The sequence below is a fragment of the Triticum aestivum genome, chromosome 1A, assembly GCF_018294505.1.
Source record: "Triticum aestivum cultivar Chinese Spring chromosome 1A, IWGSC CS RefSeq v2.1, whole genome shotgun sequence".
Classification (NCBI taxonomy): Eukaryota; Viridiplantae; Streptophyta; class Magnoliopsida; order Poales; family Poaceae; genus Triticum; species Triticum aestivum.
The window spans coordinates 38,872,626-38,944,714 of NC_057794.1; the positions used below are offsets into that span (position 1 = coordinate 38,872,626).

At 44.5% G+C, this 72,089-nt stretch overlaps 1 protein-coding gene, 1 long non-coding RNA gene and 3 pseudogenes across 11 annotated transcripts; 4 read left to right on the plus strand and 1 right to left on the minus strand.

Annotated features, from left to right (window-relative positions):
• The first annotated feature begins 8,475 nt into the window (after nt 1-8,475).
• On the plus strand, nt 8,476-11,134 carry LOC123188442 (uncharacterized). Its single transcript, XR_006494637.1, has 2 exons — nt 8,476-8,948; nt 9,041-11,134. It is a non-coding gene; the product is annotated as an uncharacterized lncRNA (long non-coding RNA).
• Nucleotides 11,135-12,406: 1,272 nt separating this feature from the next.
• Nucleotides 12,407-17,849, plus strand: LOC123188445 (protein Rf1, mitochondrial). Of its 10 annotated transcripts, none has more exons than XM_044600610.1 (5): nt 12,413-15,022; nt 15,147-15,245; nt 15,632-15,714; nt 17,130-17,269; nt 17,395-17,849. In XM_044600610.1, the coding sequence occupies exon 1, from the start codon at nt 13,780-13,782 to the stop codon at nt 14,755-14,757; it is 978 nt and encodes a 325-aa protein (XP_044456545.1). In that variant the 5' UTR covers nt 12,413-13,779; the 3' UTR covers nt 14,758-15,022; nt 15,147-15,245; nt 15,632-15,714; nt 17,130-17,269; nt 17,395-17,849. The 10 variants fall into 10 exon arrangements, with proteins under 10 accessions (XP_044456559.1, XP_044456545.1, XP_044456552.1 ...); XM_044600617.1 differs by having other exon boundaries at nt 15,147-15,198; XM_044600582.1 differs by having other exon boundaries at nt 15,147-15,714; nt 17,395-17,848.
• A 2,752-nt stretch (nt 17,850-20,601) lies between these two features.
• Nucleotides 20,602-23,245, plus strand: LOC123188485 (protein Rf1, mitochondrial-like; annotated as a pseudogene).
• A 3,540-nt stretch (nt 23,246-26,785) lies between these two features.
• On the minus strand, nt 26,786-28,848 carry LOC123188490 (glucan endo-1,3-beta-glucosidase 11-like; annotated as a pseudogene).
• A 13,689-nt stretch (nt 28,849-42,537) lies between these two features.
• LOC123188496 (protein Rf1, mitochondrial-like) lies at nt 42,538-46,237 on the plus strand (annotated as a pseudogene).
• Nucleotides 46,238-72,089: the final 25,852 nt, after the last annotated feature.

A 72,089-nucleotide genomic window follows, 5' to 3' on the forward strand; every position in this document is an offset into this window, starting at 1 on the left:
CAGATCTATTGTATACCCTACACTGATGTTGGCAAGGGAGTACAATAGTGATCTAGGAGTAGATCACTGGACAGCGGTCAAAATTATCCTTACTGGAATAAGGATATGTTTCTCGATTATGGAGGTGACAAAAGGTTCGTCGTAAAGGGTTACGTCGATACAAACTTTGACACTAATCCAGATGATTCTAAGTCTCAATCTGGATGCATATTGAAAGTGGGAGCAATTAGCTAGAGTAGCTCCGTGCAGAGCATTGTTGACATAGAAATTTGCAAAATACATACGGATCTGAATATGGTAGACCCGTTGACTAAACTTCTCTCATAGGCAAAACATGATCACACCTTAGTACTCTTTGGGTGTTAATCACATAGCAATGTGAACTAGATTATTGACTCTAGTAACCCTTTGGGTGTTGGTCACATGACGATGTGAACTATGGGTGTTAATCACATGGTGATGTGAATTATTGATGTTAAATCACATGTCGATGTGAACTAGATTATTGACTCTAGTGCAAGTGGGAGACTGAAGGAAATATGCCCTAGAGGCAATAATAAAGTTATTATTTATTTCCTTATTTCATGATAAATGTTTATTATTCATGCTAAAATTGTATTAACCGGAAACATAATACATGTGTGAATACATAGACAAACAAAGTGTCACTAGTATGCCTCTACTTGACTAGCTCGTTAATCAAAGATGGTTATGTTTCCTAACCATAGACATGTGTTGTCATTTGATTAACGGGATCACATCATTAGGAGAATGATGTGATTGACATGACCCATTCCATTAGCTTAGCACCCGATCGTTTAGTATGTTGCTATTGCTTTCTTCATGACTTATACATGTTCCTATGACTATGAGATTATGCAACTCCCGTTTGCCGGAGGAACACTTTGTGTGCTACCAAACGTCACAACGTAACTGGGTGATTATAAAGGAGCTCTACAGGTGTCTCCAAAGGTAAATGTTGGGTTGGCGTATTTCGAGATTAGGATTTGTCACTCCGATTGTCGGAGAGGTATCTCTGGGCCCTCTCGGTAATGCACATCACATAAGCCTTGCAAGCATTGCAACTAATGAGTTAGTTGCGAGATGATGTATTACGGAACGAGTAAAGAGACTTGCCGGTAACGAGATTGAACTAGGTATTGAGATACCGACGATCGAATCTCGGGCAAGTAACATACCGATGACAAAGGGAACAATGTATGTTGTTATGCGGTCTGACCGATAAAGATCTTCGTAGAATATGTAGGAACCAATATGAGCATCCAGGTTCCGCTATTGGTTATTGACCGGAGACGTGTCTCGGTCATGTCTACATTGTTCTCGAACCCGTAGGGTCCGCACGCTTAAGGTTTCGATGATAGTTATATTATGAGTTTATGAGTTTTGATGCACCAAAGTTAGTTCGGAGTCCCGGATGTGATCACGGATATGACGAGGAGTCTCGAAATGGTCGAGACATAAAGATTGATATATTGGACGGCTATATTCGGACACCGAAAGTGTTCCGGGTGATTTCGGAGAAAACCAGAGAGCCGGAGGGTTACCGGAACCCCCCCGGGAGAAGTAATGGGCCATATGGGCCTTAGTGGAGAGAGAGAGGGGCAGCCAAAGGTGGGCCGCGCGCCTCCTCCCCCTGGTCCGAATTGGACTAGGAGAGGGGGGGCGGCGTCCCCCTTTCCTTCTCCCTCCCCACTTCTTTCCCCCTCCTAGTAGGAGTCCTATTCCTACTAGGAGGACTCCTCCTTGGCGCGCCATAGGGGCCGGCCGGCCTCCTCCCCTTGATCCTTTATATACGGGGGCAGGGAGCACCCCTAGACACACAAGTTGATCCATGTGATCATATTCTTAGCCGTGTGCGGTGCCCCCTTCCACCATAATCCTCGATAATATTGTAGCGGTGTTTAGGCGAAGCCCTGCGATGGTAGTACATCAAGATCGTCACCATGCCGTCGTGCTGAGGGAACTCTTCCCCGACACTTTGCTGGATCGGAGTCCGGGGATCGTCATCGAGCTGAACGTGTGCTAAAACTCGGAGGTGTCGTAGTTTCGGTGCTTGATCGGTCAGGCCGTGAAGACGTACGACTACATCAACCGCGTTGTGATAACGCTTCCGCTGTCGGTCTACAAGGGTACGTAGATCACACTCTCCCCTCTCGTTGCTATGCATCACCATGATCTTGCGTGTGCGTGAGAATTTTTTTGAAATTACTACGTTCCCCAACAATAAGTATGTATCCCCAACCCCTCAGGTTGGCATGGCATTGTGTGAGAAATAAACCAACGAAAATTGTCCCTACTCTCCTAGTGTCATCCACAACTATCAGTGCTCAGTTTCAAAGGTCTAACATTGAGAAGGCATTACCGAAGGTTAACTTGAGATTATGGAATCGCAGAGGACTGGTTGTGCCTGTACAAACATTATGAAGATGGAATTTCTGTTTTCGCACAAAATTTTAGTTCTGTTCTGGATATGCCATAAAAGGATTATTTGCCCTGGGATTTATCTACAACTCTCGTCTTTGTATTGTGTCGGCTAGATCTGCCAAAGTCTCATCTTGCTTACACACTGACCAAAATTGAGACTGTTGAAGTTGGTGAGCTACGTCCAGGGTTCAAAATTTCAATGAAATTTCTGAAATTTCACATATTTCGGTGGGGTCTGAAATGCTTGTAACCCTGAAATTTTGAGCCCGATTCGATCCAAAATTATTGGATTTTATGGTGACAGTTCTACGGGTTAAGGTGCAGAATTTAATCTTTCTTCTCGGTGTGTGTATTGACTTTGAGCTTCAAATCGCATGACATGGTACACAACACCATCTTAATGGTGTCTTAATTATCTGTGCATAGAGCCCACCCAGCTGGAAACGACCACAGTGGAGATAACGTTTTAGAGCAAGTACAATAGAGCCTAGTCAGCCTGCTGCAAGCCACTCCACGTCAGAAAAATCGTACCTGGAGGGAAGAGAAGGGAAGAAAGAGAAGGGAGCGGGCGCTCCGGGCGCTCCGTCAGTCGCCCGGCTACAACGCCAAAACCAAAGAACAGCCGCCCGCTTGCAGCCTGAGGCGGGCGCCAGAGCTGGCGATTCCGATCCGGTGCGCCTCCCGCGCTTCTTCCTCTCCCTGCGCGCCAATTCTTCCCATGCCTAGCCCCAAATCGCTTCCTGCACGCCACAAATCGAAGCCTCAAAGCCTCCAAATCACCCATAAATCAGTCCATCCCCAACCCTAGAACTACCGGCGGCGTCAAATCAAGCAAGCAGGTGGGCGTCGACGCCACATCTTGTCCAGCCGGCGCCTCAACCCGTCTCACCGGCGACGCCTCGTCTCATCCCGCCGGCGCCGCATCCCGTCCTGCGACGGCCTCATCCCGCTGGCGGCCTCCTCTGCACCGGACATGTTTGCTCACGAGGCTGCAGCAACGAGTGTAGCAGGTACTTCGGGTCAAGGCCGTTGCTGGGCGCCGCCTGCTACATCTGCTTGGCTACACGACTGAGAATATTGACGACTCCGATCCGCAAGCATGGTATGCATCTAGGTTAACATAGTTAATCAGAATCTGATGCTTGTAGCTACACTCGTGTCCCTACTTATCTCAACTCTGAAAAATCAGATGCTTTTGAGGCGTCTTTTCTCTGTACGGTGTGGAGCTGCTGTGCTTTGTATCATATATGCTCCATATATGACATTTTTTTAACCCTGAATTTGTATCATATATGGCTCCATATGTGACATGCTCTGTAATCTGTATGATGTGAAGTTGCTGTGCTTTGTTTCATATATGGCTCCATATATGCCATGCTTTTTTAGGCTGAATTTCTATCATATATGGCTCCATATATGCCATGCTCTTTTAGGCTGAATCTGTATCATATATGGCTCCATATATGACATGCTCTATATATCTGATGCTTGTAGCTACACTAGTGCCCCTACTTATCTCAACTCTGCTCTTTTAGGCTGCATTGTCCTTTCCTCTGTCATGGCTGCATGTTCATCTGATACTTCTAATTTAGATGTGGTATGAGTTGATCATCTAGTATACTCCTACTTGACACTAGGAGGCTGATTGAAATGGCCACAAAGTTGTTGTTTATATTGGATCACAACAGGTGATATACACATGCAGTATTAAATGTCTAAGTAATTATTAGGGCCAGTCTTACAGCCAGCCTAAAAGCCTGTCTATTGTGCGTGAAGGCTTTATAGGTGACGTGGAGATGGTTTAAAGCCAGCAGCCGGCTGAGCTATTAACCATGCTCTTATGGTGAAAGTTCTTCAGTCGCTTTAGATTTGGCTTACAATTGGCACAAAAGACGGGATGCAATCATCTAATTATCAATTCTGATAATATGAAGGTCATTGACACAATGAACAACGGAGGACGGTCTGCGGGGGCGGCTGCTGCAATTTTTGAGGATTGTTTTTCTATGGCCTGTGATTTTTCTCAAACCAATTTTGAACATTGTAATAGGGAAGCGAATAAAGTAGCTCATGAGCTTGCTAGATTAGCAAAATGTTTCATGACTAGCGATTGGATAGAGGAGCCCATGAAAAATCTTGTAACTTTCTTATAGACGATGTAACCATTATTGCTAATTAATAAAGTTCAAGTTGTTTTTCAAAAAAAAAAAAACAATGGCCTAGCTAAATCAGCATATCGTCAACTGGTCTCGGGGACTCAGAGTTTAGCTGCTGTTTAGAGAGTTTGTTCCCACAAAACTAGCTCGTCAATAGGGGGAAAGTGCATGGATGAACCCCGGTATATATGAACCCACTTTGAAAAACACATTTTTAAATGTTAATTTTTTTTAAAAAAAACATTGCACAGATATGTATCCATGTTCTATGTGCGTGCATAAAGTTCCAAGGAAAACATTTTTTTGTGGACTGTGCAAAAAAGACAAAAATTACGTCGTTAAACGCTATTTAGAAGCACTGAAATTTGACTTTTTTGCGGAGGCAAACCAAAAAGACATTTTTTCACAAAACTTTGTGCTGCACACACACATTTGCAAACATGTATGCATGGAATTTTCTTTTATATTTTTTGACATTTTAAAACATGCTTAAAATGCATTTTTCCAAAACTGGGTGCAGATGCCCCTACGTTCAGGACGTGCCCACTCGTCAATAGGGTTGCTCGTGCCTCACAAATGTTGGACACGCGCGTGCCTCTCGTGTCTCGCGTGTCTCACATCTTCTTTTGGACACACCAACAATGTCCTGGTGTACTATTCTAGGCCATGCAGGAAGGCCCTCCTTGATTAAGTTTCTCTTTTTTTTTTCAAGAAAACTTCCTATCCATTCATCAATTGTCAAGGTAGTACAAAAAGCACTAGAAGTAAAAATTACATCCAAATCCGTAGACCATCTAATTACGACTACAAGCACTGGAGCAAGCCGAAGGCGCGCCGCTGTCATCGCCCCTCCCTTGACGGAGGTGTGCAAACATTGTCGTAGTAGATAATCGGGAAATCGTCGTGCTAAGGTCCCATAGAACCAACGCACCAAAACAACAACCGTCATCGATAAAGAGAAGCATAGATTGGAATGATCCAATCTGCAGACACACAGATGTAGATGAACCTGATCCAGTCGGATCCACCAAAGACAAACGCCGATCGGATTCCACGAGATCTGTCCGAGACAAACCTCCACATGCCTTCTAATGACGCTTGAAACATCACCGGGATGGGGCCTAGGCGGGGAGGACCTTATACCGTCTTCAATAAGCCACTGCCGCCTCGTCTTCTTAAGCATGGCACAAACCCTAACAAAACTCAGAAAACCACTTCGTCATGGCCTCCATGGGCGTCGGCAGCTTCGTGGTTTCTATGCAGCAATTCGCCTCCACAGGTTGCTCCGTTGACATCCTGTCGATACCGGACGTCATGATGACCCCCCCCCTGCGTGTTCACCATGGTGCCTTCTCCTGTCGCTTTCGTTGATGGCACGCCGCTGACGGTCATGGGAAATAAGAGTTGCATTGTGCGTGACATGCCAGCGTTTCTAGCGGCCGCCACGCGCCGTGCGACTCTACGAGTCATGGGCCCTCCCAGCGGCCCTAAGCATCGGACCGCCGGTGGTGCCCGTGACGTGTGTCAATGGCGTGGGCGTGCCGACCACGGAGAAGCTGATCTACCCTGGCGGCGGCCTCGACGTGGCCCTGAGCATTGGACCACCGGTGGTGCCCGTGACGTGTGTCAATGGTGTGGGTGTGCCGACCACGGAGAAGCTCATATACCCTGGCGGCGGCCTCGACGCGGCCCTGAGCATCGGACCACCGGTGGTGCCCGTGACGGCCTCAGAGGTAGTTTATGGTGACGGCGACGGGGTCGTGAACTTGGCGAGCAAACTTGCGCTTGACACAGTGATTGGTGGAGACCCGTGACTGGAGTACTATGATTCCGTCAAGATTGCCAATACATCTCCACTGTGGTCCATGTAGTAAAATTTTGACATGATACCAAAAAATAAGTTGTCTGTGGTCCATGTAGTAAAATTTTGACATGATACAAAAATGAAAATTGCCATGGTTCATGAAGTAAATTGGCCATGGTCCAAAAAATAAATTGCCATGTCCCATGAGTAAACTTGTCATGTTCAATAAATTAAATTTTCAAATACACCTTGAAACATTTTTTTGAATGATGTGATACATTTTTACATTGTATAAACATTTTTTTTAAATTGTCACAAATGATCCTCTATTCCTAAATTGGTACAACCCACTACCCAAGGATCTTTCTAGTGCTACACGATGTGCATGTGCTAAGCATTCCACATAAACGGAAAAATGACATGGCAAAGCAATTAAGGAGGAGAGAAAGCACTTCGGTGACACAGGAAGAAACAGTGCCAAGAACATGAAGCTAGGCTAAACATTTAAATGAAGGAATCTCGTCGATTCACGGAAGGGTTCAGTTGCTAAATAATTAAACGAAGAAGCTTAGCTACAAAAACTTAAGCACTTATGCCTTAAGAATTTTAGTTGCTGAACTTTTTAACGTGCGTAGCACCTCATCTATGCACATGCACATTAGGAGAGGCCTAAGTTTTCTAAACATGCAACCATGCCACACCAATACCTATGCATGTCAATCATAAATCACAAGTTATTTTTTTTCATGCTGCCCACTATCTAACTTCTCTAAGTGTGCAACCATGACACATCGACACCTATGCTTATCAATCATAAGTTGTGCTTTTTATGCATTAATTTAGCCATGCAGACATACTACATTAGCAAGCCATGCATGCCACTCATAAGTTATATTGTTTGAATAAATTTTTGTACTTCTATATATGGTATATGTATCAGATACTTAGAGCACTCGTTCATAGGGAGTATGTTTTCTAAGCATGCAACCTTGCCACATCAGCGCATTTGCATGTCAATCAAAAACCACAAGTTACATTTTTTTCCGCAACCACTATCTAACTTTTCTAAGCATGCAACCATGACACATAAACACTTATGCATGTCAATCATAGGTTGTCATTTTTTTGCATTAATATTAATATAATTATTTTAATAGGATTCTCGCAGCAAAGCGTGTGCATCATCTAGTTTTTACATGTGACCATTTGTCTAATGTAACATACATCTTATTAATGGTGTGAACTTTTTTAATTACATGAACATTTTTCTACAATGTATATTTTTTTCAAAAACGTGTCACACATTTATTGAAACATGTGAACATTTTTTAAATGTTACATACATTTTTTGAATGATACAAACATTTTATAAAATTCGACGAATATCTTTTTACGCTGCATGAACAGTTTAACAAAATTGTTCTTTCATAATATATTTATTTAGTATTCTCTAAAACATAAACAATGGAAGTCTCAAGAAGCCACCACATCAACCTTATACGTGGCCAGGGGAGCAACAAAGAAGGCATCGAAGAAATTAGAATCGGCTGATGCTATTCCCCCTCCATGTTTCTCTCTGCTCCCAATCTCCTCGTGTTCTTCTCCTCTAGCTCATATCTCTTTCTGAAACCTTACATCTTGTATCAAGTAGCTATCAATCTATGATATATTTATCCTGGGTCATTACACTGCCTGGTATAAAGCGAGACATATCCGCTCCCTAATGGTCATGTGGTTTGTACGAATTCATCATCCGACATGATACCACATATGCTTGAACCTACTGAAATATTAGGATTATTAAAAAAAAAGCTTCGAACAAGGTACTATAAATGAGGTTCTTATTAAGCAATTGCAAAGCCCAACCTACTGTGGTAAAGACTATTCCCTAAAAAAATGTAAAGACTAAAAAACCTAAACGTGCTTCTTTGGAAAAAGAATAGAGATATCTTTCCCTCTTTCCCTATCTCTCCCTAATAATAAAGCACGGATTGGGTCTCCGGGTTCACCGTCGCGGCGTTTTTACACAAAGGTCCCCGTGCTTTATAGAAATTAACACGCAGTCCTATTAATCTGCTACGCTAAGAAAAAAGCCCGTACGCATCTGCCTCCTCTCCTCAACCCGCTCGCCGCCGCCACACCTCAACCCGCTCGCCGCCGCGGCTGCACCTCAGCTCGCTCGTCACCCAAGCCGCCGCGGCCGCACCTTCCCCAGCCCGCTAGCCGCCCACATCGGCGCGGCCGCTCGCCGCCCCGGCCGCAACCCAACCACCTCCGGCTCCCATCGACGCCTGGATCGACATCTCCTCCAATGGATGCCGCCCCAACCACCTCAGCCAACAAGACGCCGGCCCAACCAACCTCAACAAGCCGTTTCTTGCCCCCGCCCGCCTCTACCTCCTCGACGCAGGACGACTCTGACCGCATCTGCCTCCCGTTCGAGGACGGCGTTGGAGGACAGCGTTTCCATAGCTCGAGCGCGGCATGGAGCAGCTGCCTCCTCTCCCGTGACGAGAAAGCCCATAGCCCCCTCAATTAGCATGGTATAATCTCTTCTTATTATTCACCCTGAATCTGTCGTACACATACAGTACATGCTTATGTATTGTCTTAATGATTATCTTATTTTTTTTAGGATTGAACTTGCGTTTTGTGCAATGTCAGCAGTTCATGAGGTACAATACAATATGAGTATATTTTGGAATTGATTTAGAGGCATGTTAATTTCGGAGTAGAGTATATCTTGGAATTGATTCAGAGGCATGTTAATTTTGGAGTAGCTTGCATTTTATTCCACAGGGATAAAATTGATATACTCAATTAACAAATTCTTTTTTGATATGTTTGTAATTAGTCAATCATTTAGATAGAATGAGTCTGGACCTCGTGGAGAAAAAAGAATCGCCAGTGACCTTGAAAGTTTATGTTCGAGGAAGAGGTTGGTTAATTTCTTTGAGATGGAGTGGTACAAATGGTTCTACCTTTTTTTTTTTTTGCATACTGGATTTGTTCCCCTATGGCTGGCCGCATCATCCTTTCATCCGTGCATGTGCCTGGAGGAGATCCAGGAATGTCTGGCATGAGAAAGTTCAAAGCCGAGTCCTCCATCCAGGCCCTCCTTTGCAAGGCCGGCGGGGACACTGCTCCATATATGTGCTCCTCTCCCACCCCTCCACTGATTTAATGTGAAATCTAATTGGGAGGTATTGATAAGCACCAATGTATCCTTGGTTTAATTAGTAACCATGTCTTGAGTTACTTTGATCTTCTTGGTAAGATCAAACCGATGAATACCTTTCAGGTCTATCTAATACGAAGTAAGCGATACAAATGCAAGGATTGCACATAAGTAATTGGATTTGACCCCAGTTAATTTATTGCCTGTTTAACAACGCAGAAAGAAGAGTTGCTACACCGGAACCTAGGCCATGCAGTGATTCATATTTTGGTTGCGCGGCTGTTTCTATGTTGTTCATATGAGGTAAATTTTAAAACGATGCATTGCTTCACCCTGCTATATCCCGATGCTCTCATAGTTTAATCTATCCGGCGTATACACATCTTTCTTGGTGATTGTATTTTTCATGTTGTCTGTCGATGCATATCGCAACCTAACACACAGAACTAGAAAAATTGTAGTTATTGTTGTATAACGTTGGTTTTGGTAAAAGTTCATGCGTTATATGTTTATGTGGGTTTTGATAAAATCACTTCTGATCTTCAGAGATATATGTTTGGTACTTGCTCTACACATATATGCCTGGCGCTCCAGCTCATGCATTCGTTCGATCTGACATTGGAGGTGGTACTAATTTCAAACCCCTGTTAGTACAGTTTGTGCCTCGCTAGGGCCTTTCCCATGCTTGCTGGGCCTTTATGCTCAGTGGGCTTCCATGATCCGCTTAATAAAAATATAAAAAGGTGAAAAGAAGGTGCTCAGTGGGCTTCCATGGTCCTTAACTCATGTAGGATTCGAAGACAGGACCTCCTGTTCCATCAAGAAGAACGCAACCAACTGAACTCCATTACGCTTGTGTTGAAAACCAATGTTCCTTCTCAAATAATTAGTCCCACCTCACTTCTTTGCACTAATTCTCACCAATTTAAATACGTGGGAGTTAAACAAGTCAACAAGCAGCCTGACTTGATACAGAAAGATAACGTGAGAAGAGAACTTGGAAGGGCCCTGTGGAGGGAGAGAGAAGAAAAAGCATGTATCAGACCTGGACAAGGAGGGCTGGGTGGAAACACGAGGGAACAAGGACACGGCTGGTAACCATATCACCCTGCTAGCAGCAGCAGACGGCGATGAGGACGCAAGGACATGGCCGGAGGCCATGTCAGGGAGATGCCGATGAGGACGCAAGGACATGGCTGGAGACCATGTCAGGGAGATGCCGATGAGGATGCAAGGACATGGTTGGCGACCATGAGACGGTGACGAAGACGCTGAATATCATGGACCCAACTTCCATGAAGGGCAGAGCAATGAAACGGTCACCTTGCTCAATGGTGATGCAAGAATATGCTTACGTGATTTCCAGGAATAGCATCATTTCCTCAGAGATATCTTAAAGCTTTGAATAAATAAATAAAATTGTGTTACCCTAAGAAAGGGGATGGTGCCTTTGCATGGTGTGTACAAGCGTGTTAACTCTTACACCTTTTTGGGTTATTATTCTGTAATTGTTTGACTTAATTTTTTAATTTATCAACAAATTGTTCTTCACATTAGGTTATCATTTGGTTTCAGAACACACCCAAGAACAACGCACCCATAAATACCTCATATATTTCTTAGAAAGACATAATTTTGTAATCTTTTTCTATAAGATATTTTTTTAATTTCATCATGAAAAAAGCAACAACGGCAACATAAAGTTGGTGCGACATATATGTGGAACAATCACATTGTGAAAAAAGCAACAACAACAAAAAAAACTATCACATAATGATACTATGATGTGATTTTGGTGCACAATTTTTTCATAAAAAAATCCTATGAATTTCAAAAAAAAGAATGTTTACTACTTAAATCCTAGCCTATACAGGTGCACAGGTTGAGTTTTTAACGTTCCCTTGCGCTGGCATGGTACAATGTGACGTGCGGTGGCTGAGTTCGTCACATTGAGAATTTTGTTTTGCGGGGACATCGCATTGGGATTGACCATGCTCGGGCCCATTGTGATTTGGTGAACACCGCCGATAAAAAAATAGATTAGGTGAACACCGGGGTCATCCTTTGCGAAGGCGGAAGGACGACAAGTGATGACATGGGTGAGATGTCATGTTAAAATAGAGAACATGGACAGGAGGGGGGTACTTGAGCAATGCTTATATGGTTATTATAGGCCCGCGTGAAGTTCTTTCCTTTCGTTGCAACGCACGGACCTTTTTACTAGTATCATAATTAAGCACGAAGCAGAAGTTGAGCATGAAAACTCTGTGATAGGGAGATGGGACCCATGCCAATCGACCGAAATTAGCGAACGCTCGTCTCAGTTGTGTGACTACACTATAGGTGGCCAAACGGGCCAGGATAGCTGGGCCGGCCCGGTAGCACGGCCGGCATGGCACGGGCCTGGCACGGCACGTCACATGCTAAACGGGCCAGGCCCGGCATGCGGCACGCTAGGGGCCGTGCCTGGGCCTGAAGGCCGAGCACGCGGACCGGCACGGCACGACCCGATTATCTTTTTTTTTAATTTTTTGTGTATCCTGATGTGACCCAACAGGTAAAAATAGGCTAAAAAATGCCCAGTGCGCAAAATAGGAGGCATATTAGCGGGCCTAGCGTGCTGGTGGGCCGGCCTGATTAGCATATGGGCCGTTCCTGGGCTGCAGGCTGCAGCACGCGGGCCGGCACGGCACGGCCCGTATAATAATCGTGCTTTGGCGGGCCGGGCCGTGCCAGGCACGATTAGGATGGACCGTGCAGGGCCGGGCCGGGCCGGCCCGTTTGGCCAGTTATAGACTGCACGACTATCTCCACTCCTGCCATCGAATCGAAGGAAAAAAGGCTGTCTCCACTCCGTACGAACTCCAGTCGACGGCCATTCCCGACGCCGATGCGCCGCCGCATCCGCACCCGCCTCCGTAGCCGCCCCTCCCCCTCCTGCACCTAGCCGGAGTCCGGCCTCCGCCTCCCTCTCCGCCACTCCTCCAGCTTTATCTCTGCGGCTCCCCTCCTCCGCCTCCACCGGTACCGCACCACCACCACGCCGATGTCCCGCATCCACCTCCACCGTCGCCTCTTCTCCTCCACCACGCGGCCCTTGCGTTCCTGGTCTCCCCGCGCCGCCTTTGCCGCGGTAACAGAGCGCGTCCGCGCTGGGGCGCTCAGCCAAGACGATGCACACCACCTGTTCGACGAATTGCTGCGGCAGGCCACCCCGGTCCCCGGGCGCTCCCTCGACGGCTTCCTTGCCGCCCTCGTCCGTGCGCCCGCCTCCGGAGCCTGCAGAGATGGGCCCGCCCTCGCCCTCGCTCTCTTCAACCGCGTCTGCCGGGATGAATCCGGCGCGCGGGTGGCACCGCCCACAATCTTCACCTACGGCATCCTCATGAACTGCTGCTGCCGCGCGCATCGCCCGGACCTAGGGCTCGCCTTCTTCGCTCGCCTCCTCACGACGGGCCTGAAGGCTGACCAGATCGCCGCCAACACCTTCCTTAAGTGCCTCTGTTACGCAAAACGGACGGATGAAGCTGTGAACGTGCTGCTTCATAGGATGTCCGAGCTCGGCTGTGTGCCTAATGCCTTCTCATACTCCATTGTTCTGAAGAGCTTATGCGACAATAGCATGAGTCAGCGGGCGCTCGACCTGCTCCAGATGATGACCAGATGGAGAAATGACAAGTCAGGGTCTTATACCAGATAACTTTACTTGCAGCTCGTTAATGACTTCCCTTTGCAAGCATGGAAGAAGCAAAGAAGCTAGACAAATATTTGATTCCATGACTGCCAAAGGCCACAGAGCTAATGTCGTCTCATACTCTATTTTGCTTCATGGGTATGCCAATGAAGGATGCTTTGCTGATATGATTGACCTCTTTAATTCAATGGAAAGGAATGGCATTGCAGCCGACTGCCGTGTTTTCAACATATTAATCGATGCGTATGCTAAACATGGAATGACGGATGAAGCTATGCTCATATTTACGGAAATGCGGGAAAAAGGAGTAGGTCCTGATGCGTTCACCTATTCCACTGTAATAGCCGCACTTTCCAGAATGGGTAGGTTGACCGATGCTATGGGCAAGTTCAGTCAGATGATTGCCATGGGAGTTTAACCGGACACAACTGTTTATCACTCCCTGATTCAGGGTTGTTGTATACATGGTGATTTGGTTAAAGCCAAGGAGCTGGTTTGTGAAATGATGAACAAAGGTATTCCTCGTCCTAGCATTGTGTTCTTCAATTCAGTAATAAACAGTCTGTGCAAAGAAGGAAGGATTATGGATGCACACGATATCTTTGACTTGGTTATAGACATAGGTGAGAGGCCTGATGCCATTACATTCAGTTCACTGATTGACGGATATTGCTTAGTCGGCAATATGGATAAAGCATTAAAAGTACTTGATGTCATGGAATCAGTTGGTGTTGAGCCTAATGTTATTACATACAATACACTTGTTAATGGCTATTGTAGAAATGGAAGGATCGATGATAGTTTGACTCTGTTCAGAGAGATGCCGCGTAAGAGAATTAAACCTGACACTGTTTCATATTGCATAATAATGAATGGGTTGTTTCGTGCTGGGAGAACTGTTGCCGCAAGAAAAATGTTCCATGAGATGACGGAAAATGGAATAACAGTGAGTATTTCTACATACAGTATAATACTTAGAGGTCTTTGTAGAAATAATTGTGCAGACGAAGCTATCACCCTGTTCCAGAAATTAGGAACAATGAATGTAAAGTTTGATATTGCAATACTCAATACCATGATTAATGCAATGTACAAGGTTGGGAGAAGAGAAGAAGCTAAGGATTTGTTTGCTGCAATATCACACAGTGGCTTGGTGCCCAATGAATCTACTTATAAGGTAATGATAAAAAATCTTCTAAAAGACGGAGCAGTGGAAGATGCTGACAATATGTTTTCATCAATGGACAACAGTGGTATCGTTCCCAGTTCCCTTCTTATAAATGATATCATCAGAATGTTGTTGGAAAAAGGTGAGATAGCCAAGGCTGGAAATTATTTGTCTAAAGTTGATGGGAAGAGTATCTCACTTGAAGCTTCAACTGCCTCATTGATGTTGTCTCTCTTTTCAAGGAAAGGGAAACATCAGGAGGATATTAAGTTGCTCCCTGCAAAGTATCAATTTTTCGATGGGTTTGGTTGACTAGTTGATATGCTGCATATGAGACTAACTCCTCGGAAAGCACAGTTATGTTATTGCTTGCGAAAGCTCTCCTGCCAGAACAACTGTATAAGAAACCAAACTGCCTACTTGTATAGTGAGTTCATTTTGTGGTGTGTGCGGATCACATGAAAGTGACATGTCTATGAATCTTTTAATCTTTGATGGGCGAGGAAAGGTAGACAATTAGTCTAACACGATTGGTTACAATTTTAGGAGTAATTACTTCTGATGGCGATTGGGAAAGGTACACAATCTTTTTCTACTAGCCACCTGTAATTTTAGGGGTAATTACTTCTGATGGCTATTGGGAAAGATACAATTTATTAATTCACATGCTTCGTTTTGGTGGGGGCTTGTAACTTTTTCAGGTGAAAAGAAGCTGAAGAAGAAGAACCATGGCGGCTTGCTATCTCAGTAATGGTATTCCCTGCAAGTAGCTTGTGGTTCTACTGCCTTTCATAATAAGTGTTAGTCTTCTTGCACAACTTACCTCCTTAGATCTAATGCCATATGAAGGTGCGTGTAGTTCTTTTTCCAGAGAATAATATCCGAGGTTACAATATATTCTGCACCCTTGGTTTAGAAATGGGTGGTATACATATATAATCTTCCACAAGAAGCATTAAAAATACAATCTTTTCTAGTATGATTTGTACCAGCCACCTGAGCTTTTATAAACTCTCTAAAGCAGTCACTTTCCTTCATATGAATGCATTTGTTAGCAATGTCATTGTCAGCGATCTGCTATCTCAAGGGTTGTTTTAGTTCTAGTTTGAGAATTTTGTTTATTTTTCGGGGCAAAAAGGTCCTGGACGAACTGATGTTTGAGGTTGCTCATGTTATGTCCAATTAGCGGATAAATATACAAGCTCATGCTGGACTCTCCTACACTCTATGCTGCTGTCAGTTGCACTGGTGGGAGCTCGTCACATACAGGTGAGAAAATTATTTCCAGTGTGATTTCTTTCTGCTTTACTTCATCGAAGATTCAACTATGTTTCCTCATGATGTACATAAAGGTATGGCCAAGAATTCCCCGGTGTGAGCTTTCGCTTCAGTGTGGAGGACACTAACACTACCTCACGTGACAGAAGGAATCAGAGCAATTGCTTGATGAAAACTTCTTGCTCTCTTACACTGTGGTGTGCATTCCTCTCCAGTTCTGGTGCCGTCTGTTCTCCGTACTGCCCCGCAACAATAAAGTTTCCAAGAATCCATGCTGCAACCTTTACCTTCTCTGTTCATTTCTTGGTCCTCAACTGCATCAATGCGCCACACTTACTTCTCTGCTTCAGGTACTCCCCTGGATGCACACATCTACACGGCGAGGGCAACTTTGAGTTCCTCCACCATACACATCCTACTTGCTCGACTTCCTCTTGTTCAGATCTCAGCTTCTTTCTACCTAGCGTTGTTCGAAAATAGTTGAAGGAGAACCATTCTTGCTCATTCCTGGTTCTTGGTTCTTGGTTGAATAGCATCACTTGGATGTCAACTTAGTTTGCAAGGAATTGGGTGGATTAAAAGGCTCTGAAACAAGCTTCATTCTTGTATGTTACTGAAACTTTGGCTACATAGAAACCTGGGTTCAGTTGCATACCTAGCTTAGCATTCACCCAAATTCATGTTGTATGCAACAAGTGCAAGTTTGGATTTAACGATTTGGTAGCAGAAGTCCATGTCTACTCGAAGGCATCATTCATTTATCATTTAGTTCCGCCCATGGTTATGAAAGAAACATTTCTATGCTGTTGTCACCGATATGTTCAGTGATGCCTATTGCACTAAGCAGCTAAAGAAGAACTTCAAGCGTCATCAGCGAATGCATGAAGGTTCATTTTTCACTCAGGTTCCTGTGGAGTGCATGCCTTTTCACCTTTGCAGGTGAGTCCTGGGTCTGCTGCTCCCATAGCAGTCACGGCGTCTTCTATCCGGTGAGGGTAGATAGGCTGGCGTGTTGGCTGAGCGGGGCCTCCTGTTGGTGTGTGTTTGCCTGTTTGGCACCTGTTGTTACGCTCGGCATGTCATTGGCGAGAGTGGGCTTGGTGCTGTGAGTATCGATGTTTGGAAGTGGGCTTAGCCCTTGTTGTATCCGTTTTTGCCCAATTTTCCGTAATTAACTGAGCATCAATCTTCTTCTTAATTAATGGAACGGGCAAAGCTTTTGCCCACATTTCAAAAAATATATATTTGTCACTGAGAATTAAATGCCACATTGAGGACTGCAAGTGCTCATTTTCAAAGGTGTGATTTGCAATCTCACATGTCTGACTCTTTTTCATGGATTTGTTGCTGTCTGCAATAAATCGCAAAACTGCTCTGTTTTTCATGCTCCACATTTTGAATTTCAGGAATCCAATTTGGACAAGCACATTAAGGCAGTTCATGAGCGGAGTAGCCCCTTCACATGTGCATTCTCTGTTTCCATACAAAGCATAGCATGCAAGTGACAATGATGGGAAATGAACCTAGTGCTCACGTGCATGTTGAGGTAATCACAAAAGAACCACTCCCAGATGACCATGTCACATAGTTTACCTCTGTAGCTATGCCTTCGCTATAAGGAACATCTATTTTCACTTAGGATAGTCACAGCTTTCCAACAAACCTTTGCAGGTCAATTTCGCGGATGCTGATGAGCAACCACGGCCTCGTCCAGGCAGGCACACGAGGATGCCCATTTCCGTCGAGACTTTGATGCGAAAGAGGGTATCCTGTCAGGAACCGAGTATCTGAGACGGCTTCTGTCAGGTTGATTCTGGAAGGAATTGGAACGATGCTACATTTTTTGGGTGATCAAACAGGCTTCTGTACTTTGAGATATCCTCAATCTTATTATGCATGTATGTACATTTCAAGGAAATAGATAGGCAAGAGCAGTATGTAACCGTGTCATAGTATAAGATAGCAATTGTCTAGATAATATGAGATGTGGATGAGTGAAGATGCTATTTCTGCTCAAGTAACGAGGAACCCCAATCCGTAGCTCTATTTTTTTTTCTTTTAGAGATAATGGTTGTATCTTGAAATCTTTGATTTAAATGATTTGCATACAATTATTTCCACTTGGATTGTTGGATTTGTTGGATTATCTCTTGCGGATTTTTGCACTATACATTTTCAAAAAAATTGTCTATGGATGATTTACTTTTCTGTATTGTGCAATCAAGCAAATTTTTACACAAATTAATTATCTATGATTTCTATGGACATGGCAATACAATCATATACCCTTTATGTTTTGATGTTTGATTCTGCAAATTAAAGAGACCCTTTAGAGCAACTGTAGCACGTCTCTAAGTCTCAAAAAAGAAAAAGAAAACTATAGCATATCTCTAAACATGCCCCCAAATGCTTTTTAGGGTTCAGAAGAAAAAAAATCCAACAGGATCCCCTACTACAACCCTAAAATATGGAGGTCCATAAAAAAACAACAGCCCATAGCATAGTCCCTCCATTCACCTCTAGCATCCCGCCGCCTTTCGCGCCTCCCTGCGTACCTTCATGGCGGCATTCACGTCCGGCCTCCCGACCCTAGCTTCCTGACATGAAGCTTTGCTCCACCCGCCTTGTCCTGAAGTTTGCGCGACCTGCGTCGTATCTCAGTGTCAACCGGCCTTCCGGCGTAACTCTGATGTTTCATGTTCGACAACAATCTAGGGATTGCACAATAGGTGAGCAACAGTGCAACGGATTGACGATGTGCTCAAGGAATAGAAGGGAAAGAAAAAACTGGAAAAAAACAATAAGCTAGTGACTTATGGGTATCGTATGTGGACGCAAAGGCGAAGAGAAATATGGCTATAAATATGGCCCATTGCTACAGTCGGAAACACCGTTTTACGCTAAAAAATAGAGCGCCCCTATGTCTCGTTTATAGTCTTTTTTTTTTGAGGGAAATGTCTCGTTTATAGTCAGACCTACGAACCCCTGATGTGAAGGGGAGCCCTAGATGGGCCGGCCCAGGCGCACCAAGGCCAAAAACTCGTTTTTTTTCATGTTTTTTGTTTTCGTTTTTTTCTTTAGTTTCTTTTACTTTTTATACTTTAAAATATTATATATATATATATATATATATTACAAAAAATGTTAAGTGTGTACAGAAAATATATATATTACAAAAAACACTCTACATAATGAAGATGTTTTACAAGCATTTGAAAAATGTTAAGTGTGTACAGAGAAAATGTTTGTCATGTATACACAAAATGTACAGAAAAAATACAAGGCATATGAAAAAAATAGGTAATTTATTTTAAAATGTAATCAAGCATTTGAAAAAATGTTGAACAAGTATTTAAAAAATATTAATCAAACATTTGAAAAAGTTAAATGTGTATAGAAAAAATGTTGACCATGTATGAACAAAATGTGTATATAAAAATGTTAATCAAGCATTTCAATAATAAGTATTTGAAAAAGTTTAATCAAGAATTTGAAAAATGTTAAATGTGTATAGAAAAAATGTTAAATCATGTATTAAAAAACTGTTAAATTTGTATTTGAAAAAATGTTAAATGTGTATAAAAAATGTTGACCATGTATTAAATAAATATTAAACTTGTATTTTAGAAATGTTAAAAATGTATAGAAAAATGTTGACCATGTATTAAATCTATGTTGAACTTGTATTAAATAAAGGTTAAACATGCATTGAAAGCCCATGCATTAAAATTATTTAAAAATTTATTTAGAAAATCTTAAATGTGTATAAAAATATATTTACCATGTATTCAAGATGTTAATATTGTATTTTAAAATGTTAATTGATAATTTTAAAAAAATTAAATGTGCATAAAAATATTTACCATGTATTCAAGATGTTAATCAGGTATTTAAAAATGCCAATTAAGATTTGCATTCTTTTATATGTGTACTAAATTAATGAATTAGATATATTCCAAAATGTGCAAAGAAAACCAGTGTAACCCGAGAGAAAGCAAGGAAAATCGAAGAAAAACGAGAAAGAGACAAACAAAATCGAAGTAAAGTGAAGGAAAAAGAAAGAAAAGGGAAAAACAATGAGAAACATAAAAAATAACAAAAAAAACTTAAGAAAAAATAAAAGAGAAAGAAAAGAAATAAGGTAAAAATGGAGAAAGAAACGAACAAAAACCGATGAAAACCAAAGAAAAAATCAATAGAAAGCGGGTGCTTTTAGACAAACCCGGTGCTTACTCAATTGCTAGCTTCGCTACACATTGTCGAGGAGAACCGGGATCGAATCCTAGAATCTCATTTTCTTTTCTTTTAAAGGTGTCCTATTAGGGACTGGTCTGTTACTGTGGACTCTTAATACGAGAGGTCCTTCCGTCTCGCTTCATACGAGATATAGCTCTCGGCTAAAAAAATATAGGGGCGACCTCATCAAACTTTCCTGGGCTTCAAAGAAATGCTATAATTGGAGGTGCTCTGAAGCTCGAGCTTGACTCCGGTTCTCCAACGGTTTTTCCGGCTTGTTTGATCAATCTGCTTCCGGCTTGTTTGATCGATCTGCAGTGATTTGTATGAATTCATCATTGAGAAAAGGAAAAAAAATGCTTTTTTTTAGAAACTTCTAACGGAACCGATTAGAGAGTGACAGGAACTAGCAAAGCGCACACCAACTGTATGACTCCAAGTCGTCGAAAAAAAAAAACTGTTTGACTCCAAAGCTCTTCCCACTGCGTACGAACTCCCCGGTCGTTCCCGACGCCGATGCGCCGCCGCATCCGCCGCCGCTGATCTCCACCTCCCCCTACATCCAGCCATCCACCACTCCGCCTCCGCTGCTCCTCCCCAACCTGCACCTCTCCCATGTCCGGTGTCCGCCACCCGCACTGATTTACCTCTCCGTTGTCTCGCCTCCGTCTCCGCCACTCCTTCACCACACCGATGTCCAACCTCCGCCTCCTCCGCCGCAGCTCCTCCTCCATGTCCACCACCACGTCGCCGCCCTCGCGCTCCTGGTCCCCCCATTCGGCCTTTGCCGCGGCCACAGAGCGCGTGCGCGCCGGGACGCTCAGCCAAGACGATGCACACCACCTGTTCGACGAATTGCTGCGGCAGGCCACCCCGGTCCACGAGCGCTCCCTCAACGGCTTCCTCGCCGCCCTCGCGCGTGCTACGTCCTCTGCCGCTTGCATCAGAGATGGTCCCGCCCTCGCCATCGCCCTCTTCAATCGCGTGTGCCGAGAACAAGCCGGCCCGCGGGTGGCGCCTCTCACAGTCCACACCTACGGCATCCTCATGGAATGTTGTTGTCGGGCGGGTCACCCGGAATTAGGGCTTGCCATATTCAGCCGTCTTCTCAGGACGGGGCTCAAGACAAACGAGATAGTCGGCAGCACCTTCCTCAAGTGCCTCTCCTACACAAAACGGACGGATGAGGCTCTGAACGTGTTGCTTCATAGGATGCCCGAGCTCGGCTGTGTGCCTAATGCCTTCTCATACTCCATTGTTCTGAAGAGCTTATGCGACAATAGCATGAGTCAGCGGGCGCTTGACCTGCTCCAGAGGATGGCGAAAGAAGGAGGTGGCTGCTTCCTTAATGTGGTGACATATAGCACGGTCATCCATGGCTTCTTTAAGGAAGGTGAAATAGGCAAGGCATGCAGTCTGTTCCATGAAATGATGCAGCAAGGGATTGAGCCCGATGTGTGGACGTATAACTCGATTATTGATGCATTGTGCAAGGCCAGAGCAATGGACAAGGCAGAGCTAGTCCTTCGTCAGATGGTTGCTAAAGGTGCTCAACCCGATACAGTGACATATAATTGCATGATCAATGGATATGCCACATCTGGGCGGTTGAAAGAGGCTGCTAAAATGTTCAGAGAAATGAAAAGCCGGGGTGTTACACCAAATATTGTTACCTGCGGCTCGTTAATGACTTCCCTTTGCAAGCATGGAAGAAGCAAAGAAGCTAGACAAATATTTGATTCCATGACTGCCAAAGGCCACAGAGCTAATGTCGTCTCATACTCTATTTTGCTTCATGGGTATGCCAATGAAGGATGCTTTGCTGATATGATTGATCTCTTTAATTCAATGAAAAGCAACGGTATTGCAGCCGACTGCCATGTTTTCAACATATTAATTAATGGATATGCTAAACGTGGAATGATGGATGAAGCTGTGCTGATATTACTGAAATGCGGGAAAAAGGAGTGAGTCCTGATGTAGTCACCTATACCACTGTAATAGCCGCACTTTCCAGAATGGGTAGGTTGACCGATGCTGTGGACAAATTTGATGAGATGATTGCAATGGGAGTACAGCCAAGCATACCTGTTTATCAGTCCCTGATTCAGGGTTTTTGCATCGATGGTGATTTGGTTAAAGCCAAGGAGCTGGTTTCTGAAATGATGAACAAAGGTATTCCTTGTCCTAACATTGTGTTCTTCAATTCAGTAATAAACAGTCTGTGCAAAGAAGGAAGGGTTATGGATGCACATGATATCTTTGACTTGGTTATAGACATAGGTGAGAGGCCTGATACCATTACATTTAGTTCACTGATTGACGGATATTGCTTAGTCGGCAAGATGGATAAAGCATTCGGAATGCTTAATGCCATGGAATCAGTTGGTGTTGAGCCTGATATTGTTACTTACAGTACACTGCTTGATGGCTATTTTAAAAATGGAAGGATAGACGATGGTTTGACTCTGTTCAGAGAAATGCCGCGAAAGAGAATTAAACCTGACACTGTTACATATGGCATCATACTGGATGGGTTGTTTCGTTCTGGGAGAACTGTTGCTGCATGGAAAATGTTCCATGAGATGATCGAAAGTGGAACAACAGTGACCTTTTCCATATACGCTATAATACTTGGAGGTTTTTGTAGAAATAATTGCGCAGACGAAGCTATCACCCTGTTCCACAAATTAGGTGCAATGAATGTGAAGTTCAATATTGCAATAGTCAATACCATGATCAATGCAATGTACAAGGTTGGGAGAAGAGAAGAAGCTAAGGAACTATTTGCTGGAATATTAGCCCGTGGGTTGGTGCCTAATGAATCTACTTACGGAGTAATGATAAAAAATCTTCTAAAAGATGGAGTAGTGGAAGATGCTAACAATGTGTTTTCATCAATGGACAAGAGTGGTATAGTCCCCAGCTCCCGTCTCATCAATGACATCATCAGATTGTTGTTGGAAAAAGGTGAGATCGCCAAGGCCGGATATTATTTGTCTAAAGTTGATGGGAAGAGCATATCACTTGAAGCTTCAACTACTTCATTGATGTTTTCTCTCTTCTCAATGAAAGGCAAATATAAGGAGCACATGAAATTGCTCCCTGCCAAGTATCAATTTTTCGATGAGTTGGTTGACTAGTTGATACGTTGCATATGAGACTAATTCCTCAGAAAGCACAGTTTTATTGCTTGTGTAAAGCCCTCCTGCCTGCTTAAGATATCCAATCTTATGCATGATGCTGCACTCTCTATAGGGAAAAGGTATGTGATGTAGGAACCAAATCAGATTGACTTCGAAATACCTGTCGAAGCTAAGTCTTCTGGAAACAATTTCAGTGATTCTGAAAACCAACAACTATTTTGAAACAAGCAAATAATTTTATGAGATAGTTATATGGAAATTCCATTGCAGCATTTGTCAAAGTACACCTCTTTGCGAGCATTACAGTTCCGTAAGTGGAGAAGCTCATTCCCATTGAAATCAAAGCATTTGCATCACCTGAGGGACAACCTTTCTAACATGGATGGTTGTGCCGCTTTTTGGCTGTGGAAAACGGCAATGGTTGTTGACCCACCTGTGACTTTATAATCTATGTAAAGCAGTCCCATTCCTTTATTTGAATGTATTTTTAGCAATGCCACCCTCAGTGGTCTGGTATGTATGGAATGCTGGATTTACTTTTAATTCTCAGTGCTCATGCCGAAGTCTCCTATATTCTATGCTGCTTCAGTTGTACTGGTGGAGCTTGTTGCGTAATGGTGAGAAAAGTTTTTCCAGTATGATTTCTTTCTGCTTAACTTCATTTAAGATTCAACTATTTTTCCTCATGATTTAAGTAAAGTTATGGCCAAGAATTTACTGGTGTGAACTTTCACTTTAGTCAACGAGTTCCCAACTTTCTGTTTTTTATTTTCCTTCACGTGAGTAGTTGCTCTTTATTTTCCCTCCGCATGATTCTATTCTACGAAAACTACTAATTTAATTTGGCAAAGAGGAACTGTGGGAGCAAAACAAGTTATCCTAACATACCGACAAATGTATAAGTTATTTCATGATCACCATGAAACTGGATAACCAACACTCAACATTAATCCAGCATATAATATAGGTTCATTTATGTTTTTCATACTATTGTATTTATAGTTTAGAATTAACTATTCTTGGGGACCTCTCTTAGTTTCCTTTTCACTTGAGTCCTCATTTTCACTTTCACATCCCCCCTGCACTTTCTATTCATTTCTTTGTTTCTTTTCTTCATAAAAATTCAGATTATACTGTATATATTTCTTGCGTGCATTTTCTGGTCAGTTCAGTAAACTTTGCTGAAGCCTGCAAAACACTTAAAAAAAAACATGTGGCCGTCAACACCGAATATTGCAAAAAAAAAAACTGAATAATGTAGATGTAAGTAAAGTGAAACTATGGCTACTCACTCTTGAATTTAGATAATTCAGCGCATCTTGTGAGTATCCTTCCCCCAACACTTTGTCCAGTTAGTATTTTTGCCTCAGCAGGGAAAGATTCAACCCACACAGTCTCCGACCCCCTTTTATAAGGTCCAGTTAGTATTTTTGCCTCCACATAGTGGAGCTCTTTAAAGCACTGTGCGAATGAAGTTACATTGTTATGCATATATAAAATATTGCACAACCTGTGACTTATCTATCCCTTTGCATCTGTACTTAGTTGGCATGGACAGGAGTGCCTTGCACACCGGACTTCTCTCCATTTCATTGTCCTCCATTTTCCCATTTTTGCTCTGATTTCCCATCAGGTTTTGTCATGCAGTACTTATACCTATAGGTTTCTTTGTTATTTCTTTGTTGTCGGAGGTGCCAGCTTTGCAGAGTGAGAGCTTGCCTGCCTGTTGATGTTGATGTTAATCTTGTCAGTAGTCTGAAATGTTTTTCGCCGAGGTTGATGTGAATGTTTCTGCTAATCTGAAATATTTTCCTCTCATCTTGCATTATGATTTTTATTTCCGCTAATCTGAAATATTTTACTCTGATCTTGCATAAGATGTTCGAGGTCAGGCTGTCGTAAGGATATGAGTGGGTCCATGGAGGGTCCTTTTTGTGGGCAGTTATGCTAAGGTATCATCTGAATAATGCTTTCCTGTCTATTTTTTCTTAATCTATGTAGCTATTTGAAATTGTAGTCATAGTCATGTTCGATTCCTGACAAGTGTCTTTTCGTAGTAATGTTGAGTGTAGACACAAAGAGACAATATAAGTCGTTGGATTGTTATACCCTCTACTTTCTTACTCTGCTGCTCTGTAAGATGAGCAGACTGAGGTTCATAAATTACCATGCCTGGGAGTATCCCGTCCCACTACTTTTTTCTACTCCCTAAAACGTCTTATATTAGTTACAGAGGTAGTATTTGGCAGTCTTTCCTTTCATTGAAGCATCAAAACTAAACCAACTTTGCCATACTAGAGCCATATCCGCCAAATTAGTTCTAGGTCGTCTTGTGTATCATACAGATACAGTTATGCTTTTCTCTATCCACTAGGCCTACAGGTGTTCTAGGTCGTCTTGTGGCATGATCACGTGTGGTTTTGAGCACCTGTAGTATTCGATTATGCTAAATCCTTGTGTTGATTTCTTGCAAAGAAAGAGTAATACCCTTTGGAGATATAAGTTTTTTTTAGCCCAACTGTGGTACGAGTCTATAGCACACAATGCACACGTGCTCATCGATATGGGACTAAAACACACACGATCCAGAGACAGCGCAGGTGATCAGACATCTCATCCCAAAGGTTGACCCAGAAACCATTCCTCTTTCCGCTGCAATTTACACCCGTCTGAATTATTCCTGCAGCAGATGACCATCGCCTGGACCAAAGGCCCCAAAGACACAAAGGCTCCTATTTACAGAGTAAAGCGCACACACCGTTGCAATGAGCCTTTTCCCTTGCAGGGGAGAAAGTTCTGCCTTGATGGACGAAACAAGCAGAGCATATATTCCTCCGGTCTACTTCAGTCCATCTCTATGCTTTCCATATAATAACATCATTTTGGATGCAGTACCTATTGCTCTGTGTGGTGTGTGCCCAATCTTTCATTAGTTAATAAACGGATGTTAATTAGGTTTGTTATAAATGCATCTGTCACTGGAATTTTAAGTACTACCAGGTGTACCTTAACGCGGAGTATGTTGTGGTAGTGTGGAGTATATAAGACCAGCTATGTAGTGGATATGTACTACTCTTTAGTTAGGTATCATACATATACAAAAAAGTAAATTATGTACTCGTTTATATGTGCAAATACAAATCCATATTTGAGAATTGAGATATATGCTACCACATATTAGTGTACGAGGCATGAATGTATCTACACCCCGGTTGTACGATGTAGTTTTACTTTGTCACTAAAATTTATTTTTTATCTTTATATTTACAAAGTAGATTTGTTTACATAGAACTGGGAAAAGGAGTATATTGTCAAAACAGGTCTTTCAACAAACATATGTACTACCTCTGTATCAAAATATAAGACGTTTTATGTACTACCTCTGTACCAAAATATAAGACGTTTTGGGGCTAAACTAGACTACAAAAACGTCTTGTATATTGATACGGAGGGAGTATTTTACCGGGTTTGTCTCAACTATTGCTTCTAAAATTTGAAGTGCTTTCTGTATTGGAGCCAACGAGTAACTTGGCAATCAATATATGCAACTGACCTTGCATTGCATGATTACTAGGAAGCAAAAAGAAGTGTCTGGTTTAATGACACTGACTAACCCATTAGCTTACCACCAATTACAAGACCACATCAACTGAAACAACATGGCAGATTGGAGAGAAAGGAGTAAACACCTAAGGACAAAATAGTTTTTTCAAGACAGGCTTCAAGAAACCAGGGGCACCCCCTGACTCCATTTGAGACACCAGAGGCTTCCTTCCTTCCATGCACACATATCCTTCCATGTAAGCACCACTTGGAAGTTGCTCAGAATTAGAATGCTATCATCATCAACAGGACAGCCGCATATGCTGCCATGGTTCCTTGTGTCCATGTCCACAAGAACAAGCACAAACACAAGGAGACACATCAGCAGGTGACCAAAAGGGAGCAGAGCCAACATGAAGACAGGTCATTCAGAATTTGTTCTTCTCGTTTATGATCACAGGTCACTTGGCACTGATCTCCCCCTTTATGGTTTCATAGTTTTGTATTTTATGGCTACCAGAACAAGCAAGTTGTGTGTATCGACGGTCCACGTGTCGGTCCAGTGGCATGTTCTTATAATGTATCATCTCTGTTTTGAATTATGAGAAGTTTTGGATATTTAAATATGGACTACATACGGACTGAAACGAGTGAACAACACACTAAAACGCGTCTATGCACATCCCATTCAGAAAAAGATGGAACATCTTATATACTTTCAAATTACCATGGTTATGATGTCTTACTGTACAGAAACAGAGTTTTGGATCAGGTAATGGCATGCTCCTTTATGCCATGATATTACCTTGGGGCTGTCAATCAAAAGGCATCACCAAGCATGCATGATGCATCCTTTTTAACTTGCCTACACTTTTACCGTGAAAACTTTGCAAACTAATCCAAAATGGAGCTTTTTCAGTTCAGAAAGGAATCGATGCAAAGCGCGGACAAAGCTTATACTACTGCTAATTAACAAGAACAAAAAGCGGAGCTCTCACCACGTTCGCCTTTGCCGATGATGCCGAGATGCTGTAGTAGCCGTTGTTCTGTGGCCCGCCGCCCCTGCCGCTGCCGGTAATGCTTCCGGTGCCGCCCGCGCCGGATGAGGTGGTGGCGTTGTCCTTGGGCAGGCGGTAGGCGAGCTCGTACACCGGCGTGCCGTGGGGGCTTGAAGAGGCCGTAGTTGCGCTCCGAGGAGGGGCCGGGCTTCATGTTCTCGTTGAAGAGCGTGAACATGTAGACGCGCAGCGCCCCGTCCGGCCGCAGCGGCGTGCCCTTGCCCTCGCCCACCAGCCGCATCACGTTGCCGTTGTACCTCGCGGCGTCGCACCCGTCTCGTTGCCGTCGCCGGCCGACGGCCACCCGGTCTCCGACACGCGCACCTCCACCGCGCGCGCCGCCGCGCCACGGTTGGCCGCCGCGATCGCGTGGTACACGGCGTCCACCTGGGCCACCAGCATGTTGGGGTAGCGCAGCCCGGAGGACGGGTCAGGGACGCCGTCGTGGCCGGGCTCGAGCAGGGCGTACTCGAGCTCCACGCCGGCGGGGTCCTCGGCGTACGCGAAGTAGGGGTAGGCGTTCACGAGGAACGGCGAGCCGGTGCGCGCGTGGAAGTCGAGGATCGGACAGAGCACCGGGAGGAGGTCCTTGCGGAAGTATGCCGACGAGGGCCGGTAGGACGTGGCGAGCACGCCGAGGTTGTGCGCGGTGGTGACCGCGACCTGCTTGTCGAGGCCGAGCTGCGCGAGCGCGTCGTGGATGCACTGCATGGCCGGGAGCAGCGACGGCGTGAGCGCGGAGCTGTTGGCGCCCGTGAGCACCTCGTTGCCGACGGTGAGGACGGCGATCTTGGTGGCCGGGAGCGCCGGCTGGATGACGGAGCGGACCCAGGCGGAGGCGCCGGAGGGGGTGGGGACGGCGGCGAGGCACTCGTCGGGGACGCCGACGATGAGCTCGACGCCCGTGTTGGCGAAGGAGCGGAGGGTGGCCGGGTCGGCGTCGTAGAGGCGGACGCGGCCGACGCCCAGGCCGGCGAGGAGCTGCAGGGCGGAGGTCGTCGGTGGGAGGTTGTTCCCCACCCGGCCGTAGTTGATGCCCAGCAGCGCCGACGGCGTCGCCTCGGGCGCGGCCGGCAGAAGGAGCACGAGCAGGAGGAGAAGGAGCGGCATTGTCTTGTCAGGGCTTGATGGCTTGGAGTGGGCTCACCTGGGCAAGTGCTCTGTCCTACCCGTTGTGCAAACCAGATGATTTCTTTCCTAGAGAAATCAGCTGCCTAGGCCAGCCCTCCGATCTGGCACTGGTGCCCGTTCGATCGCAGCAAACTCAGTCCATCGTCTTTTTCCCCTCTGGTCTTTCATCCACCTCGCGCATCATTGACCATCTACGTAGTGGCATCTGTGCCGGCGAACTCAAAACTATGTTCAAATTTGTCACTTCATGGTCCATGTGTTTGGCAAAAAGTACTTGAGAAAGCCAAATGTCGTTGACACCACCAAACTTTTGGCATTTGAAGAAGTATAAGAGGATTTCTCAGTATGCTCGATTCCATCGATTGCATGCACTAGATATTGCAGAAGTGTTGGTAGCAGGTGGTTGGTAGGTTTGCAAGGGCAATACCAAGGTCATAACAAAGAGACCACAATCATGCTAGAAGCAGTGGCATCACAAGACCTGTGGATTTGTAACTCTTTCTTTGGCATGCCAGGGTCTCACAATAATATTATGTGCTTCAACAATCTTCGTTATCTGCAAAACTTTGTCATGTGTAGCCTTCAAAGTGCAACTATACCACTAATGGGCACAACTACCAATAGTGTCTATCCTCATTAGCCGATGACTGACTATCTCCGAGCCAAAAGGTAACATGAAAAGTCTCTATGTCCAAATGCATGAAGGTTCTAGGAAGGTTGTGGAAAGGGCATTTGGAGTGCTCAAATCTCCTCAGGCTATTGTTCGTGGACCTGCAAATATGTGGGATCTCTATACACTGTGGAAGGTGATAATTTGTTGTGTGGTCATGAAAAATATAATTGTGAAGGATGAGGATGATGGTGTCTGTAATGTTGATTTTAAAAACCATGGCCCACATGTCCACCTCCTAGAACAAGAGGCAAACTAGGTTGCACATTTTCTTGAGATTGCATCGGTAACTTCCAGATTGAGAAGTGCATCAACAACACCTAAATGATCTTGTGGAGCATTTGTAGATACAACATGGAAACCAATAGATTGGTTGTATCCTTTGATTTTTTCTTATGTTTGAACTATGTCCTCTAAATAGTATTTATGTTTTAAGAATGTATGGATTTCTAATTTTGCACTGTGTATTTACACGTTTAAACTATATCTTTCAAGTGTTCAAGTTGGTTGAAGAAAAAATGGGCAAAAATGCAGACCATGCAAATGGGGGAGGCTGAATAGGGGATGCCATTGGGCGTTGGTTTTTCATGGACAAATGAGCCATGCCCGCTGACATGAAATATGGGATCTCATTTGATGTTAAACTTATCTAAATTTGACCAAGTTTACTAAGAAACATAATGATTACATCTACAATATCAAATCTGGTATCATTAGATAAATCATTAAGTGAGATTTCATATTTTATTGGTGTTATAGATGTTGATATATTTCTTAATGAATTGGGCAAACAGAGAAAAATTTAACTTCAAAAAAAGTTGATACACCTTATATTTACTAAAAGAGGGGGGGGGGGGGTGCTAGGGCTTAGATGGTTTAAAATACATGGAATATCTAAATGGGCATGTTCCCTCATTAGTCTTTTCCACTCCTTGTTGCGGGAATGAATCTGACAGTAAGGGAGGGGTAGGATGGAGGAGCATTGTCTAGCTACATCACAAGTGTGACAAAAGAGATTTACGAGTGCAAGACCCTCTCGGAAGAGTTAAGGACCTACGTCTCAAGCTGCTAGAGCTGTTTTCTTATGTCTGGATAATTATCAACGATTGCGAATCCCTAAACAAGTGCTACGGGGTGGCTTATATAGAGTGAACCCTTGAGCTAGCCCTTTACATGGAGGAATTGATTATTATGTTGATTACAAGCGTTACTACAAGTAACTGAAGGTCTAATGGCTAATAACGCTAGGCATCGTGCTCTTCGACCGCTTCAGGTCCTGCGTGGTCTCTTCGTCTCCCTTAGCCGAGTGCAGGTGGGGTAGTCGAGTGACTGCGATGCGACCGACTGGAATAAGGCTTGGTGAGCACCTGAGTGCACCCGTAGCCCAGGAGCCTTCTTATCTGTTGATATGGGGCCCTAGATTTAGTCCAGGATGTCTGCTCCTTGACCCTACTCGTAGTAGGTGACTCCATCACTCCTTACCTTCAATTGTGATTTTTTTCCGCATTAATTGCTAAATCTAGAAAGTCAAGATAACTTATTTCTTAAAATTGATGAATCTTTGTTATGTCTTAGATAGCTTATCAGGTGGGGCTTGGTTAAAAATGGATGAATCAATAGTAATTCATCCTTTTTTTGCGATGTAATCGGTAATCTAGGTTTTTAAAGGATCTTAACAATTAGGTTCATCCCTGTGAAGGCTGTAAAATAAGACTTTTTTATTAGAGAATCCAAAAAGAAGCTTTAAGAAGAATGAGAGAACAACCTTCGAGGAAGAAGTCCATTTTTCATCCTAGTTGTTTTCTTAACAAAAGAAAAAACTTTGTGAACCGTTCAAACACCGGTGTTGAGTAGTGTGATTGTATTAGAAAACATAGGTTAGAGTAGGAAATATTTTGGTTTGCCTTGTACTTCAAATAGATCATGTATTCCTATATATATGCCCACGAGACTCAAGCAATATAACAACTATTTCACTAATCTTTCTCTCCCTTCTAACATGGTATCTATCGCAAGTCGATCCTAAACCCTAGCCGCCGCCGCTTCCGCACCCGTGCGCCGCCCCCGACGCGGTCGGCCTCCATGACCGCTGCCGGGGGCCGCGCCGCCCGTACCTAGAGTTCGTCCGCCGGTCGTGTTGACCAGCTGCTCTTTTCTCGGTTTTCTCTATCCCGCCAGTCATCTTGATCGCGCGGTTTCTTTTTAGTTTTTCGGTGATCGGTTTGCGTCGGTCACCGCCGTCGTCGACCCTGAGCGCCTCTCCTCCGACCTCGGCGCGACCAGCCGGCCTCTCCTCCGACCCGGCGGCCACACGCGTCGAGGCGGCCCGCCAAGGCCAGTCGCCGTCCACGCGTCAGTCCGCCCGTCGCCCTGCGTCGGCCGTCACCGCCCTGCTCCAACTGGGACACCTGCGTCGCCCCGACCCGGCGGCCTCGTGCCATGCGATGGCCAATCATAGTCGTCGCTCGCGCGCCGGCCCGCCCATCGATCCACATCACCCACCTCCGCCGCGTCTGCACGGCGGCCCGGCGGTCTACCTCGTCGGCCTCGTTCTCGGCTGCGTTGGGACGGCTGCGTCGGCTGCCTCAACTCGGGCGCCGCTGCTCCGTTAGTCGCTTGGGCCTCGCTGCCCGGGTGCCGGCGTTGCTTTGGCAGACCGGGTGCTGGTGCTGACAAGCTCGTCCGCACGACGTCCCATGCCGTCCGTCATTGCCGGCTTCATCTCAGACTCCGCTGTAACCACGCCTCCACTGAACGGCGTCCCCGACCTCGCGCGCGATTGGCTTGATCACCCGCTCGCCGCCGCCATCCGCCTCATCTACGCCGCGCAACCGACTTGGCACGTCGGTTACGCGCGCCTCCGCAGGTCTCGTGAAGATCGTCCCCGAGTTCAGCATGCCTCTCCATCGATTGAGCATCGAGCTGCCGCTGCATCTCCCCGTCGGGCCGCAGCGTTGCCGCCCCGTGGTTCTCCTCGTAGCTGCATCGATTCGTGCATCGCCACTGCGTCACCCCTTCGGGCCGTAATGTCACGATACGCGGTCCCCGTCGCCGCTCCGAGGCCGTCCCCGCGGTTGCACCAACTCGTGAACCGCCGTTGTGTCGTCCCTTCGGACCGCAGCGTCGCGGTCTGTGGTCCCCGCCACCGCCCAGAGGTCTTCCCGCCGTCGCCCCGACCCGTCTGCCGCCGCCGCGTCGCCCCTTCGGGCCGTAGTGCCGCGGCCCGCGGTCCGCTCCGCCGTCACCGCGCGTCGACCTCCCGTGGTATGCGCCGCGCCGTCTTCCTTGGCGCGGGAACGCCACCGTCCGCGCCAGTCTTCGTCATGCTGTCATGGTTCTTCGCCTACTTTGAGCACCGCCTCCGCACTCCTAACCTAGCCGCCGCCGCTCTTCTTTGGCCGCCGCCGCCGCTACCTTCGTAGCCGCCGCCGCCCGTCCACCCCCTTCGTCTTCGTCCAAGCACCAGCCCGTCGCCAGCGTCGCCATCATCTACCCAGACCACTTCTTCTACTCCGACCACCGTTGGTGACACCGGCCCCGCGCCGATGGATGCCGCAGTCGCCGTCGAGTTCTTCTCTGCTGGCCCCTTCGACTTCTTCGACGTGGCGTACAGCTCGTGCAGGTCCCTCGTCTACGCATGCCCGGTGCTAGCAACACCGTGTTGAAAATATGCCCTAGAGGCAATAATAAATTGGTTATTATTATATTTCCTTGTACATGATAATTGTTTATTATCCATGCTAGAATTGTATTGATAGAAAACTCAGATACATGTGTGGATACATAGACAACACCATGTCCCTAGTAAGCCTCTAGTTGACTAGCTCGTTGATCAATAGATGGTTACAGTTTCCTGACCATGGACATTGGATGTCGTTGATAACGGGATCACATCATTAGGAGAATGATGTGATGGACAAGACCCAATCCTAAGCCTAGCACAAGATCGTGTAGTTCGTTTGCTAAAGCTTTTCTAATGTCAAGTATCATTTCCTTAGACCATGAGATTGTGCAACTCCCGGATACCGTAGGAGTGCTTTGGGTGTGCCAAATGTCACAATGTAACTGGGTGGCTATAAAGGTTCGCTACAGGTATCTCCAAAAGTGTCTGTTGGGTTGGCACGAATCGAGACTGGGATTTGTCACTCCGTGTAACGGAGAGGTATCTCTGGGCCCACTCGGTAGGACATCATCATAATGTGCACAATGTGACCAAGGAGTTGATCACGGGATGATGTGTTACGGAACGAGTAAAGAGACTTGTCGGTAACGAGATTGAACAAGGTATCGGGATACCGACGATCGAATCTCGGGCAAGTACAATACCGCTGGACAAAGGGAATTGAATACGGGATTGATTGAATCCTCGACATCGTGGTTCATCCGATGAGATCATCGTGGAACATGTGGGAGCCAACATGGGTATCCAGATCCTGCTGTTGGTTATTGGCTGGAGAGTTGTCTCGGTCATGTCTGCATGGTTCCCGAACCTGTAGGGTCTACACACTTAAGGTTCGATGACGCTAGGGTTATTAAGAAGACTTGTATGTGATTACCGAATGTTGTTCGGAGTCCCGGATGAGATCCCGGACATCATGAGGAGTTCCGGAATGGTCCAGAGGTAAAGATATATATGGAAAGTTGTTGTTCGGGTTCCGGGAAAAGTTTGTTTTTTCCGGTATTGTACCGGGAAGCTTCCGGAGGATTCCGGAGGGGTCCGGAGGTCCGGAAAATGTTCCACCACGTCCAATACAGCAGCATGGGCTGTAGGGGGCGCCCTAACCTTAATGGGCCAAGGGCACCAGCCCCCCCAAGGCCCATGCGCATGGGAGAGGGGAAACCCTAAAGGGAAGGGCCTCCACTTGACTTGGGAGGCACTCCTCCCCCCTTGGCCGTCGCCCCCAATCCTAGATGAGATCTAGGGGGGCGGCCCCCTCTCTCCCCACCTATAAATAGTGGAGGGGTGGGAGGGCGGCCACACCCTTGAACCTGGTGCAGCCCCTCCCCTCCAATACCTCTCCTCCTCCGCGTGAGCTTGGCGAAGCCCTGCCGGAGAACTGCCACTCCATCACCACCACGCCGTCATGCTGCTGTTGGACTCTCTTCCTCAACCTCTCCCTCCTCCTTGCTGGATCAAGGCATGGGAGACGTCTCTGTTCCGTACGTGTGTTAAACGTGGAGGTGCCGTCCGTTCAGCGCTAGGATCATCGATGATTTGGATCACGACGAGTACGACTCCATCAACCCCGTTCACTTGAACGCTTCCGCTTATCGATCTACAAGGGTATGTAGATGCACTCCCCTTCCCCTCATTGCTAGATTACTCCATAGATTGATCTTGGTGATGCGTAGAAAATTTTAAATTTCTGCTACGATCCCCAACAGTGGCATCATGAGCTAGGTCTATGCGTAGTTTCTATGCACGAGTAGAACACAAAGCAGTTGTGGGCGTGGATATTGTCAATTTGCTTGCCGTTACTAGTCTTATCTTGATTTGGCGGCATCGTGTGATGAAGCGGCCCGGACCGACCTTACACGTATGCTTACGTGAGACTGGTTCCACCGATTGACATGCACTAGTTGCATAAGGTGGCTGGCGGGTGTCTGTCTCTCCCACTTTAGTCGGATCAGATTCGATGAAAAGGGTCCTTATGAAGGGTAAATAGAAATTGGCATATCACGTTGTGGTTTTGGTGTAGGTAAGAAACGTTCTTGCTAGAAACCTATAGCGGCCACGTAAAAACTTGAAACAACAATTAGAGGACGTCTAACTTGTTTTTGCAGCATGTGCTGTGTGATGTGATATGGCCAAAAGGATGTGATGAATGATATATGTGATGTATGAGATTGATCATGTTCTTGTAATAGGAATCACGACTTGCATGTCGATGAGTATGACAACCGGCAGGAGCCATAGGAGTTGTCTTAATTTATTTATGACCTGCGTGTCAACATAAACATCATGTAATTACTTTACTTTATTGCTAAAGCGTTAGCCATAGTAGTAGAAGTAATAGATGACGAGACAACTTCAAGAAGACACGATGATGGAGATCATGGTGTCATGCCGGTGACAACGATGATCATGGAGCCCCAAAGATGGAGATCATAAGGAGCAAAATGATATTGGCCATATCATGTCACTATTTGATTGCATGTGATGTTTATCATGTTTTACATCTTATTTGCTTAGAATAACGGTAGCTTGAATAAGATGATCCCTCACTAAACTTTCAAGAAAAGTGTTCCCCCTAACTGTGCACCGTTACGAAGGTTCGTTGTTTCGAAGCACCACGTGATGATCGGGTGTGATAGATTCTAACGTTCGAATACAACGGGTGTTGACGAGCCTAGCATGTACAGACATGGCCTCAGAACACGGAAGACCGAAAGGTCGAACATGAGTCGTATAGAAGATACGATCAACATGAGATGTTCACCGTTGATGACTAGTCCATCTCACGTGATGATTGGACACGGCCTAGTCGATTCGGATCATGTTTCACTTAGATGACTAGAGGGATGTCTATCTGAGTGGGAGTTCATTAAATAATTTTATTAGATGAACTTAATTATCATGAACATAGTCTAAATTGTCTGTGCAAATATGTTGTAGATAAATAGCTCACATTGTAGCTCCCTGTTTCAATACATTCCTAGAGAAAGATTAAGTTGAAATATATTATAAGCAATGATGCGGACTAGGTCCATAGTCCGAGGAGTGTCCTCACTGCTACACATAAGGCTTACGTCTTTGATGCACCGCTCGATATGCAAACCCCTACAACGTCGTCTGTGGATGTTGTGAACACCTGACAGACACATCCTGATGACTACTTGATAGTTTAGTGCACCATACTTTACGGCTTAGAATCGGGATTCCAATGACGTTTTGAACGCCATAGAACATATGAGATGTTCCAAGAGCTGAAATTGGGATTTCAGGCTCATGCCCGTGTCGAGAGGTGTGAGACCTCTGACAAGTTCTTTTGCCAACAAGATGGAGGAGAATAGCTCAGCTAGTGAGCATGTGCTCAGAATGTCTGGGTGCTACAATGACTTAAATCAAGTGGGAGTTAAACTTCCAGATAAGATAGTGATTGATAGAGTTCTCTAGCCACTATCACTAAGCTACTAGATCTTCGTGATGAACTATGACATGCAAGGGATGGAGTTGATTCCGGAGCTGTTTGCGGTGCTTAAGACCGCAAAAGGTAGAAATCAAGAAGGAGCATCAAGTGTTGACGGTTTAACAAGACCACTGGTTTCAAGAAGTGCAAGGGCTAGAAGGGAAACTTCATGGATGGCAAACCAGTTGCCGCTCTAGTGAAGGAACCCAAGGTTGAACCCAAACCCGAGACTAAGTGCTTCTATTGTAAGGGGAACGGTCACTGGTAGCGGAATTACCCCAAATGCATGGTAGATAAGAAGGCTGGCAACTTCAAAGTATATACGTGTTGTTAATGTGTACCTCACTAGTACTCCTGGTAGTACCTGGGTATTGGATACCGGTTCAGTTGCTATTATTGGTGACTTGAAGCAAAAGCTACAAACTAAACGGAGACTGGTTAAGGGCGAGGTGACGATGTGTGTTGGAAGTGTTTCCAAAATTGATGAGATCACCATCGCACGCTACGTCTACCTTCGGGATTAGTATTGAACCTAGATAAATGTTATCAGGTGTCTACGTTGAGCATGAATATGATTAGATCATGTTCATTGCAATACTGTTATTCATTTAAGTTAGAGAATAATGGTTATTCTGTTTACATGAATAATACATTTCATGGTCATGCACCCTATGTGAATGGTTCATTGAATCTCGGTCGTGGTAATACACATGTTCACGCCAAAAGATGTAGAGTTAATAATGATAGTACCACTTTGTTGTGGCACTGCCGCTTAGGTCATATTGGCGTAAGATGCATGAAGAAACTCCATATCGGTGGATGTTTGGAGTCACTTGATTTTGAATCGCTTGACACATGCGAGCCATGCCTCATGGGCAGGATGACTAAGACCCCGTTTTCAGGTACAATGAAACGGGCAAGTGACTTGTTGGAAATCATACATACTGATGTGTGTGATCCAATGAGAATTGAAGCATGCGGTGGATATCACTATTTTCTCATCTTCACTGACGATTTGAGTAGATATAGGTATATTTACTTAATGAAGCACAAGTCTGAAATGTTTGAAAAGTTCAAGCGATTTTAGAGTGAAGTTAAGAACCATCATAACAAGAAGATCAAATTCCTACGATCTGATCGATGAGAATTTCTGAGTTATGAGTTTGGCAATCACTTAAGACATTGTGGAATTGTTTCACAGTTGAAGCCACCTGGAACACCATAGGGTAATGGTGTGTCCGACGTCGTAATCGAACCTTATGAGATATGGTGCAATCTGTGATGTTTCTTACTGATCTACCATTTTCATTTTGAGGTTATGCGTTAGAGACAGCTGCATTCACTTTAGATAGGACACCATTTAAGTCCATTGAAACAACGTTGTGTGAACATTGGTTCGGCAAGAAACCAAAGTTGTCACTTCTTAATGTTTGGGGCTACGATGCTTAAGGCTTCAGCGGGAGAAGCTCGAACCCAAAGCGGACAAACACATCTTCATAGGATACCCAAAGGTGACAGTTGGGTACACCTTCTATCTCAGATCCGATGGCAAATTGTTTGTCGCTAAGAACGAGTCTTTTCTCGAGAAGGAGTTTCTCTCGAAAGAATTGAGTGGGAGGAAGATAGAACTTGATGAGGTTGTCGAACCTTTACTTCAACCAGAGAGTGATACAACACAGAAAGATGTTTTCTGTGGCGCCTACATATGTTGAATAGGAAGTTAATGATAGTGATCATGAAGCTTCGGATCAAGTTGCTATCGAACCTCGTAGGTCGACAAGGATATGTACTACTCCTGAGTGGTACGGCAATCCTGTCTTAGATATCATGTTGTTAGACAACAATGAACCTACGAGCTATGGAGAAGCGATGGTGGGCCCGTATTCTGACAAATGGTTAGAAGCCATGAAATCCGAGATAGGATCCATGTATCAGAACAAAGTATGGACTTTGGTGGACTTGCCCGATGATCGGCAAGCCATTGAGATAAATGGATCTTTAAGAGGAAGACGGACGTGGGCGGTAATGTTACCGTCTATGAAGCTCGACTTGTGGGAAAGAGTCTTTTCACAAGTTCAAGGAGTTGACTACGATGAGAATTTCTCACCCGTAGCGATGCTTAAGTCCGTCGGAATCATGTTAGCATTAGCTGTATTTTTCGATTATGAAATCTGATAGATGGATGTCCAAAACAAGTTTTCTTACCAGTTTTCGTAAGAAAAAGTTGTATGTGATACAATAAAAGGTTTTGTCGATCCTAAGGATGCTAAAAGGTATGCTGGCTCCAGCAATCCTTCTATGGACTAGAGCAAGCATCTCAGAGTCGGAATACATGCTTTGATGGAGTGATCAAAGTTTTTAGGTTTATACAATGTTTGCTAGAAACTTGTATTTACAAGAAAGTGAGTGGGAGCAGTGCAACATTTCTGATAAGTATATGTGGATGACATATTGTTGATCCGAAATAATGTAGAATTTCTAGAAAGCATAAACGGTTGTTTGAAGAGTGATTTTCAAAGGAAGACCTGAATAAAGCTGCTTACATATTGGGCATCAAGATCTATAGAGATAAATCAAAATGCCTGATGATACTTTCAAAGAACGCACACCTTGACATGTTTTTGAAGGAGTTCAAAATAGATCATTCAAAGAGGGGGTTCTTACCTGAGTTGTAAGGTGTGAAGTTGAGTAAGACTCAAAGCTTGACCACGGCAGAAGAAAGAGGAAGGACAAAGGTCGTCCCCTATGCTCTTGTCATAGGCTCTATACGGTATGCCATGCTGAAGTACCGCACCTAATGTGTGCCTTGCCACATGTCTGGCAAGAGGGTACAAAGGTGATCTAGGAGTGGATCACCAGATAGCAGTCAAAATTATCCTTAGAGGAATAAGGAAATGTTTCTTGGTTATGGAGGTGATAAAGAGTTCGACATAAAGAGTTACGTCGATGCAAGCTTAACACCTATCCGGATAGCTTTGAGTAGAGATACCGGATACGTATAATGGAGCAATAATTTGGAATAGCTCTAAGTGGAACGTGGTAGCAGCATCTACGATATAAAGTTTTGCGAAATACATAGGGATCTGAATATGGCAAGACCCGTTGACTACAACCTCTCTCACAAGCATAACATGATCAAACCCAGAACTCATTGAGTGTTAATCACATAGTGATGTGAACTAGATTATTGAGTCTAGTAAACTCTTTGGATGTTGGTCACATGGCAATGTGACCTGTGAGTGTTAATCACATGGCGATGTGAACTAGATTATTGACTCTAGTGCAAGTGGGAGACTGTTGGAAATATGCCCTAGAGGCAATAATAAATTGGTTATTATTATATTTCCTTGTTCATGATAATCGTTTATTATCCATGCTAGAATTGTATTGATAGGAAACTCAGATACATGTGTGGATACATAGACAACACCATGTCCCTAGTAAGCCTCTAGTTGACTAGCTCGTTGATCAATAGATGGTTACAGTTTCCTGACCATGGACATTGGATGTTGTTGATAACGGGATCACATCATTAGGAGAATGATGTGATGGACAAGACCCAATCCTAAGCCTAGCACAAGATCGTGGTTTGCTAAAGCTTTTCTAATGTCAAGTATCATTTCCTTAGACCATAAGATTGTGCAACTCCCGGATACCGTAGGAGTGCTTTGGGTGTGCCAAATGTCACAACGTAACTGGGTGGCTATAAAGGTTCACTACAGGTATCTCCGAAAGTGTCTATTGGGTTGGCACGAATCGAGACTGGGATTTGTCACTCCGTGTAACGGAGAGGTATCTCTGGACCCACTCGGTAGGACATCATCATAATGTGCACAATGTGACCAAGGAGTTGATCACGGGATGATGTGTTACGGAACGAGTAAAGAGACTTGCCGGTAACGAGATTGAACAAGCTATCGGGATACCGACGATCGAATCTCGGGCAAGTACAATACCGCTGGACAAAGGGAATTGAATACGGGATTGATTGAATCCTCGACATCATGGTTCATCCGATGAGATCATCGTGGAACATGTGGGAGCCAACATGGGTATCCAGATCCCGCTGTTGGTTATTGGCCGGAGAGTTGTCTCGGTCATGTCTGCATGGTTCCCGAACCCATAGGGTCTACACACTTAAGGTTCGATGACACTATGGTTATTAGGAAAACTTGTATGTGATTACCGAATGTTGTTCGGAGTCTAGATGAGATCCCGGATGTCACGAGGAGTTCCGAAATGGTCCGGAGGTAAAGATTTATATATGGAAAGTTGTTGTTCGGGTTCCGGGAAAAGTTCGGTTTTTTCCGGTATTGTACCGGGAAGCTTCCGGAGGATTCCGGAGGGGTCCGGAGGTCCGGAAAATGTTCCACCACGTCTAATACAACAGCATGGGCTGCAGGGGGCGCCCTAACCTTAATGGGCCAAGGGCACCAGCCCCCCAAGGCCCATGCGCATGGGAAAGGGGAAACCCTAAAGGGGAGGGCCTCCACTTGACTTGGGAGACACTTCTCCCCCCCTTGGCCGTCGCCCCCAACCCTAGATGAGATCTAGGGGGGCCGGCCCCCTCTCTCCCCACCTATAAATAGTGGAGGGGTGGGAGGGCGGCCACACGCTTGAACCTGGCGCAGCCCCTCCCCTCCAATACCTCTCCTCCTTCGCGTGAGCTTGGCGAAGCCCTGCCGGAGAACTGCCACTCCATCACCACCACGCCGTCGTGCTGCTATTGGACTCTCTTCCTCAACCTCTCCCTCCTCCTTGCTGGATCAAGGCGTGGGAGACGTCTCCGTTCCGTATGTGTGTTGAACGCGGAGGTGCCGTCTGTTCGGCGCTAGGATCATCGGTGATTTGGATCACGACGAGTATGACTCCATCAACCCCGTTCACTTGAACGCTTCCGCTTATCGATCTACAAGGGTATGTAGATGCACTCCCCTTCCCCTCGTTGCTAGATTACTCCATAGATTGATCTTGGTGATGCGTAGAAAATTTTAAATTTCTGCTACGATCCCCAACACACCGATGCGTGCCTTCCTCCATGACGTGTCCCCGGGCCTGGCAAGCCTGGTCGGCGCTTCGTCAACTTCGTCTTCGTCCGTCTACGCATGCCTGGTGCTGACAACACCGGTGCGTGCCTTCGTCCATGATGTGTCCTCGAGCTTGGCAAACCCGCCGTGACGCGTCGTCAACCACATCTTCTTCCCGGCGCGTCACTACTTCGACACCATTGCGCCCATGCTAACTCGGCGCCCCCTTGCGCCCGCGGCTCCACGGCGACTTCCTCGACACCGGCCACCCCGACTCGACATCGACCATGGCATTCTTTGCACGGGTACCTCGACCATGGCTCCACCACCCCACGCTCTTGGCTACATCATCGACAAACGACACAAAGGGCTACCGCCTGCTTTACGACTGGGGGGGGGGGGTCCGTCGGCTTGCTTTCGGATTCTTCTCCAGTCTCACTGTCTGCGTCGCTACCATTGTGACTGCGGGGGAATGTTGAGTAACGTGATTGTATTAGGAAACATATGTTACACTAGGAAATATTCTGGCTTGCCTTGTACTCCAAGTAATCATGTATTCCTATATATATGCCCACGAGGCTCAAGCAATACAACAACTATTCCACAAATCCTTCTCTCCCTCCTAACAACCGGGTTTGCTGATTCTGTCACGTATTAGGAAAACCGTGACGCTCTGGTTTGGATTCGACCAGTACAAATCTGGGTTTATTTTTTGCACCGTGGGTTTTTGGATACGTGAGAAAATCAACCAAAATGGGTGTTTGGAAGATTCACAAAGTATATTTTGCAACACAACTTTTTTACAGGCCTATTCAGCGTTCAGCGAACACAGTCAAGGACAGAAGCTTTTGATTGTGAAGAAGAGAGAGAGCATAGAAACCAGCAAAACTGAGCTTTTGATTGGGAGGAGGCTCTCAGTTGCGACTCCAAAAAGCTCTCCACCGTGTACGAACTCGACGGCCGCCGCTCCCCCCGCACCTCGTCGACGGTCCGCCGGTGTCCGGTCTCCGCTACCCCTCCTCCTTTACCTCGCCGATTTCCCGCCTCCGCCTCCGCCTCCGGTCCTCCTCCTCCTGCACTGCACCTAGCCGAATTCTGCTCTCCGCCACCGCTCCTCCTTTACCTCGCCGATGTCACGCCGCTATACCATCACACTGATCTCCCGTCTCCGAGTCCCCCGCCGCTGCTCCTCCTCCACCTCCATCTCGCCGCCCTCACGCTCCTGGTCTCCCCGCGACGCCTTTGCCGCGGCCACAGAGCGCGTGCGCGCCGGCACGCTCAGCCGGAAGATGCACACAACCTGTTCGATGAATTGCTGCGGCAGGGCACTCCGGTCCCCGAGCGCTCCCTGAACGGCTTCCTTGCCGCCCTCGCCCGTGCTACGTCCTCCACTGCCTGCATCAAAGATGGCCCCGCCCTCGCCCTTGCTCTCTTCAACCGTGTGTGCAGAGAAGAAGCCAGCCCGCAGGTTGCAGTGCCCACCGTTTGCACCTACAGCGTCCTCATGGACTGCTGCTGCCGCGCGCGTCGCCCAGACCTAGGGCTTGCCTTATTCGGCTGCATCCTCAGGACGGGCTTGAAGATAGACCAAATCACCGCCAACACCCTCCTCAAGTGCCTCTGCTATGCAAAACAGACAGAAGAGGCTGTGTACGTGCTGCTTCATAGGATGTCGGAGCTCAGCTGTGTGCCTGATGCCTTCGCATACAACATAGTTCTTAAGAGCTTATGTAAAGGTAGCAGGAGCCAGCGGGCGCACGACCTGCTCCGGACGATGGCAAAAGATAGAGGTGGCTGCTTCCCTGATGTGGTGACATATACCACGGTCATCCATGGCTTTTTCAAGGAGGGCGAAACAGGCAAGGCATGCAATCTATTCCATGAAATGATCCATCAAGGGGTTGAGCCCGATGTGGCGACGTACAACTCGGTTATTGATGCGTTGTGCAAGGCCAGAGCAATGGACAAGGCTGAAGTAGTCCTTCAGCAGATGGTCGATAAAGGTGTTCAACCTGATACAGTGACATATACTTGCATGATCAATGGATATTCCACATCTGGGCGGTTGAAAGAGGCTGCTAAAATGTTCAGAGAAATGAAAAGCCGGGGTCTTATACCAGATATTGTTACTTGCAACTCGTTCCTGGCCTCCATTTGCAAGCATGGAACAAGCAAAGAAGCTGCAGAGTTTTTCGATGCCATGACTGCCAAGGGCCACAAACCGAATATCGTCTCATACCGTATTTTGCTTCATGGGTATGCTACTGAAGGATGCTTTCCTGATATGATTGATGTCTTTAATTCAATGGAAAGCAATGGTATTGCAGCCGACTGCCATGTTTTCAACATATTAATTGATGCTAAACGTGGAATGATGGATGAAGCTATGCTGATATCAAGTAAAATGCAGGAACGCAGAGTGAATCCTGATGTAGTCACCTATTCCAGCATAATAGCTGGACTTTCCAGATTGGGTAGGCTGACTGAGGCCATGGAAAAATTCAATCAGATGATTGCCTTGGGAGTACAACCGAACAAAGCTGTTTATCACGCGCTGATTCAGGGTTTTTGCATAGATGGTGATTTGGCTAAAGCTAAGCAGTTGGTTTATGAAATGATGGACAGAGGTATTCCTCGTCCTAACATTTCGTTCTTTAGTTCAGTAATAAAGAGTCTCTGCCAAGAAGGAAGGGTTATGGATGCACATGATATCTTTGACTTGGTTATAGACATGGGTGAGAGGCCTGATGGCATTTTATTTAATTCACTGATTGATGGTTACTGCTTAGTCGGGAAGATGGATAAAGCATTAAAAGTGCTTGATGTCATGGAATCAGTTGGTGTTGAGCCTGATGTTTTTACATACAGTACACTTGTTAATGGCTATTGTAGAAATGGAAGGATCGATGATGGTTTGACTCTGTTCAGAGAGATGCCGCGTAAGAGAATTAAACCTGACACTGTTTCATATCGCGTAATAATGGTTGGGTTGTTTCGTGCTGGGAGAACTGTTGCCGCAAGGAAAATGTTCCATGAGATGATCGAGAGTGGAACAATGGTGGACATTTTCACATACAATATAATACTAGGAGGCCTTTGTAGAAATAATTGTGCAGACGAAGCGATCGCACTGTTCCAGAAACTACGAGCAATGAATGTGAAGTTTGATATTACCACACTCAATACCATGATTAATGCAATGTACAACGTTCAAAGAAAAGAAGAAGCTAAGGATTTGTTTGCTACAATATCAGCCAGTGGGTTGGTGCCTAATGAATCTACTTACAGAGTAATGATAAAAAATCTTCTGGAAGAAGGATCAGTGGAAAAAGCTGACAGTATGTTTTCGTTGATGGACAAGAGTGGTATAGCTCCCAGCTCTCGTCTGTTAAATGATATTATCAGAATGTTGTTGGAAAAAGGTGAGATCACCAAGGCCGGAAATTATTTGTCTAAAGTTGATGGGAAGAGCATCTCACTTGAAGCTTCAACGACTTCATTAATGTTGTCTCTCTTTTCAAGAGAAGGGAAATATCGGGAGGACATGAAATTGCTTCCTGCAAAGTATCAATTTTTCGATGGATTTTGTTGATTTTGCACAAGACTCTGCTCAGGAAGCTTGAGTTTTTGCTTGCATAAACCCTCCTGCCAGTATGACCGTATAAGAAATCCAAACTGCCTGCTTGTAGCATTGGGGTCATTTAGCGGTGTGTCAAAATCACAAGAGTGTGAAATGTCTATGAATCTTTTAACCTTCGATGGGAGTGGAAAGGTAGACCAAGTAGTCTAACACAGACTAGTTGGAGAACTTTTTGGGGGTAAGGACTTCTGATGGCGACTGGAAGGTATACAATATTTTTCTAGCAGCCACCGGACATTTTTTAATCTTTGTAAAACAGACACTTTCCTTCATATGAATGCATTTTTAGAAATGTTAATCTTAGTGCTCTGGTCATAGGTCCGTATGAAACTGTGGGTTTACTTTTACTTTGCAGTGCTCACGCTGAAGTCTCCAATACTCTATGCTGCTGTCAGTAGGATCTGTAATGAGCACCAAGGCTGAGTGCAGAGAAATGGGAGGCTGTACTCCACAAAAGCAGTATTCACAATTTTGCACTGACTGGAATTTTTGGCAGGACACAAGCTTGGCTACAACGAATTGGCATCAGGTATGAAGCAGTCATTTGCTTTCAAGCTCGGCTACAAGGAGGATCTATCTACTTCCGGAAACAAATATGCCATGATGGGTCTGCACTCTTCGGTGCTGTTTATGCACCTGTTGAAGAAATATGTCAGTTACGTGAGGATCGTGTTCATTCTGCACTCTTCTGTACAGTGTTTCTAAATATCACAATAAAGTGAACATCGTCATGTTTTTCCTCAAAAATGCAGCCTCACTTCCTTTATTGCAGTTAGAAGATTTGACAATTCAGTTGTTCATCAGGAAGTTCAGGGAGGCTGTTTTCTTTAGCTCGTGATCACTGATCAGTAGTTCGGTTGTTTCATTCTTCTCTTTTATAGTATGACTGAATGCAAAGTTTTGTGTGTTTGTTATTGTTGCTCGTTTGCTTCATTTAAACGGTATTGTTGTCAGGATTTATTTACCATCTGTTCTGACAAGGTAAAGGCCCTACTCACCTTCTTTCTGAGAAAATTAATTGAAGCTGCAAAAGTATTGATGCATCTGCGTGAGGTTGTCCTGCCTCTGATTGTATCTGTTGAACTCAGTAATGCTTCTTTTTTTTTTGGCAAACTAGTAATGCTTCTCCTACAAACTTTCTTGTCATACATGCTCATTGTCTAAACAACTCTTTTGCATACATACATTTGGTGAAATCCTGATTCCTTTTTGTATGAGCTGATATATTGTTTTCCATACATTGGCACCATGGATTATGGTTTGTGCATCTTTAATAGAACAGTTGTATGTCCCTCTCAAAAAAGAAAAAATTGTAATATTTAGTTATAAAAAGAACATCATCGAGCCTACAAATTTCATGACATGGCCTAGGAATTATGTTCTAATCAGATTATCATACATAGAGTTCTCATGTGTAATAGGTACACAAAGGTAACTATATGTCAATTGCCAAAAAGGAGAACATAACTGTATCCCTAGGCCTTGTATATTAAACTCAGAAAAATAAACAGAATCTACTTTCTTTGTCAGTCTGACGGTGCATCTCTTAGATAACCCTATTGGGTTTTGGCGATTAATGACAAAACAATTGAGAGGACTGGTATTTATAAAGTTTTATTTCAGTAATTTAGTACCCATGAATATTTGGGATATCATCTGTGTCCCCTACCTCCAACTTTTGAAGATGGTGTCTACCTCAAACTTCATATTTGTAATTTACGGCCTTTTAGTGAATCCAAGATTACCATTGAGTGTAGGAAAACCATACTATCAAGAGGGGCACAAGCTAAGGTACTTTGGTATGAACTCCATGGAAGCTCCCCAAGCCAAAGATCCTCAAAGTATCCACTTTAGCCACTCCACATTTGAGATTTTTGACAGACCCGGTACCGCCGTGTTTTATTTAACCGGTACTACCAAGCTTGTTTGAGTGTGTTAACTGTAACACCCCCTTCCCATAAATAAAACCCCCGGAGTAACACCCCTAATTAGAAGTTTTTTTTATCACCATCATGTTGCATTTTGTCCATGATTATATTGGCTATTTTATTAAACCCAACCCCTATTTCTTTCATCATTTTGTTGAATGGTGAATAAGTAAACCAATTCTCCCTTTTGGTGTTCTAGCCCGACACTCACCCCCACATCTGGCATGCAACCCTTTTGTGATATTTGGGAGCTACCCAGATTATTTCACAATTTTAGCACAAGCATAAGAGCCACCCCTAGCTCAAATGTCGTGGAACTGTCACGGCAGATGTCCTAGTGTGAGGACTTAGTCGTGGAGCCATTGCAACTAGGTTAGCTTAAAGGGGTTAAAGGGACAAATGACACAGAGAGTTTATATTGGTTCGGCCCCTTGCGGTGAAGGTAAAGGCCTAATCCAGTTTGAGGCGGTATTACTTATGTCTCGATTACCAGGGAGCGAATACGCTTGACCTAACTTTTGATCTCTTGCTTCTTTCCCTAAACTGCCGCCGGGTCGTCCCTTTATATACACAGGTTGACGCCCAGCGGCTCACGGAGTCCCGGACGGCTCATAAACAACGTGTCCGACTCGGTGACTAATTACCATTGCCTTACAATACAAGTCATACATATATGGCGGTTTACACTTATGGGCCTTAAGCCGCCTTTGGGCTTTGGGCTCTTTAATAAGTCATCCTCATGAACCGCCATCCTCGACACCTTCATGGGCTTTGTGATGATAAATCGCCATTGGTATAACCCGGCCCCTCCTGGGTCATACCCAATAGCTATATCCCCAACATTAGGCCCCAGGTTGATTTGAACTTGTTCATGTCAATCTTCAACACTTAGAAAAAATCCTTCTTCGCTTGTTCTTGTTAGATATTGTAACCCGCCATGACATCATTTCCTGGAATCACGGAAACCCGCCATGACATCATCTACCATTAATTTTGCACAATACCCAATATATCTTAACAGATCCTTATCCTTAATAACCATTCCGAAAATCAAGCCGTCCGAGTGGCTGGATAATCATTCTTTGGCCTCCTTGTTTTTCACGCCCACCTGTTACGGTGTTACCCTTCTCCTTATAAATAGGGTCAAGTAGCCCTCCTTTCATTTTCCCCTCTTTTCCTTCTCGTCTTCCACCTCTCTCCGCGATGCATCTGCACGCCTGAGCATTGCCGCCGCCGCGAAGCTCATCGTCTTCCTCGACCTTGGCCGCTGCATCGACCTGAACGGGACCAGAGAAACTGTGGCGCCTCTTCATTGCTCATCGATCCAGTAAGCACCTTATCTTCTCCACCATAGATCTCCATTAGGGTTTCTGCAGTTCTTATGAGTTCATCATCGTTCTTCGTCACGCTTTTGTTTAATCCTTACTTTGATCGAAAAATGGCCTTTAAACTATGCAGAACCTGTTTCTATCCTTCGTCTTAATCACTGAACATACCCTTTAGATGCAGAAATCTCGCCAATGTGCTAGTTCCTCCGTTGCTGCAATATTTAGGTTTTCATTTATTTTCTTTTTTCACACAATGCTAGATCCAAATCACCTGCTTCAGTCTGTAAAACCTGTTTATTCAACACTTAGCAGATTTCCCTCTTTGATAGATATCAATCTGGTCATGGTGGCTTACATCACCGGTTGTCACTAGCCATATATCATCAGGCCCCATTTAAGCCACCACTCTGAATATATATTGTAGCGCTTTACTTCCGGCTTAATGAATCAACTTAAGCCGGCAAAACTTTTCTTTCTCTTAGGCTTCTTTCTTCACAATGCCGTCGAAGACAATCACTTCATGTAATTGGGTTCCCTTCATTGTCACTGAGAACACACTCAAAGACTTTGTCAAAATCGGCTATTTACCAGCAAAAAATGTCATGCATTGGTGCGCCCCCAATCCAGACGAAGAAAGACCTCAGCCAAAGGATGATGAGGTCATTGTTTTTACTAATCATATGAATCGGGGCTTCTCACCGCCCGGTTCTAAATTTTTTCGAGATGTTCTGCACTTCTTTCAACTTCATCCTCAAGACATGGGACCCAATTCCGTGTCAAACATCTGCAACTTTTAAGTTTTCTGCGAAGTATACCATTAAGAGGAGCCCAGTGTTGAACTCTTTAGGGGATATTTTTATTTGAATCGCCAAGACGAGTTTACGAATGGACCCAGCTTGGAACTTGGAGGAATCTCAATTCAACGAAGAAGAGATGCTATCTTCCCCTATGTTTGCTTGCCGAGCCACCCCAAAGATTGGAACCAGACATGGTTTTACTGCAAAGATACCTCTCCGGCTGACGAGAATCCACTGCCGGGTTATCGTATCCAGCGTCTTGACCCAAAGCATCGTCTTCCTGAAAAGCTTACCACTGCTGAATGTGCAAAGCTTGCTCCCACCATTGCAAAGGTTAAGGCTCTACTGGGAAATGGGTTAACTGGCATTGACTTGGTTCGGTGCTGAGTTTCTTGGCGAATCATACCCTTGAGTCGCCGATCCGGCTTAATGTGTACTTACACGGCTGGTATAAAGGATCCACTGCGCCACAGCTCCGTGCGTTTAACTGAGGAAGCAATCAATGAAATGACAAAGACCCTTCTGAATGAAGATCCGGAAGACTGCAGCAAAGTGGGTCTGAACCCTTTCTACAAACTTAACCTGCCACTAGATGTGAGTCTTTAATTACTTACTTTTACCTCATCATTCAAATATTCTATTAACTCAACTTTGATGACTTTCACAGGTTAAATCTGATTTTTGGAAAAAGAAACATGACCATGAAGCTGCCAAAAAGGCCAGGGCTGCCAACAAAGCCGCCAAGAAAAATAAGAAGAAATCAAGTGCTTCCGATATGTTTGAACTGAATGACAGCTCTGAGTCGGAGGTAGCCCTTAACTCCCTTGGCTCCTTTTTCAATTATGTTATATTGACACTGATTATTATCAGGATGACACGGGGGCCAGCCAAGCAGTTGAAGAAGAGTTAACTATTATTTCCTCCGGCTCAACACCTTTGCCAAGACAAAAAAATCTACGAGTAACCCGGAAAGTAAGCTTTTCACACCCCTTAGCTCATTTGAATCCTCACTTTATTTTAAAGCAACAGCATCACGAGAAACGGTGTCAAACTCAAACCAGCGGGGTGATACATCTCCAACGTATCTATAATTTTTGATTGTTCCATGCTATTATATTATCAACTTTGGATGTTTATGGGCTTTATTATACACTTTTATATTATTTTTGGGACTAACCTATTAACCTAGAGCCCAGTGCCAGTTTCTATTTTTTCCTTGTTTTAGAGTATCACGGAAAAGGAAAATCAAACGGAGTCCAATTGACCTGAAACTTCACGGAACTTATTTTTGGAAGGAAAGCAACCAGGGAGACTTGGAGTCCACGTAAGGGAAGCAATGAGGAGGCCACGAGGCAGGGGCGCGCCCACCCCCCTGGGCGCGCCCTCCACCCTCGTGGGCCCCTCGTGGCTCCCCTGACGTACTTCTTCCGCCTATATATCTCCATATACCCTAAAAACATCGGGGAGCACAATAGATCGGGAGTTCCGCCGCTAGAAGCCTCCGTAGCCACCCAAAACCAATCTAGACCCGTTCCGGCACCCTGCCGGAGGGGGAATCCTTCTCCGGTGGCCATCTTCATCATCTCGATGCTCTCCATGACGAGGAGGGAGTAGTTCTCCCTCGGGGCTGAGGGTATGTACCAGTAGCTATGTGTTTGATCTCTCTCTCTCTCATGTTCTTGAGGTGATACGATCTTGATGTATCACGAGCTTTGCTATTATATTTGGATCCTATGATGTTTCTTCCCCCCCTATACTCTCTTGTAATGGATTGAGTTTCCCCTTTGAAGTTATCTTATCAGATTGAGTCTTTAAAGATTTGAGAACACTTGATTTATGTCTTGCCGTGCGTATCTGTGGTGACAATGGGATACCACGTGATTCACTTGATGTATGTTTTGGTGATCAACTTGCGGGTTCCGCCCATGAACCTATGCATAGGGGTTGGCACACGTTTTCGTCGTGATTCTCCGGTAGGAATTTTGGGGCACTCTTTGAGGTTTTATGTGTTGGTTGAATAGATGAATCTGAGATTGTGTGATGCATATCGTATAATCATACCCACGGATACTTGAGGTGACATTGGAGTATCTAGGTGACATTAGGGTTTTGGTTGATTTGTGTCTTAAGGTGTTATTCTAGTACGAACTCTGGGGCTGTTTGTGACACTTATAGGAATAGCCCAACGGATTGGTTGGAAAGAATAACTTTGAGGTGGTTTCGTACCCTACCATAATCTCTTCGTTTGTTCTCCGCTATTAGTGACTTTGGAGTGACTCTTTGTTGCATGTTGAGGGATAGTTATGTGATCCAATTATGTTATCATTGTTGAGGGAACTTACACTAGCGAAAGTATGAACCCTAGGCCTTGTTTCCTATCATTGCAATACCGTTTATGCTCACTTTTATCATTAGTTACCTTGCTGTTTTTATATTTTTAGATTACAAAAATCATTATCTACTATCCATATACCACTTGTATCACCATCTCTTCGCCGAACTAGTGCACCTATACAATTTACCATTGTATTGTGTGTGTTGGGGACACAAGAGACTCTTTGTTATTTGGTTGCAGGGTTGCTTGAGAGAGACCATCTTCATCCTACGCCTTCTACGGATTGATAAACCTTAGGTCATCCACTTGAGGGAAATTTGCTACTGTCCTACAAACCTCTGCACTTGGAGGCCCAACAACGTCTACAAGAAGAAGGTTGTGTAGTAGACATCAAGCTCTTTTCTGGCGCCGTTGCCGGGGAGGTTAGCGCTTGAAGGTATATCTTTAGATCTTGCAATCGAGTCTTTTAGTTTCTTGTTTTATCACTAGTTAGTCTATAAAAGAAAACTATAAAAAATGGAATTGAGTTTGCCACATACGCTTCATCTTTTTAATATCTTTCGTGAGTATGATGGGAAGGAAAATTGTGCTCAAGTACTAGAAGAAGAATTACATAGAATGCTTGGCATAAAATATGTGAATGATGAGCATGATTGCAATGTTGTTAGTATGAATTATTTGAATATCCATGATGCTAATGATATGCAAAGCCACAAGCTTGGGGAAGCTATGTTTGATGAAGATGATATTTTTTGTCCCCCAAGCTTTGATGAGCAAATTTATTATGATGAAAGCATGCCTCCTATCTATGATGATTATTGTGATGACACATATTCTTTAAAGAATAATGATAACCATGAAACTTGTCATCTTGATCTTAATTTTCAATCACATGATAGTTATTTTGTTGAGTTTGCTCCCACTATTATTCATGAGAAGAATTTTGCTTATGTGGAGAGTAATAAATTTTCTATGCTGTAGATCATGAAAAGGATGCTTTATGTGCTGTTTATATTGTTGAATTCATTCATGATTCTACTGAAAATTATTTATGAGGGAGGAATATATGCTTGTAGGAATTGCAATAATATCAAGTTTCCTCTCTATGTGTTGAAAATCTTGAAGTTATGCTTGTTTTGCCTTCCTATGCTAGTTGATTATTGTTCCCATAAGTTGTTTGCTCACAAAATCCCTATGCATAGGAAATGGGTTAGACTTAAATGTGTTAGCAATATGCTTCATGATGCTCTATTTATGTTTCAATTCTTATCTTTTATGTGAGCATCATTGAAATCATCATGCCTAGCTAGGGGCATTAAACGATAGCGCTTGTTGGGAGACAACCCAATTTTATTTTTGTTCCTTACTTTTAGCTCCTGTTTACTAATAAATAATTCATATAGACTCTGTTTAGATGTGGTTTTATGCTTTTAGTTAGTGTTTGTGCCAAGTAGAACCTTTGGGAAGACTTGGGGGGAAGTCTTGTTGATCTTGCTGTAAAAAACAGAAACTTTAGCGCTCACGAGAATTGCTGCCATTTTTATTTGGAGAGTGCTATTTAGTTAATTATTTTTGAAGATGATTAGTAGATAAATTACTCACGTCCAGAAATTTATTTGAGAATTTTATGAGTTCCAGAAGTATACGTTTGATCCAGATTACTACAGACTGTTCTGTTTTTGACAGATTCTGTTTTTCATGTGTTGTTTACTTATTTTAATGAATCTATGGCTAGTAAAAGAGTTTATAAACCATAGAGAAGTTGGAATACAGTATATATTACACCAATATGAATTGAGAATGAGTTCACAACAGTACCTAAGTGGTGATTTATTTTCTTTTACTAACGGAGCTTACGAGTTTTCTGTTAAGTTTTGTGTTGTGAAGTTTTCAAGTTTTGGGTAAAGATTCGATGGGTTATGGAATAAGGAGCGGCAAGAGCCAAAGCTTGGGGATGCCCAAGGCACCCCAAGGTAATATTAAAGGACAACCAAGAGCCTAAGCTTGGGGATGCCCCGGAAGGCATCCCCTCTTTTGTCTTCGTTCATCGGTAACTTTACTTGGAGCTATATTTTTATTCGCCACATGATATGTGTTTTGCTTGGAGCGTCATTTTATTTTATTTTGTTTTGCTTGCTATTTGAATAAAATACTAAGATCTGAAATTATTAAATGTTATAGAGTCTTCACATAGTTGCATAATTATTCGACTACTCATTGATCTTCACTTATATCTTTTGGAGTAGTTTGTCATTTGCTCTAGTGCTTCACTTATATCTTTTTAGAGCATGGTGGTGGTTTCATTTTATAGAAATAGATGAACTCTCGTGCTTCACTTATATTATTTTGAGAGTCCTAAACAACATGGTAATTTGCTTTGGTTATGAAACTAGTCCTAATATGATGGGCATCCAAGAGGGATATAATAAAAACTTTCATATAAAGTGCATTGAATACTATGAGAAGTTTGATACTTGATGATTGTTTTGAGATATGAGGATGGTAATATTAGAGTCATGCTAGTGAGTAGTTGTGAATTTGAGAGATACTTGTGTTAAAGTTTGTGATTCCCGCAGCATGCACGTATGGTGAACCGTTATGTGATGAAGTCGGAGCATGATTTATTTATTGATTGTCTTCCTTATGAGTGGCGGTCGGGGACGAGCGATGGTCTTTTCCTACCAATCTATCCCCTAGGAGCATGCGCGTAATACTTTCTTTCAATAACTAATAGATTTTTGCAATAAGTATGTGAGTTCTTTATGACTAATGTTGAGTCCATGGATTATACGCACTCTCAGCCTTCCACCATTGCTAGCCTCTCTAGTATCGCGCAACTTTCGCCGGTACCTTAAACCCACCATTTACCTTCCTCAAAACAGCCACCATACCTACCTATTATGGCATTTCCATAGCCATTCCGAGATATATTGCCATGCAACTTTCCACTGTTCCGTTATTATGACACGCTCCATCATTGTCATATTGCTTTGCATGATCATGTAGTTGACATTGTATTTGTGGCAAAGCCACCGTTCATAATTCTTTCATACATGTCACTCATGCATCATTGCACATCCCGGTACACCGCCGGAGGCATTCATATAGAGTCATATCTTATTCTATGTATCGAGTTGTAATTCTTGAGTTGTAAGTAAATAAAAGTGTGATGATCATCATCATTAGAGCATTGTCCCGGTGAGGAAAGGATGATGGAGACTATGATTCCCCCACAAGTCGGGATGAGACTCCAGACGAAAATAAATAAATAAAAGAGGCCAAAGAAGCCCAAATAAAAAAAGAAAGAGAAAAGAGGCCATAAAAAAGAGAAGGCCCAAATAAAAAAATAAAAAAATGAGAGAAAAATATAGAAGGGGCAATGCTACTATCCTTTTACCACACTTGTGCTTCAAAGTAGCACCATGATCTTCATGATAGAGAGTCTCCTATGTTGTCACTTCCATATACTAGTGGGAATCTTTCATTATATAACTTGGCTTGTATATTCCAATGATGGGCTTCCTCAAAATGCCCCAGGTCTTCATGAGCAAGCAAGTTGGATGCACACCCACTTAGTTTCTTTTTGAGATTTCATACACTTATAGCTCTAGTGCATCCGTTGCATGGCAATCCCTACTCACTCACATTGATATCTATTGATGGGCATCTCCATAGCCCGTTGATATGCCTAGTCGATGTGAGACTATCTTCTCCCTTTTGTCTTCTCCACAACCACCCTTCTATTCCACCTATAGTGCTATATCCATGGCTCACGCTCATGTATTGCGTGAAGATTGAAAAAGTTTGAAAGCATGAAAAGTATGAAACAATTGCTTGGCTTGTCATCGGGGTTGTGCATGATTTAAATACGTTGTGTGGTGAACATGGAGCATAGCCAGACTATATGATTTTGTAGGGATAACTTTCTTTGGCCATGTTATTTTGAGAAGACATGATTACTTTGTTAGTATGCTTGAAGTATTATTATTTTTATGTCAATATTAAACTTTTGTCTTGAATCTTATGGATCTGAACATTAATGCCAAAATGAAGAGAATTACTTAGAGAAATATGTTAGGTAGCATTCCACATCAAAAATTCTGTTTTTATCATTTACCTACTCGAGGACGAGCAGGAATTAAGCTTGGGGATGCTGATACGTCTCCAACGTATCTATAATTTTTTATTGTTCCATGCTATTATATTATCAACTTTGGATGTTTATGGGCTTTATTATACACTTTTATATTATTTTTGGGACTAACCTATTAACCTAGAGCCCAGTGCCAGTTTCTGTTTTTTCCTTGTTTTAGAGTATCGCAGAAAAGGAAAATCAAACGGAGTCCAATTGACCTGAAACTTCACGGAACTTATTTTTGGAAGGAAAGCAACCCGGGAGACTTGGAGTCCACGTAAGGGAAGCAACGAGGAGGCCACGAGGCAGGGGGCGCGCCCACCCCCCTGGGCACGCCCTCCACCCTCGTGGTCCCCTCGTGGCTCCCCTGACGTACTTCTTCCATCTATATATCTCCATATACCCTAAAAACATCGGGGAGCACAATAGATCAGGAGTTCCGCCGCCAGAAGCCTCCGTAGCTACCGAAAACCAATCTAGACCCGTTCCGGCACCCTGCCGGAGGGGGAATCCTTCTCCAGTGGCCATCTTCATCATCCCAGTGCTCTTCATGACGAGGAGGGAGTAGTTCTCCCTCGGGGCTGAGGGTATGTACCAGTAGCTATGTGTTTGATCTCTCTCCCTCTCTCTCTCTCTCGTGTTCTTGAGGTGATACGATCTTGATGTCTCGCAAGCTTTGCTATTATATTTGGATCCTATGATGTTTCTTCCCCCCTCTACTCTCTTGTAATGGATTGAGTTTCCCCTTTGAAGTTATCTTATCGGATTGAGTCTTTAAAGATTTGAGAACACTTCATGTATGTCTTGTCGTGCGTATCTGTGGTGACAATGGGATACCACGTGATTCACTTGATGTATGTTTTGGTGATCAACTTGCGGGTTCCGCCCATGAACCTATGCATAGGGGTTGGCACACCTTTTCGTCATGATTCTCCGGTAGAAACTTTGGGGCACTCTTTGAGGTTCTATGTGTTGGTTGAATAGATGAATCTGAGATTGTGTGATGCATATTGTATAATCATACCCACGGATACTTGAGGTGACATTGGAGTATCTAGGTGACATTAGGGTTTTGGTTGATTTGTGTCTTAAGGTGTTATTCTAGTACGAACTCTAGGGCTGTTTGTGACACTTATAGGAATAGCCCAACGGATTGATTGGAAATAATAACTTTGAGGTGGTTTCGTACCCTACCATAATCTCTTCGTTTGTTCTCTGCTATTAGTGACTTTGGAGTGACTCTTTGTTGCATGTTGAGGGATAGTTATGTGATCCAATTATGTTATCATTGTTGAGGGAACTTACACTAGCGAAAGTATGAACCCTAGGCCTTGTTTCCTACCATTGCAATACCGTTTATGCTCACTTTTATTAGTTACCTTGCTGTTTTTATATTTTTAGATTACAAAAATCATTATCTACTATACATATACCACTTGTATCACCATCTCTTCGCTGAACTAGTGCACCTATACAATTTACCATTGTATTTGGTGTGTTGGGGACACAAGAGACTCTTTGTTATTTGGTTACAGGGTTGCTTGAGAGAGACCATCTTCATCCTACGCCTCCTACGGATTGATAAACCTTAGGTCATCCACTTGAGGGAAATTTGCTACTGTCCTACAAACCTCTGCACTTGGAGGCCCAACAACGTCTACAAGAAGAAGGTTGTGTAGTAGACATCACGGGGGTGAAGAATTATCCTCCGGCTTACCGAATACTCCAGTTCCGCAGAAACGTTGAAACGAGGTCCTTCCAAACTTAAACTCTTTTTACCCACTGGCGGGTCTCATTTGCCAGCCACTTAATTCTTACAATTCAAACTTCCAGGAGGCTTCTCGCTCTTCTTCTGGTGATTCATCACAGACCCAGTTGCTGGCTTTCAAGACTGCTCCTGGGTAATAACAATTTCTTCATTTTCTATCTCCTTATGCTCTTTTATATTTGCACTGACCTCTCATGGCCCATGTAGTGGAAAGGCCAAGCCTAGCAAGAAAGCAAAGGTGATCAAGCCAGTTGAAGATCCCAAAGTCCATGAGCCGAAACAACAAATTCCAGCATGTGACACCTCCGTGTACAACCCGACAAGCTTGTCCATGATGTTCCACCAGAGATTCCTGGCCTCTCCAGCGACCAGAAAAACCTCAATCCTTTGAGTACTGAATCGTCGAGCCCACTTAAACCATCAGAAACACATGCCGACGATGTTATGATCACTGGCATCGGCTTTAAAGAACCGGGAAATCCAACTGTCTTGGCTAAGCACTCCGCCAAACAGGAGTTCATTGAAAACGGAAAGTGAGATTTGACATCGCCAACTATTCTCAATTAAGTGCTAGCTAAGTATTCTCTGGCTACCTCAATCAAGTGCACACCAGCCGCGATCTTGAAATTGACATGGTGAAGCAAATGCATCAGAAATATGAGGTATGAACTCCTGCTTAACAAATTATGCATATCCTGTCAGCCCCCAAGTCTACTGTGTATAATAGAATAGAATATGTTGTTGACTTTAGAATAGCCATGAGTATAAAAAGTATCTTTTATGGAATCCTTCAAAAGCCGGATTTTACCATCAGAAATAAACCGGATCTTTAATGATTAACATTGCATCCGTAGGCCCCAAGGGCCGATTTAATCAGCATGAATGAGCCGGTCCTGTTCATCATTGTTTAGAAATCAAAGCTTACTTGTGTAGCCCCCATGAGCCGGCTGTGATCATTTGCGGCACAAATGGGTCATCATAAAGTAGTAAGAAAACGCAAGCAATATGCATTAGCCCCCAAGTGCCAAGTACTCTTGCTTGCAAAGTGCTTGGGACTTATTCACATAAGCCGTTGTATGAATAATTTTTTCGGCAGGAATTAGCCCCCAAGTGCCAAGTGTTGTTGCTTGCAAAAAGGCTTGGGTATCCAAGCTTAAAAGAAGATGGCACTCCTAGCCGAGATAGCTACTGGGTATCCAAGCTTAAAAGAAGATGGCACTCCCTTCGAGAAGAAAGACTTCGCTGCCTGCGTGAAGGAGATACGTCCCCTGGCCAGCCTGATTGCAAATGAAATGGATCTTTCAAGATACCAACCGGCTTATGACATGGAGAATCAGAAGATGCCCATGATGGATCTAATTCCCCCAATTCGTAAGCATACTTTCGCCCCTAAAGTTGAATCGTCCGAACTTATAGATGATGAAGCTGAATTCCAGGCTTTGTGTGGCATCGATTGTTCATCACCAAATTTCCAGACGACGGAGGAGGACAAAGAACCGGAGAAGGATGATCTAGAAGCCTCAAGTCGTCAAAGCCAAGAAGAGTGATCTGCCGGGCAGTTCAAAATATGTGATCTTTTGAAAACAATTGATCTTTTTGGCTCACTAAGTCATGTAATAAGCTAGTGAAACTTTGCTCTGTCGTGCCATCGTGCACGTTTGTGTTTTGCCCAACACTGTTTGATCCTCCACCTAAAAGCTATCATTTTATGCTTATGATTACATTGATTTATGCAGATGAGATTTAGCATTATCCTGCACACAAGTAGATCACAAGTGCCCTGGCGGTTTACTGTGCAATCAGGAATAGCGTGAAGAGCCGCCACCGGTCGTGCCTCCGGGTCAGGAACAGCAAGATCTTCCTCTGTGGGCAACTTGACTGAAGGCTTATCCAGAATATCCAGGAAAGTGTTAGGTGGCACTGGCTTACGCTGAGATCCTAACCGGCTTAAAGCATCAGCCGCCTCATTTTTCCCGCGATCAACATGTTCAACTTGATAACCCTTGAAGTGGCCCGCAATAGTAGCAACCTCTGAATGATAAGCCACCATGAGCGGGTCCTTAGAATTCCATTTGCCTGAAACTTGCTGAGCCACTAAGTCTGAGTCGCCGAAACATCTCAACCGGCTTAAATTCATCTCCTTAGCCATCCGAAGACCATGGAGCAAGGTTTCATACTCAGCTGCATTGTTAGTACAGGGAAACATCAACCTCAAAACATAACAAAACTTGTCACCTCGAGGGGAAGCTAAGACAACTCCAGCCACTGAACCCTCCAATTGCCTAGACCCATCAAAGTGAATAGTCGAATATGTGTTATCTGGCTTCTCTTCAAGCATCTACAGCTCTGTCCAGTCATTGATGAAATCCACAAGTGCTTGAGACTTGATGGCCGTGCGAGGCATATACTTCAAACCATGAGGTCCAAGCTCAATGGCCCACTTGGCTACCCCACCTGTGGATTCTCTATTTTGAATAATATCCCCTAAGGGAGAAGAACTAACCACAGTGATGGGATGACCCAAAAAATACTGCTTAAGCTTCCGACTGGCCATGAACACCCCATATACAAGCTTCTGCCAGTGCGGATACCTCTGCTTGGACTCAATAAGCACTTCACTGATGTAGTAAACCGGCCTCTGAACCGGATATTCATTGCCTGCCTCCTTTCGTTCCACCACAATAGCTACGCTAACAGCCCGGGCATTAGCAGCCACATATAACAACAACGACTCCTTATCAATAGGAGCAGCAAGAACTGGCGGCTCAGCTAGTTGTTTCTTCAAAGCTTCAAATGCTTCATTAGCAGCATCACTCCAGACAAAATTATATGTCTTCTTCATCATCTGATACGGAGGGATAGCCTTCTCTCCCAACCGGCCTATGAACCGGCTTAGAGCCGCAATACGACCTGCCAGACGTTGAACATCATTGATACACGCTGGCTTAGCCAAGGAAGTAATGGCCTTGATCTTCTCCGGGTTAGCTTCAATGCCTCTGTTAGAAACCAGAAAACCCAAGAGCTTGCCTGCTGGCACACCAAAAACACACTTGGTCGGGTTAAGCATCATCTTGTAGACCCGGATATTATCAAAGGTCTCCTTCAAATCATCTATCAAGGTCTCCTTCTTTCTGGATTTCACCACAGTATCATCCACGTAAGCATGAACATTGCACCCAATCTGATCATGAAGGCAATTCTATACACATCACTGGTAAGTCGCATGGGCACTCTTGAGCCCAAAAGGCATAGACATATAGCAGAAGGCTCCAAAAGGAGTGATAAAAGTTGTCTTCTCCTAGTCCTTAACTGCCATCTTGATCTGATGATAACCAGAATAAGCATCCAAAAAACTCAAACGCTCACAACTCACCGTAGAATCAATAATTTGGTCAATACGAGGGAGAGCAAAAGGATCAGCCGGACAAGCCTTGTTTAAGTCTGTGTAATCCACACACATATGACAAGTGCCATTCATCTTAAGTACCAGCACTGGGCTAGCCAACCACTCAGGATGAAAGACTTCAACAATAAACCCAGCCGCCAAGAGCCGGGCTACCTCTTCACCAATGGCCTTACGCCTCTCTTCATTAAAACGACGAAGGAATTGCTTGACCGGTTTAAACTTTGGATCAATATTAAGAGTGTGCTCAGCGAGTTCCCTCGGTACACCTGGCATATCTGAAGGTTTCCATGCAAAGATGTCTCGGTTCTCACGGATGAACACGATGAGCATGCTTTCCTATTTTGGATCCATATTAGCACCGATGCTGAACTGCTTAGATGAATCACCAGGAACAAAATCAACTAGCTTAGTGTCATCTGCTGATTTAAACTTCAGAACCGGATCATGTTCCGTAGTTGGCTTCTTCAAAGATGTCATATCTGCCGGGTCAACATTATCTTTATAAAACTTCAATTCCTCTGTTGCACACATAGACTCAGCATAAGCAGCGTCACCTTCTTCACACTCCAAAGCTATCTTCCGGCTTCCATGCACTGTGATGGTCCCCTTGTGACCCGGAATTTTGAGCTGCAGATAAACATAACAAGGCCATGCCATGAACTTGGCATAAGCCGACTGTCCAAATAGAGCGTGATATGGGCTTTGAAGCTTGACCACTTCAAAGGTTAACGTCTCGGCTCTGGAATCATATTCATCCCCAAAGGCTACTTCCAAAGCAAACTTTCCTACAGGATATGCCGACTTACCAGGCACCACTCCATGGAAAACAGTATTGGACGGCTTAAGATTTTTATCAGTCAACCCCATACGACGAAAAGTATCATAGTAAAGGATATTAATACTGCTGCCTCCATCCATGAGTACCTTGGTGAACTTGTACCCTCCAACCTGAGGTGCCACCACCAAAGCCAATTGACCCGGATTATCAACCCGAGGCGGGTGATCCTCATGACTCCACACAATGGGCTTCTCAGACCATCGCAAATAACGGGGAATCGCTGACTCAACAGTGTTTACAGCTCTTTTACGGAGCTTCTGGTCTCGCTTGCATAAACTCGTGGTAAAGATGTGGTACTGCCCACTATTCAACTGCTTCGGGTTACTTTGATACCCAGATTGTTGTTGCCGATTCCCCTGACCGGACTGTTGATGATAACCACCCTGACTGCCTTGATTGCTTGGGTAACCCTAGAAATCAGAATTAGAACCGCCACCACCGTAACCCGGGCCATGAGAACTGCCACCATCGGAACCTGAGCCGCCGCCCGGCCCATGATTGTTCTGGAATAAATCAGTTTTTTTTGAACTCCTTCATAATGTGGAAGTCCTTCCAAAGGTGACTGGACGGTCTTTCCCGCGTACCATGCTTTGGGCAGGGCTGCTTCAGCAGCTGCTCAAGATTTAAACCTGACCCACCTGCCCGAGGAGGTGGCTTCCCCTTGCGACGCTGACCATTATTCTGCGTATTGGTATTGGCCACAAAATATGAATTGCTATCGGCCTTGCGCTTACCATTGCCCCCTGACTCACCGGGTTATGATGCTGAACCTTGGTGTTGCCACTCTTCTTTCCCTTTCCCGGTTTTTCATCATCAGACTCGGGGTCCTTGGTACTATCAGAGTTAGCATATTTAATTAGAGCCGCCCTCAGCTCCCCCATATCATTGGAGTGGCGCTTGAGCCGCCCTAGCTTCTGTTTAAGAGGCAAAAACGGCAATTCTTCTCTAACATTAGGACTGCTGAGCCGGCATTGATGTTATCCGATGAGTGCATGATAGCCTTGACCAAGCGCACCCAATGAGTCGTTGACTCGCCCTCTTCTTGGGCGCAAGCATCCAAATCCACAATCGACATGGGCTGTTTGCACGTATCTTTAAAATTCTAGATAAACCAGGCTTTTAGCTCGGCCCATGACCCAATGGAATTGGCAGGCAGCCCTTTTAACCAAGTACGGGTTGTCCCATCCAGCATCATGGTGAAGTACTTGGCACACGCAGCATAACTAACCTCCAACAGTTCCATGGCCATCTCGTAACTCTCAATCCATGCCTCAAGGGGTAAGTCGGCTGCGTAGTTAGGCCCCTTACGAGGTCCCTTGAAATCCTTAGGCAGACGCTCATTAAGTAGAGCCGACACTAAACATGGTACACCCGTGGTTCTAGAGGTCACGCCTGCCTCCACTAAAGTCGTCGGATAAGCCGGAAGATGTTGATGAGCCACCTGCTGAGCCGCCAACTCACCTTCTCGACGTGCCCTGTCCCGGTCCACCAAATCCTGAGCACCATCGCGCGCCGGGTCATGTCCACGTGGCTGGTTATGGCGCCTGTCACTGCTAGAAACGGCCGGTGAGTCCATATGTCTGCTATAACTCTGGCTTGGGCGAGGGGTCGAGTGAATCCTCTCACGACTGTAAGAATATGCCTCCTGCTGCACCAATGTTGTTTGAAGAAGCTCTCTAGCCCTCCGCATTCACTACAAAAAAAGACACATCCGTGACATTTTGGGCCGAACGAAATTTTTTTCTGTCATACATATGACACTTCTATGACGATAATTGTGACAAAACCCGGTATCATCATAGATGTGGTGGGCTCCTACTTCTATGACAAAAAATCATGATAGAAAATGGGCTTTTCGTCCTGGGCGGGCCGGAGATGCAGCTGCATGACATTCTTTGGGCCGTCCATGACGGAAAAACCCGTGGTAGAAGCGAGAGGGAGGAAAATTTCAGGGAGTTCCCGATTACGGTCGGAGGTCGGGGGCCGAGCGATGCATGTTTCTCTCATACATGTACGCGCGTGTGTGTGAGGCGTTGGCTCTAACTCAACCCGAGCGAGGCGTTCGGCTCTAACTGAACCCGAGCAAGGCGTTGGGCCCTAACTGAACCCGAGCGATTGCACTGCAAGCTACGTGTTACTGAACCCGAGCGATCGATCGATGGCTATTAACTGAACCCGATCGAGCGATTCCTTCGCTACTGCTGCTAACTGAAGCCGATCGATGGCATGAACAGTGAGCGTTGCGGGGGGGGGGGGGGGTTGGATGAACAGTGAGCGGTGGCGTTGCCTCTAGATGAAGAGGACCCCGTGGTGTGGTGGAGGGCTGGAGAAACAGTAGACAGTGGAGGGGTGCCAGTGGAGGGGTGGATGAACAGGACCCCGTGGTGTGGAGGGCTGGATGAACAGTAGATGGTGGAGGGGTGGTTGAACAGGACCCCGTGGTGTGGAGGGCTAGATGAACAGTAGACGGTGGAGGGGTGGTTGAACAGTAGCCGGTGGAGGCTGGAGGAGGTCGACGGTGGAGATGAACAGTATCCTGTGGAGTCCCGTTTTGCGGTACGCCACACCCCTCCCGATGAACAGCACCCCCGTTTCGAACATAGCGCTCCAACACAAGTCCGTTTCGTCTGTTTTGCGGTACGCCACACCCTCCCGATCAACAGGACCCCCGTTTCGACCATAGGAGGTCCATTTCCTTTGTTTTGCGGTATGCCAGACCACTCCCGATGAACAGGATCCTGTTTCGAATGTGGCCGGTCGAACATAAGGCCGTTTCCTCCGTTCTGCGGTACGCTAGGCCTCGTTTCCATCGCCTGTTCCATCCAAGCCCTCCCGATGAACACGACACATTCTGTTGCCTCCCCATGAACACGACGCATTCCGTTGCCTCCTCATGAACACGACGCATTCCGTTGCCTCCCCATGAACACGACGACGATGCTGTTTCTCCGTTCCGACGCAGCCATGTACACGAGCCCTGGCAGTACGTATGCACGGGTAGGTGTTCGAGACCCCGCCCGTATGTACACATACGTGGCCGTATTTTCTTTCTTGCACCCTGGTCGATGTACGTACGTGTAAATGCTATGTGCGCGCCTCTACTACGACACGTGCACGCCTCTACTACGACACGTGCGCGCCTCTACATCGACCAGTATGTACATACACGTTCGCGACCCGAATGACAATGCTACGTACGCTTCGACCAGGTGGGTCCCGACTGTCAGGCACTTCCTTGCCTGCGAAGATGTAGCTGGTCGGTCCCAGCAGTCAGGGGGCGAATCGTTTTTTTTGCCCGGATGCACTTCCTTGCGTGCGAAGATGTAGCTAGTCGGTCCCAGCAGTCAGGGGGAAACATTTTTTTCGCAAAATACCGTGGCCCGTTTAGTGGGTCCCAGCTGTCAGGTGGAGGAATCATTATTTTCCGCGTAATAAGGAGGTACTTCCTTGCTGCAGCCGTGGACCCAGCTGTCAGCCTCTCCACGTACAGTCCACGTCAGATGGAAGTCGTTCCTTGACCACATTGACCACGCCGCGCCGAGAGCACCCGGTGTTGGGTTTCGGAGTAATTTCAAAAAATTTCCTACGCACATGCAAGATCATGTGATGCATAGCAACGAGAGGGGAGAGTGTTATCTACGTACCCACGCAGACCGACTGCGGAAGCGTTGACGCAACGTAGAGGAAGTAGTCGTACGTCTTCACGATCCAACCGATCAAGCACCGAAACTACGACACCTCCGAGTTCGAGCACACGTACAGCTCGATGACGATACCCGGACTCCGATCCAGCAAAGTGTCGGGGAAGAGTTCCATCAGCACGACGGCGTGGTGACGATCTTGATGCACTACAGCAGCAGGGCTTCACCTAAACTCCGCTACTGTATTATCGAGGAATGTGGTGGCCGGGGGCACCGCACACGACTAAGGAATAGATCACGTGGATCAACTTGTGTGTTCTAGGGTGCCTCTACCTCAGTATATAAAGGACTAGAGGGGGGGAAGGCTGGCCGGCCATAGGAGGCGCGCCAGGAGAGTCCTACTCCCTCTGGGAGTAGGATTCCCCCCCAATCCTAGTTGGAATAGGATTCCTTGAGGGGGGAAAGAGAGAGAGGGGGCCGGCCACCTCTCCTAGTCCTAATAGGACTAGGGGAAGGGGGGAGGCGCACAGCCACCTTGGGCTGCCCCTTTCTCCTTTCCACTAAAGCCCACTAAGGCCCATATAGCTCCCGGGGGGTTCCGGTAACCTCCCGGTACTCCGGTAAAATCCCGATTTCACCCGGTACACTTCCGATGTCCAAACATAGGCTTCCAATATATCAATCTTTATGTCTCGACCATTTCGAGACTCCTCGTCATGTCCGTGATCACATCCGGGACTCCGAACAACCTTCGGTACATCAAAATGCATAAACTCATAATATAACTGTCATCGTAACCTTAAGCGTGCGGACCCTACGGGTTCGAGAACAATGTAGACATGACCGAGACACGTCTCCGGTCAATAACCAATAGCGGGACCTGGATGCCCATATTGGCTCCTACATATTCTATGAAGATCTTTATCGGTCAGACCGCATAACAACATACGCTGTTCCCTTTGTCATCGGTATGTTACTTGCCCGAAATTCGATCGTCGGTATCCAATACCTAGTTCAATCTCGTTACCGGCAAGTCTCTTTACTCGTTCCGTAATACATCATCTCGCAACTAACTCATTAGTTGTAATGCTTGCAAGGCTTATGTGATGTGCATTACCGAGAGGGCCCTGAGATACCTCTCCGACAATCGGAGTGACAAAACCTAATCTCGAAATACGCCAACCCAACATGTACCTTTGGAGACACCTGTAGTACTCCTTTATAATCACCCAGTTACGTTGTGACGTTTGGTAGCACCCAAAGTGTTCCTCCGGTAAACGGGAGTTGCATAATCTCATAGTTACAGGAACATGTATAAGTCATGAAGAAAGCAATAGCAACATACTAAACGATCGGGTGCTAAGCTAATGGAATGGGTCATGTCAATCAGATCATTCAACTAATGATGTGACCTCGTTAATCAAATAACAACACCTTGTTCATGGTTAGGAAACATAACCATCTTTGATTAACGAGCTAGTCAGGTAGAGGCATACTAGTGACACTAAGTTTGTCTATGTATTCACACATGTATTATGTTTCCGGTTAATACAATTCTAGCATGAATAATAAACATTTATCATGATATAAGGAAATAAATAATAACTTTATTATTGCCTCTAGGGCATATTTCCTTCAGTCTCCCACTTGCACTATAGTCAATAATCTAGTTCACATCGGCATGTGATTTAACAGCAATTGTTCACATCACCATGTGATTAACACCCATAGTTCACATCGATATGTGATCAACACCCAAAGGGTTTACTAGAGTCAGTAATCTAGTTCACATCGCTATGTGATTATCACCCAAAGAGTACTAAGGTGTGATCATGTTTTGCTTGTGAGATAATTTTAGTCAACGGGTCTGTCACATTCAGATCCGTAAGTATTTTGCAAATTTCTATGTCAACAATGTTCTGCATGGAACTACTCTAGCTAATTGCTCCCACTTTCAATATGTATCGAGACTTAGAGTCATCTAGATTAGTGTCAAAACTTGCATCAGTGTAACCCTTTACGACGACCCTTTTTGTCACGTCCATAATCGAGAAACATATACTTATTTCACTAAGGATAATTCTGACCGCTGTCCAGTGATCTACTCCTAGATCACTATCGTACTCCCTTGCCAAACTCAGTGGTAGGGCATACAATAGATCTGGTATACAGCATGGCATACTTTATAGAACCTATGACTGAGGCATAGGGAATGACTTTCATTCTCTTTCTATCTTCTGCCGTGGTCGGGCTTTGAGTCTTACTCAACTTCACACCTTGTAACACTGGCAAGAAACCTTTTCTTTGACTGTTCCATTTTGAACTACTTCAAAATCTTGTCAAGGTATGTACTCATTGAAAAAGCTTATCAAGTGTCTTGATCTATCTCTATAGATCTTGATACTCAATATGTAAGCATCTTCACCGAAGTCTTTCTTTGAAAAACTCCTTTCAAACACTCCTTTATGCTTTATAGAATAATTCTACATTATTTCTGATCAACAATATGCCATTCACATATACTTATCAGAAATGCCGTAGTGCTCCCACTCACTTTCTTGCAAATACAGGCTTCACCGCAAGTCTGTATAAAACTATATGCTTTGATCAACTCATCAAAGCGTATATTCCAACTCCGAGATGTTTGCACCAGTTCACGGATGGATCGCTGGAGCTTGCACATTTTGTTAGTACCTTTCGGATTGACAAAACCTTCTAGTTGCATCGTATACAACTCTTCTTCAATAAATCCATTAAGGAATTCGGTTTTGTTTATCCATTTGCCAGATTTCATAAAATGCGGCAATTGCTAACATGATTCGGACAGACTTAAGCATAGATACGAGTGAGAAACTCTCATCGTAGTCAACACCTTGAACTTTGTCGAAAACCTTTTGCGACAATTCTAGCTTTGTAGATAGTAACACTACTATCTCCGTCTTCCTCTTGAAGATCCATTTATTTTCTATGGCTTTGCCGATCATCGGGCAAATCCATCAAAGTCCATACTTTGTTCTCATACATGGATCATATCTCAGATTTCATGGTCTCAAACCATTTCGCGGAATCTGGGCTCATCATCGCTTCCTCATAGTTCGCAAGTTCGTCATGGTCTAGTAACATGACTTCCAGAACAGGATTACCGTACCACTCTGGTGCGGGTCTCACTCTGGTTTACCTACGAGATTTGGTAGTAACTTGATCTGAAGTTACATGATCATCATCATTAGCTTCCTCACTAATTGGTGTAGTAGTCACAGGAACAGATTTCTGTGATGAACTACTTTCCAATAAGGGAGCAGGTACAGTTACCTCGTCAAGTTCTACTTTCCTCCCACTCACTTCTTTCGAGAGAAACTCCTTCTCTAGAAAGTTTCCGAATTTAGCAACAAAAGTCTTGCCTTCTGATCTGTGATAGAAGGTGTATCCAATAGTTTCCTTTGGATATCCTATGAAGACACATTTCTCCGATTTGGGTTTGGGCTTATCAGGTTGAAACTTTTTCACATAAGCATTGCAACCTCAAACTTTAAGAAACGACATCTTGGGTTTCTTGCCAAACCATAGTTCATACGGTGTCGTCTCAACGGATTTAGATGGTGCCCTATTTAACGTGAATGCAGTTGTCTCTAATGCATAACCCCAAAACGATAGTGGTAGATCGGTAAGAGACATCATAGATTGCACCATATCTAATAAAGTACGGTTATGACGTTCGGACACACCATTACATTGTGGTGTTCTAGGTGGCGTGAGTAGAGAAACTATTTCACATTGTTTTAACTGAAGGCCAAACTCGTAACTCAAATATTTTACCTCTGCGATCATATCGTAGAAACTTTTATTTTCTTGTTACGATGATTCTCCACTTCACTCTGAAATTCTTTGAACTTTTCAAATGTTTCAGACTTGTGTTTCATCAAGTAGATATACTCATATCTACTCAAATCATCTGTGAAGATCAGAAAATAATGATACCTGTCGCGAGCCTCAATATTCATCGGACCACATACATCAGTATGTATGATTTCCAACAAATCTGTTGCTCGCTCCATTGTTCCGAAGAACAGAGTTGAAAATAATGATACCTGTCGCGAGCCTCAATATTCATCGGACCACATACATCAGTATGTATGATTTCCAACAAATCTGTTGCTCGCTCCATTGTTCCGAAGAACAGAGTTTTAGTCATCTTGCCCATGAGGCATGGTTCGCAAACATCAACTGATTCATAATCAAGTGATTCGAAAAGCCCATCATCATGGAGTTTCTTCATGCGCTTTACACCAATATGACCTAAACAGCAGTGCCATAAATAAGTTGCACTTATCATTATTAACTTTGCATCTTTTGGTTTCAATATTATGATTATGTGTATCACTATGATCGAGATCCAACGAACTATTTTCATTGGGTGTGTAACCATATAAGGTTTTATTCATGTATACAGAACAACAATTTATTCTCTTACTTAAATGAATAACCATATTACAATAAAGATGATCAAATCATATTCATGCTCAACGCAAACGCCAAATAACACTTATTCAGGTTCAACACTAATCCCGAAAGTATAGGGAGTGTGCGATGATGATCATATCAATCTTGGAACCACTTCCAACACACATCGTCACTTCACCCTTAACTAGTCTCTGTTTATTCTGCAACTCCCGTTTCGAGTTACTAATCTTAGCAACTGAACTAGTATCAAATACCGAGGGGTTGCTATAAACACTAGTAAAGTACACATCAATAACATGTATATCAAATATACATGTGTTTACTTTGCCATCCTTCTTATCTGCCAATCACTTGAGGTAGTTCCGCCTCCAGTGACCAGTCCCTTTGCAGTAGAAACACTTAGTCTCAGGCTTAGGACCAGACTTGGGCTTCTTCACTTGAGCAGCAACTTGCTTGCTATTTTTCTTGAAGTCCCCCTTCTTCCCTCTGCCCTTTTCTTGAAACCAGTGGTCTTGTCTACCATCAACACTTGATGTTTTTCTCGATTTCTACCTTCATCAATTTCCGCATTACGAAGAGCTTGGGAATCGTTTCTGTTATCCCTTGCATATTATAGTTCATCACAAAGTTCTACTAACTTGGTGATGGTGACTAGAGAATTCTGTCAATCACTATCTTATCTAGAAGATTAACTCCCACTTGATTCAAGCGATTGTAGTACTCAGACAATCTGGGCACATGCTCACTAGTTGAGCGATTCTCCTCCATCTTTTAGCTATAGAACTTGTTGGAGACTTCATATCTCTCAACTCGGGTATTTGCATGAAATATTAACTTCAACTCCTGGAACATCTCATATGCTCCATGACGTTCAAAACGTCTTTGAAGTCCCGATTCTAAGCCATTAAGCATGGTGCACTAAACTATCAAGTAGTCATCATATTGAGCTAGCCAAACGTTCATAACGTCTGCATCTGCTCCTGCAATAGGTCCGTCACCTAGCAGTGCATCAAGGACATAATTCTTCTGTGCAGCAATGAGGATAAACCTCAGATCACGGATCCAATCCGCATCTTTGCTACTAACATCTTTCAACACAATTTTCTCTAGGAACATATCAAAATAAACACAGGGAAGCAACAACGCAAGCTATTGATCTACAACATGATTTGCAAAATACTACCAGGACTAAGTTCATGATAAATTTAAGTTCAATTAATCATATTACTTAAGAACTCCCACTTAGATAGACATCCCTCTAATCCTCTAAGTGATCACGTGATCCAAATCAACTAAACCATGTCCGATCATCACGTGAGATGGAGTAGTTTTCAATGGTGAACATCATTATGTTGATCATATCTACTATATGATTCACGCTCGACCTTTCGGTCTCCGTGTTCCGAGGCCATATCTTCATATGCTAGGCTCGTCAAGTTTAACCTGAGTATTCTGCGTGTGCAAAACTGGCTTGCACCCGTTGTAGATGGACGTAGAGCTTATCACACCCGATCATCACGTGGTGTCTGGGCACGACGAACTTTGGCAACGGTGCATACTCAAGGAGAACACTTCTTGATAATTTAGTGAGAGATCATCTTATAATGCTACCGTCAATCAAAGCAAGATAAGATGCACAAAAAGATAAACATCACATGCAATCAATATAAGTGATATGATATGGCCATCATCATCTTGTGCTTGTGATCTCCATCTCCGAAGCACCGTCATGATCACCATCGTCACCGGCGCGACACCTTGATCTCCATCGTAGCATCGTTGTCGTCTCGCCAATCTTATGCTTCCACGACTATCACTACCGCTTAGTGATAAAGTAAAGCATTACATCGCGATTGCATTGCATACAATAAAGCGACAACCATATGGCTCCTGCCAGTTGCCGATAACTCGGTTACAAAACATGATCATCTCATACAATAAAATTTAGCATCATGCCTTGACCATATCACATCACAACATGCCCTGCAAAAACAAGTTAGACGTCTTCTACTTTGTTGTTGCAAGTTTTACGTGGCAGCTACGGGCTTAAGCAAGAACCAATCTCACCTACGCATCAAAACCACAACGATAGTTTGTCAAATAGACTCCGTTTTAACCTTCGCAAGGACCGGGCGTAGACACACTTGG

Excerpts from the sequence above, each read along its gene's own strand:
- LOC123188445 (XM_044600610.1), top strand. The coding sequence starts at position 13,780 with ATGATGAACAAAGGTATTCCTCGTCCTAGCATTGTGTTCTTCAATTCA.